This window comes from Magnolia sinica, chromosome 18, assembly GCF_029962835.1.
Source record: "Magnolia sinica isolate HGM2019 chromosome 18, MsV1, whole genome shotgun sequence".
NCBI lineage: Eukaryota > Viridiplantae > Streptophyta > Magnoliopsida > Magnoliales > Magnoliaceae > Magnolia > Magnolia sinica.
The window spans coordinates 8,345,323-8,398,648 of record NC_080590.1 but is presented as its reverse complement, the minus strand read 5'-3'; the positions used below and the strand labels follow the sequence as shown (position 1 = coordinate 8,398,648).

General features: G+C 42.1%; 2 protein-coding genes across 2 annotated transcripts; one reads left to right on the top strand and one right to left on the bottom strand.

Moving 5' to 3' along the window:
* Positions 1–18,874: 18,874 nt before the first annotated feature.
* Positions 18,875–21,313, top strand: LOC131233208 (glycine cleavage system H protein, mitochondrial). Its single transcript, XM_058229847.1, has 4 exons — positions 18,875–19,071; positions 19,573–19,661; positions 20,303–20,473; positions 21,029–21,313. The coding sequence occupies exons 1-4, from the start codon at positions 18,963–18,965 to the stop codon at positions 21,155–21,157; spliced, it is 498 nt and encodes a 165-aa protein (XP_058085830.1). The 5' UTR covers positions 18,875–18,962; the 3' UTR covers positions 21,158–21,313.
* Positions 21,314–21,635: 322 nt separating this feature from the next.
* LOC131233207 (ent-kaurenoic acid oxidase 2-like) lies at positions 21,636–29,521 on the bottom strand. The gene is made up of 8 exons (XM_058229845.1): positions 29,251–29,521; positions 25,132–25,609; positions 23,581–23,844; positions 23,421–23,510; positions 23,223–23,301; positions 23,025–23,131; positions 22,789–22,910; positions 21,636–21,946 (listed from the first exon to the last, which is right to left on the bottom strand). Exons 1-8 carry the CDS (start codon positions 29,481–29,483, stop codon positions 21,832–21,834), a joined length of 1,488 nt encoding a protein of 495 aa, XP_058085828.1. The 5' UTR covers positions 29,484–29,521; the 3' UTR covers positions 21,636–21,831.
* Positions 29,522–53,326: the final 23,805 nt, after the last annotated feature.

Here is a 53,326-nt window from a genome sequence, read left to right as displayed (position 1 = left end):
CGAGGCAGGTGATCTGTCCGTCTCCCCGTCTCCTCACATGGGGCACGCACGAATGTTGATAATAATATTTGATAATTTAAGAGTACGTTTGGTTGCACCAAATTCTATGAAATTTCCTTTTCATGGAATTTGGTGCAACCAAACACGCCTAGCTCACTGATATCACCGGATGATCATTTCTTAATTTAGAAAGATGATGAAGTGAGTCGAGGGCAGAAACACTGAAGATGGGAGAAATGCGGTCGCATGGCACACGTGCGGGAACTACAATCTGATAATCCAGACTATTGGTCTGTCGCGTCTCAGCATGGATGGAGTATATTATAATTATTTTTTTAATCATGGCCTATAAATAAAAGCTAAAAAGGAGAAATACAACAAAGGTCTACATTCAACATGCGGATGAAAATGATACTAGTATTGGTTGGTCGGAGCTTCTAGCGCGGCAATTTTAGGTCACACTCCAAGCACGATGGATCTCAACATACCAATGGTCTGGATTACTAATTTCAAAAACGGAAAAGCGTGATGGCCACGTATCATATGGACACTCGCCAGGTTTTCCCAGTATGGAATGATGCAGACAATGCTCGGCCGAGCAATTGTAATCTACCGTTCAGTCTTTCAGTTTGTACAAGCAGGGCAATGTTTGGTGGGAAACGGATTGGCTACGTCCTCCCCCTGCCACCAGCCCGGTGGCTGGTGGTCGGTGCTCTGTGGGCCCCACCATGATGTATGTGTTTCATCCATTTTTACAGATAATTTTAAGCTTGATCCCAAAAATGAGAGGGATATAAATCTCGGGTGGACCACACCACAGGAAAACAAAAGTGATTGGATATCCACCATTAAAATTCTCCTAAGGCCAACTGTACTGTTTATTTGACATCCAATCTATTGATTATGTCATATAAACCCACATGAAGGGAGAAAAAAAAAAAACGAAGATCAGCTTGATCCAAAATTTTTATGGCCCCCAAAAAGTTTTTAACGATTGACGCTCATTCAACACTGTTTCCTGTATTGTGGCCCGCTTGAGATTGGGATATACCTAATTTTTGGTCTCGTATCATAAAACAATATGGAAAAATATATGGACGGCATGGATGAAACACATACATCATGGTGGGGCTCACAGAGTACCGACCATCAGCCATTGGCCGTGGCAGGGGAGTAGCCAATCCGTTTCCTGTTTGGTGACCCAAACCGTCGACATTATGGATCCCACGATAACTGGTCGAAATAAAAAAAAACCTTCAAGTAGGTGGCCAACCCAAAAAATAAAAAAGCAACGGTTCCTGTTCAACCAGCAAGTGGCCAAATATTCTACAGAAATATAGACCGTACACAGATACTTTGAAAATGGCGGTGTCTCCTCACATGTGGCACTTACGTGTAGCTATCCAAATCATCTAAATTGTGAATGGATTACAAGTAAAATATCTCACTGATCAAAAGATTCTATCCAACTGATGATTAGAAGTATTACAGTGATCAGTGGTCCAATTATGTAGGAAAAAGCAAACATTATATGGGTATTTTCATTTTCTCCATTTTAAAACATTATATGGGTATTTTCATTAGAAATTTTGGTGCTGTGGCGTCCATGAAGACACATCATCTCAAGGTTTAATTTATAACACTAGCTAGAGGCACCCATTTCCTGACAAAAGCTTTCAGTAAAGTCCTGCACTGGGATGTTAGGTGGAGCTCCCCTTAATGTTTGTTAGAAATCAACCCCATCCATTCATTTTTTTTTAGGTAGATTTATAACTCAAGTGACCCACACTTAGGGCTTGTTTGATTTTCGTGTGCTTGTTTGATTTTCTGCGGGTAAATAATGTGTAAGAAAATAATAATTATTTTCTCATACATTTACAACACACTTGATTTGGCTGCTTACTTTTTGACACAAAAACCAAGAATATTACAAAATATATTTGGGCCGTACTGTGATGCATTTCGTTTATCCACACCGTTTATCCATTATTCCAATTGAATTTATAGTATGAGTAAAAAATTGAGGCATATCCAATACTCAATTGACCACATCATACGAAAAAGGGAATCGAATACTTATTGTTAAAAACTTTGTGGGGCCACTATTTCTTTTGGCGTGGGCCACGTGAATGTTGAATTTGCTTCATTTTTTGTCTCATACTTCAAAATATTGTAGTAAAATAGATGGATGAAATGGATATATCATATGCATTACCTTGCAGTTCAAAAATTAAAATTATTTCTTTTGAACTAATTTCAAAGGCACAAATTCCTATTAATTTTCAAATACGGTGAAATCATAATAATTACTATTTACCGCATATTTCCCATTGCTTTGTAAAAACAAATAGGCACTTAGAGGAAATAGTGGGGATTAAATTACTACCATTGAACCATTCATATGACCACAGAAGTTTTATATTTTTTGTGTTTTTAATTGAGCCTATTGAGCATGATCTTATAAATAGTTTGGATTGCATATAATAGACATTTGTTTCCCCATTTTCTCTTTTTTGAGTTTTGGATTGCCCTCATTTCTTGCCTCTCATCCTAAAATGAGTTGAAAAAGTGGATTTATCTAAAAATCTAAATAAACCTTAGCTTTCCACCACATAACTATTTTCGAAAGAAGTTTACAAGAAATCCGCATCCATTCTTTATCCATGATATAAAAAAGAACCGTGAGGAATGACTTGGTTTGTATGTGTAGCTTTTAAGGGCTTTGATAGATGGTTTATATTTCAAAAGTCAATTAATTGCACAATTTTGTCCATCAGATTCGTCCAAGTTCCCTTAATGAATGCTTGGACATTGACTATTTTCTTCTTACAAAGTTCCTTTAAAAACCACCTTTTCAAATGAATAGAATAATTAGATATTTGTATATTTGGAAACACTATCCATCCAAAGTAGAGTCAACTAGGTGGACGGACCCGATTGATTCAATACCTTGAATTGGCTCTACCATATTCGGGTTCTACTCCCTGCTACATCTTTTCTTTTTTAGAATATCTTTTCTAAGATAGGGAAAAAGAAAACTTATCAGCCAAGCAAAAGTGCAATTTTTTTCTTGCGTTGATAAAAGCAAGAGAATATTTTCTTGAAAAAAGAGAAAAGAGAAAAAAAGAATAAAAAGAATAAAAAGCGGTTGGTTGTATCTCCCTATCACAAAACAAATAAACAAACAAACAAAAAATCAATGTCTTAAAGATATTTTGGATCAAATACTTGATTATTAATATTTGATTTTGTCCCAAGACCACACGCAAGCAATACGTGCAGAAGCAGTTGTGCCTCCGGTGCCTTATATCCACTCCATATATATCTTTTGAAAACTTATTTTATAACATGATCTAAAAAATTAATTAGATCCAAATCTCAGGTGGACCCTAATACAGGAAACAATGGTAACTGACCATTGAAAACTTCTCACCGGCCACAAAAGTTATGGAATATGCTTATATTTGTGTGGTCACTTTATCCAGGTCTTTGTAACCTTATCAGCAGGTTGGATAACAACTAAACATTCCAGTGGCTCCATGAAGTTTTCATTTTGGGGATTCATATGGTCCACCTAAGATTTAAATCTGCTTCAATTTATTTATTATTATTATTTTGAATCATATTCTAAAATGAGTAGTCAAAATGTATGGACGGTTTGGATGTAAGGCAAAAGCATCAAAGTGGGGCCCACAGTCAGGGATCCACCCAAACCGCGCTCCACACCAGCATAACTGCATAAGCACTACTGTGGCATGGGCAAGTGAGGTCCATGATTCCCGCCTGGTGGCTCATAGGTAGGCTATTATATTCAATGTGGGCCACACTGCATGGAACAAACGGACGGTCATCAGTCTACCAAATCAAAATATCATAGAGCTTTTCATAAATTTGAAAAAGAAGAAGAAGAAAAAAAATACTAGATACTTTTGCACACTGCACTCATGAATTGAATAGCAATGATTAGTACATTGGAGAGAAAATGATTAGAACATGATAACCTTCATTAGCATTCATGATGTGGAAGTGGCACTCAAATTACAAGTATAACATTTCAAGTCCCAACTTTGGAAGTGATTCAGTCCACGCTACATTCACTTCCATCATCCTGGTTATCATCATTTCCGTCAGTCCAAATGCAAATCCTAATGACAGGCTGTAAATCTTGATAACTAAACTGCAATTGATATTCATGACCTATTACAATTCAGTTCAAAAATGCATCCAAACATAGCTTCTGGTAAAATGGAAGAACGTTATTAATACTATGATTTTCTGTATGTTTTACAAAAAAATATATAATTTTTATGACTTGGCCAAACACCAAAACAGTTATGATGTGTGTGTGGAGAATGATCACATGATGTCAATTACACAATAGAGTTAATTGTGTGGGGCCTATTGTGATGTTTGTGTGGTAAGGAAGCCATGCATCAGACGCGCACATGGTACGGAACCGTTCCAAATCATACATAAAACTTGCAAAATTCAGAGTGTGGCCTGCATGAGTTATGGAATTGCCTGATTTTTTGATTTGCCCATAAATCTATTGGGACACAAATGATGAATGGGTTGGTTGGCATATACATAACATCATAGGCCTCACAAACTAACCTACGTACATGGGCAACCCTGCTCCATTGTTTATCATGGTGTGCCCCACTCAAGTCATGAATCAATGTGATTTTTTTTAAAAAAATTTGTGGACCCCACAAAACTCAGCTTTACCATAACTTATGGTAGACTGGACAACATGGATCAGGTTTGGGTGAGATGCTGGTGTACATTTAAATTCAAGTACTGTCAGGTCCAAATATATGCACTGTATAAAGCGCATTAATCCATCAAAATTTAATAGAAATTGGTTGTCTTGTTGTGCCTAGCTTTGATCGTAAGTTAGAAATATTAGCATGCGATGGGTCTGGAACTGGGTCGTGTTCAAGTATGAACATGCATATATACTCGCCTAGAAAGCACGCTTTTTAATGGTTTTTAAATAACCAATGCTATTAAATAATAGATAACCCACCTCTATTTCCAATAGGATATGAGTCCATGAACCCAAATCCAATTAGGTTGTTAGGCATGTTAGAATCTTGATCCATGTCAAGTAAATAAGGTAGCTAACTGAAATACGTCTCTAGTATATTATATGTAATGTGAGTAGTGTGGGAGCATGAAAGGCATTTAAACGCAAGGGTGTTTTGAAAATAAGAACGTACAGACATGGTTGATCCATAAATTTTGTGGCTTCGAAGAATTTTCCACAAGAAATGTTCAATTCGCATTGTTTCTTGTCATGTGGTCCACCTATGCTTTGAATATTCTTTATTAATTTTTAGACTCAAACCTTAAAAGTATCTAATAAAATGGATGAGTAGAAGTGGATAAAATAAATAAATCATAGTTGCTCACACATAATTTACTCAGTACACAATCCACTTCCTAGTAGGGAATTGATTATGTGAGATCTGGACTCACCCACGATGGTGCTAGCTTTACTGTGGGGCCCACCTTAATGTATGTATTATGCATAGATGCCTACGGTCCATCTGTATTTTAAATCATTTTTGGGCATTATTCCAAAAATGAAGCAATCCAATTATTAGGTGGACCAGTCCATAGGAAATAGTGGTGATTGAACACCCTATCATTAAAAACTTCTTAGGGCGGAAAAACAAATATTAACTTGGTCCAAAACTTTTGTGCTCATTAATGATAAATCAGCACTCTTTCACATGGTATGGTCACATAGCCTAAAATGATCTGAAAAAGATTGATGAATGGCGTGGTTGATGAATACATATATCAAGATGGGCCCCACGGTAAGGGCCGCATGTCGGGGGTGAGTCCGGGGTCTCACCTAATCCGATCCCCTCCCTTGTATCTCTCTGCCTCTTGTCTCCACGTGCGCGCTAGCTGCACTTGCCACACACGCAATATAGTATTTCAATCACTAGTTACCATCTCACCGAAGACTTCTGTGAGATTGAGGGAGACGAAGCACTTATCAAAAATCGTCTAAAATAATACAAATCTAGTTTGTTTGCATACGTCTCCGGTTATGATCCCCATATGCTCGGTGATCTCATGATCAAAGCCATCCATTTTATGAAAGTGAACTATACATACCATGCCGAACGTGGATGATTCCACCCATCGCGGTGTATAGATGAATATCCGTAACAAAGGAAACTAAAAGGCTAGGATAATCTTTTAAACATGATACTGGGATAATAGCTTATTTATGATAGTAAAGATAATCTAGACCGTTCAAATCACAGGACCACCTCAGCATGTGGGCCCCAGTAGGTGTTCACGTACGGTAGATCCTCAGCCTAGACAAAGGCGAAACGAACCCATGAAAACAGGCTCTCAAACGACAAAAGGCCATGCGCGTGCCCTTTCAAGCTGTCGCAGCTGTAACACCTTATGTCGCGCTCGTGACATCTGACGAGGTCAACTTTGCACTGTCAGCAACCACATGAGAAATTCAAACTATACTCGCACGAGTTCACTTCCTCGCACGTGGAAACGAGGAACAACGGTTCGGATCGGATCCCCCTGCAGGCGATCTCCACTAGGCAGATTCAATGTTTCAAAAATTATGATGATTGGGTAATCAGGTGGGCCATGCGAATATGCACCGTTGATAAATTTCTTTAACCGTTGATTTAGTTTGTGAATTTATGGCCCATCTAATGATCCATTGGTCCTGATTTTTAAGATGGGGTATCTACCATTTGGGGATCATCTGATGGGCGGTCCTGATGTTGCAACATGTTAGTCCTGTCAGTCAGAGCTGGTACACTCTGGCATTGCTCTTTATACATGCATGCATAGGTTGTACATTAGATACAGGGATACAAGATAGAGAAGTCAATGGACAGTGATGGGGATGGCCCCTCGGATGCGTATTACACGTGAAGTTTCCTTGCATAGGACATCGCATTAAAATGCTCCATTCTAACGTGCGCCCTGGGTTTGATTGGCCTCTCGAAGGGGACCGCAAAAAATTTAAAAAAATAAAATAAAATGGTGGGACGCACCACATCAGCCGTTGCTCGCGGGAATCACATCTCGAGCAGGACGCCACCCTTCTGTTTTTTTATATATATTTTTTTATCTGATGTGGGGATGATATTGTGTGGGACGGGAAGAACCCGAGCACGGTAGAACCATCTCTCTACAGTACACGTGACAGGATTATGCTTCTGTGGACCGTCCATCAAGTTACCTGCTCCGGATCGAAATTGGTTTAAAATCATTAACAATCCTATCCATCCAATCAGTGGCCCCCAAGTCAATGTTAAAAATCAAATTATTAAAAGGTTGAAATTTTAAAAAAAGAAAAAAAGAAAAAAATGAGTGATGGATGCCATTGTCTAATAGGTGTGAATTTTGATAAACGGACCCAATTAACCCACCCTACCAAATCTACACCACCGAGCATGGTTTCCTCAAACGGTTAAGAGACGTCCATCTTGGCCATATCATTTTCATATTGGCCACTCTGTCACGCTTTACAGGGACGCGGACTGGGCGGTGAGGAGCTCACCACCCACCTCCGTAGTGAGATGATGTAGCAAGATTCTTTTGGTGAGGGTACGTTGCTAGAGATGAGCTGAACAAAGCTGAAAAACCGTAAAATGCCAAGGACCATCTCTGGTGGCGTATGACCCCATCAAATCTCAATCACTGAGGTGAGTGATGAGCTCCTCTCACCCAATCCACATCAGCTTTACTGGGTGACCAATTCGTTTAACAGAATTGCTATAAAATCTTGATTTTTTTTTTCCCCTTCTAATTTCACCAATTAATTCTACATATCAACCATAGAGTAACTTTAAAAAATACCAAAGCTAATCTTATTTTAAATACAGTTTTATCTATTGAACCATGCTTAACAGGTGCTTGATTGGGACCTATTTTGATTGACTCAAGTTATAAGCCGCTCATTCCAAGTGTTTCCCCCGCATCCCACGGGCTACCTTACTCAAACCCGATGTGAAATGTGCCTGCATTAAATATGCCCTGGACACACCTGATGTGCCTCCTCTTGGGAATACTTAAAAACTTGTTGTGGAGAGAGAGCTCTACCTCATTTCAGTTCTCGGGTTCCATTAATTCATCTCCCTTTCCTCCATTTTGTTAGATCTTTTTTAATGGTGATCTAAGCTACCATGATTAGGCTTCTCCATACTACTTTGACAAATAAGTTCTAATGGCTCTCTAGTCTCAAAATACTATTCTGGATACGACATTAAAGGGACTTTTATTTCCCTCAAAATTCGTGCATTCCATACGAGAGTTCAAAGAGGTTTTGCTCAAATGCATCACACCTAATCATAATAAGAAACATTAGGAAATAGCTATTGGATTTGGGCTTTTTCAAAGACGATTGTTTATTCAAGAGGCCCTCCTGGGATATTGGATGTCCTAGAAAAATCTCTATTAGAAAATTTCAATGCACTTATCGTACCTAGTATGGTGACTATTCACTTTCAAAGCACAAGAGCCAACTTGTGTCGGCTAGGTGCCACCTTGCCCTCACCCAACACAGTGCGGTCCTGACAATGGAGCCCACCTTAGTGTATGTGTAGCATATCTATGCCATCCATCCATTTTTGCATATCATTTCAGGGCATGAGACCAAAAATGAAACAGATTCAAGTCTCAAGTAGACCACACTATAGAAAATAGTGGTAGCCTGACCACTAAAAAGATTCTTTTGAGCCACAAAATGTTTGGGATCAAACTACTGATATTTGTTTTTTTTTTTTTTTCCTTCATCCAGATTGGTGTGGTCTTATCAACAGGTTGGATGAAAAATGAACAGTACAATGGACCTTAGGAAGTTTTTAATAGTGGGTGGTTAATGACCATTGTTTTCTGTAGTGTGGTCCCCTTGAGATTTGGATTTGCTTCATTTTTTGTCTCATACCCTAAAATGATATAGAAAACCAGATGGATGGGGTGGATATTCTACACATGCATCAGGGTGAGTCCTACAGTTAGGGCCACACCAAGTTGGGTTAGGTTCGGCCGCACCTAATCCGCTCTCATTTATCAAAGGGTTAAAATAATCCAGCCTTGATATTTCCTTTTTTCCACCTACAAAATGAGGCTTGTCATATAAACAGTTCAAATGATCTAAAGTTGACATAAATGATTTTATAATTACATAAAAATTAATAGGTCATGAATTTCATAACAATGCCCATATCAAAAATTACAATTGTTCACAGTTAACACTTTAAATAGCAAATTGAAACTCTTCAACTAAACATGTCTAGAACCAAGTTACGTTATACCTTATGTAAGACTACATCCGATTCCAATGGACTACTTCCTTTTTAGTTTAGGCTTCTTTTGGTCCAACCATGCTAAAAATGTACATGTGACACCTTCTCCATCAAAAAGCCAAAGATTAAAGTCTTGATTATATCATATTACAATACATTGGGATGTATTTGAGCAAACCTAGAAGTGCAAATGGGCTAGGTCAAAAGAGTCCCTCACAACATGACTCATCTAAAGACCAGTTCTTTATTTTGGACCAGACCCAACGTGTTAAAATTCTACGTCAGATCTTGATATAGTGCCGGTCAAAATGAGCTGGTTCATTCATTAAGTAGGTAAGCTCGAGGGATAGGAAGCTCTAGACCAGCCTATTTATTTATGACTTATGAGTAGGACTTTCGGTTGGGCTGGCATTCTCACAATGATTCGTACGTGATGGATGGCCCAGATCTCATTGAAATTTGCTTTGGTGTCTTGCATGCTGTAAAATTCTCATCCAGTTGAGCAAGCAGCCTAGCAAAAGCATTCTTTGGGAATTTCTTTTTCTTTTACCTTTTTGCCAATTCAGTAAATAGATGAGAATACACGGTTGCATATGAACTATCACATCCATCCATTATTTCTTTCCTGCTACGTGTCACATGTGAGAATACCCAACCCCACAAACGTTCATATCCATCTAAGTAGTTAATTACAATTTCGTAACCTCCACTGCCTAAGTAATTGCAGAAAATTTCCCTATTCTCACACAGTACTTGAGTGCTTTCTTTAGTCTGGTTTGGGTCTATTTTCGTAATGGTCCCCACTCCCTGTTGGAAACTAATGGTCATAGAAAACAGGCCCATTGGTGTTGACTTAAGAGAGGCGGTGCGGTAAAGTAGGGCCCACTGCTAATAACAACATATGTTTGATGTGATGCTGATAAGAAAAAAGGTCCACTTGGCCTGAGTTTGGTGATCATTCAAACTACATTGTAATGGTGGAGCCTAGTTAAAGAGGAAAAGGAAGGTTTTACAAGAAAAAATCTTATAAATCCAAATTTACTAAAGAATTCCCCCACTAATCAAAATACCATAGTTGGAATTTTTTATGAGGAAAGTTAGGAAAATACCCTCATATGTTGTTCTTTAAAAAATGAATAAAGTCAAATAATTTTATGACCCGTACAAAATATGCTTGTGACATCCAATCTATCAAACAAATTCACCCAACCCATGATAATCACATCAACCAAAATCTTCTTTTGATCGAATTACATGAGGGTTGCACGTACATTTTAATATTTTAAAGTGGTGTATATTATCTTTTATAGTGTAGTTTACCTTACGTTCGAATTGACCACCATGGATTTGGTTTACATCTATTGAATGGGTTAGACATCATACATATATAATATGATCCTACAATTCTCCACTCTAGCACTTTCTTAAAAATAATAAAATATATAATAGGTATTATGGTAATTTCACTGTTTAAAAAGCACTTTCCTGTTTGATTATGTATCAGGTAATATTAGTCTTCTTAAAGAAATTTCTTATTTTTTTTTTGCCTTTTCTAACCGTCCATTTTTTCTTATACACATTTAGCTCACCTAACAAGTAGACTAGCCTTTTTTCTTTTCTTGCTACTGCATGTTTAGAAGTGGACCTCATGAATTTCCACATACGCCACGTCAGCATGTATGTGGCAAATCCCTTCTTCAATCTCTCTTCGTATCAATTGCCTAAGGACTTCTTTGGGAAAGCGTCAATGAGTAAAACGGGGTTAGCCACACCAATTATGATAATAGAGGAGGAGCTCTAAATCGTAATTCTTATCATTTCAACTTGACTTGACCTGTAATAGGCTCCAATTGGGAGTGGAAGGGAGAAGGGATCTGGGGAAGAATGTTATGTTAGCAAATCACTCCCTAATCTATTTTGTTAAAAGAGGACATATACAAAAGAGTATGGTATCATGAGGGAGCACTAAAATTAACATAGCTACCACACATATACATATAGGGTTTTGCTAACATGCCCCAATATTTATATCTTTATGGGACATCAGCAACGTTCCCAAACCTTTTGAATGATATGTGGGACACCCAATCATAAGTTTGAACTGTCCACTCTTTCATATAAATATAGACCAGCTGTAGTGCAAAAATTATGCCAATTGGATGATCTTAAGCATCGAATCAGCAGCCAGGTAAATGGATTATCAAGATTGAGCAAATAAGTGAAGTAGATCCAATCATCATCTTGAACCATCTATGGAATAGATGCTACTTTATATTGTTTATGATTTTAAAGTGGTTCTGGGGTATGAAAATTCTACCCATGTGATCTATGACCTGTAAAAAACAAATCATGGTAACAAGTTGGCCTTGTTCATAGGGTTAGGATTATCTTATCAGCATAATTCTTGGACCATGGCTTCCTCTCAATGGTGCTAATTGAATGAGCTCTCATTGATGATTGGGCATTGCAAATGTCATTTAAAAGCTTTGCGCGCTATGTGCATGCGCGAAGGACTTAATTTCATCTCATTGGACCATATATAGTTTATAGTTCCTAATAGGTTGGCCCCACCATGAGGATCACACAGTGCAAAATTCAGCCTTATCCACTCATCAAGCCATGCTATATGATCAACACATAGTCATTGATAAATAACAAACTATAAGTGTGGTACATTTGATCAATGGAAAGGGCTGATTTTTGCATAAAGTGTTCCTTATGGTGGGACCAATATATTGTATAGGTTAGATGACCCATGCACCTAATAAGTTAGAAGTTTTCTGCTATGTAGATCATAACCTATGGTCCAATTATTGGATTTGAGACCTCTCACACACACACACACACACACACACACACACACACACACAACACACACACACACACACACACACACACACACACACATATATATATATATATATATATTTCAGGCACTTACACACCTCACATACGTCCGTGCACTCACACTATAATGGGTGCTCAAACCCATGACCTCATGTTGAAACCCTTGTTAGTCTAACAATGAGCCATAGGGTTGCAGGTGTCCATACACATCGTTGCGTGGAAGCTTCGGCATAAGTGTCCATATGCTAAAAAGTGGGTTCTGCCGCCTTTGACCTTTTAGGAGGCAGTGGGTCAGGTGGGACACCTTTCCACACACACACATGCATGCATGCATATGTAATGTCTCGTTTTAAGTCTTAGTGTTTAGGTTTGAGTCTTGTATTAATGGGACCCACCATGTAGATAATTTGGCCACTGGTTGACAATTAGAGGTAGGCAAAGTCTAAAAATGGCGACTCACCCACTTCGGTCATTTCCTCGTGAAAAACCAAATGAATTGCATCGTTGCGTGGAAACTTCGGCATGAGTGTCCGGATGTTAAAAAGGATCCTGCCGCCTTTGACCTTTTTAGGAGGCAGTGGGTTAAGTGGGATGCATTTCTTATCAATATCCGATCATGATCTGACGGTTACCAAAGGTTCACTAAGATTCTCTCTCTCCACACACACATGCGTATGTACGTATGTATGCATTAATTCAATGAAGCTATGAAGAGTTCGTGACATGTCTCCAAATTGCAATTGATATCATTTCAGGTCCAAGTCCAAGTGGACATTTGCCCACCCAGAACACGTTTCTAAGGTCCAGCTATCCCATTCGGTGAGCACCATCAACATTCCCTAACCAAAAATCTGGATGGTTCACTCATCAGGTGGGCCACACACAAACGTACACTTAATTTAGATGGTTGGTCATCTTTTTTCAACCATCTAATTTTCTCATTCACAATGGCCCACCTATTAACTGGACCCGACTATTTTTTAGGTAGGGAATGTTCACTTTGCACCACCTGAATGACCCCAATCCTTCTTCAATCACTGTGCCCCACTTGATCAATCGCTCTGCCCTTTATATATATATATATATATATATATATATATATATATATATATATATATATATATATATATATATATATATATATATATATATATAAATCTGTGTTGGATCTGGAGTGGATTGGACATGGGCTCGCCTTTATGTAAGCCCCAAATGGTAGGCCCATGTCTACTCAACTTATTGACCACTGGTGGGCCATCTAATCCAGAGCCAGAGCCCAAATGCCTCAGCTTCACCAAATGTCCTGGGCTTGGATTCAAGTATTTATCTCATGGGCTGACTTGGATCCATTGATAATCCACCAGTGTTTGGTCCAAAAAGGTCATCATCATATGGACTGGCTTTGGACCTTCGGTCCAACTACGGACCGTCTATTTTTTGGGCTAGAAATTCAGGCCCAAGCTGTGTTTTGTAGGTTACGCTCAGTCAATGCCCTCTCGATAGGCCGGCAAGTCAGTCCTACAGGCCATTGCCTCCATTAGCTGGGCTCAGATACAACTATGCACCCTTGGATATTAACTAGGCCTAAATTCCGAGCCCATTGAATGGCCAGTGGCCCACTTTTGATGGAAGCCCGATGCTTTCTGAGTAAACTCTGTGGGGCCCACCGAAGATGTATGTGTCTTATCCAATCTGTCCATCTGTTTTTACAGAGCATTTGAGTGCATGAGCCCAAAATTGAAGCATATCCAAATCTTTAGTGGACCACACCACAGGAAACAGAGGGGATGATGCCATCTACTATTGAAACCTTCCCAGGGCCCACAGCTATTTTTATTTGTCATCCAACCTGTTCATAAGGTCACACAGGCATGGATGAACGGAAAAAAGAAATATCAGCGTGATCTAAAACATTGGTGACCCAGAAAAAGTTTTCAACGGTAGGAGTTCAATTCCCACTGTTTCCTGTGGTGTAGTCCAATTAAGCTTTGAATATTTTCAATTCTGGGCTCATCCACTAAAGTGAGCTGGTAAAACAGATAGACGGCGTAGATAAGACACATACATCAAGGTAGGCCCCACAGAGTTTACTCAGTACACAACCGGCTTCCACTTTTGACAAACAGTCTCCTCTTTGACAGGGCTTGCAACCGCCCAGTCGGCCTATGGTCCAACAGGATCTTAGTCAGGCCGTAGGTTTGGTAGGCCTCAAAACGTTGCCTAAACGGGTTGGACTTGAGCTGATACATATATGATCCACTGGACCCACAGTCCGGATGGTCTTGATAGCTTTACATCAGTAACACATGTGAGGAAGCCAGGTCACCACCATCTTCTAAATTGTGCAGAACCAACACAGGGATCCAACCGCAACCATTTAGCCAGCAGGAATTGTAGTGTCCTGCTGATGAGTAAACGTATAGTCTGCTGACGATTGCGATTCCTTGTTTGTAGCCCTTCTTTTGACGATCCAAACCGTTGATATGATGGGCCTAATCTTCGATGGGGAATATCCTACAAACATCGTAGATTTGACGGGTACCACCCTTTAATGTCTGATTTTTGTCTACTGAATTTCGACCGTTGCTGTGTGCTTGCCGGCCTATATTTCAGGCGGCAAAATGGATCTGGTCGGCCAATCAGTCAACTGGGCAACTCGCGTGGAGGTGGCTCAGGTCAAGCTAAATGAGAAGCGGGCCCAGGCTAGCATACATGCCATAAAACTGGCAAAGTAATACAAGATGAGTGTTAGGGCTGATTTGGCATCACAATGATAGTTTTTTTCAGTAAGAACTATTTTAATAAACTTTAAAAAATAATAATAATAATAATTTATTCTACTCTTGTGTTAAATAAGTTTGTTAAGTAAAATGACTTTTTTAAAACTAAAAAAGATATTATTTAAATAACTAGGCCTAGCAAAACATTTATAGTTATGTCATTTTTTAAATATGATGAAAGTTTTATTATAAGAGGTTGTTTTGATGGATCTCACCAATGATGGACCATAGCTATGTACAATTTTCATGTTTCAAGGCATTTGTGCCATCCAATTTTCATGTTTTAAGACATTTGTGCCATCCATTATATCAGATAATATTAGATGTGGATCATATTGTATAGAGTCCATCTTGTATACGTACCATCCATTGTGTGAGCCAAACCTTCAAAGTGGGTCATCCATCATGCAAGGCCCGTCTAGGATGTGGATCATTCATCATTAAGGGCCCACCTTGATGTAGGCCATCCATCAAGTGGGGCCCACCATCAATGCTAACTGTCTTTATGTGAGCCCCTCGATGTCCACTACCTGTCACCCATCACTTGGAGTCCATATTTGATGTGTCCATAGTGTAGGCCCTAAATTTGAAATGAATTTTCCATTGTTTATGGTCCACTTTTGATATCCACCATTTATTTTGTGGGGTGCTTGTGCTGTGTGGATCATCCATTATGTGGCCCACGGTGGATATGGGTCATCCATCATGCGAGACCTTAAATGTGGACTGCCCATTAGGTGGGGCGCACTTGATGCGGATCGTCCATTACGAGGGGCCATACTTTGATGTAGGCCATCCATCATGTAAAGCCCACTCTGTCCATTACGTGGGCTCACCTTGATGTGGACCATTCATTGTGTAGGGCTCAACCTTTAATATGGGCCATTCATCAAGTGGGCCCACCTTTGATGTCAACTGATCATCATGTGAGTCCACCTTCAATGACTATCATCCATGTAGGACCCACCTTTGATGCAGACTGCCCATCAAATGGGGCGGCCTACTATAATACGGTAGGAGTAGGATAAATATCCATAACTTTTTGTTGTTAGATCTCAATCAACTAAGTTTTTACTTGGAAGATCAAATATCTTGGTCACGTCCTACTAATCATTTGCTTAAATCATCTTCTCATACAAATGTTTTAAACATATTTATCTCTTTATTTTATTTTCTAGTTATTTGTTACTCTATTAGTTATAATGAGCATTATTTACAAATTAATAAAAGAGGATTGACATTATTTTAAACCACTTTTCTCTCGATAAAGAACAACTTCTTAAAGCATACGGTATAAAGATTTCATTGAGGACTAGCCCCATTCATATGAAAATTGGCTGATCGTTGTTACAATTGGTGGCTGATGACCAGTGGCTGATGACTAGAACTGCATACGAGTTGAGTTAGCTTGGTCAACTCGCTCAATTTGACTCGAAATTAGATTTAGATTGAGTTGAGTTGGTTTTTGGAGCTTGAAAAAGCCAAGTTTGAGCTTGCCTAAGCTTGACTCGACTCGGATCGAACCTCAACTCGAATCGGCTCGGATCGAATGACTTGATTATTTTGATACAAATATTGTTCGCCGAGTATTTGATGAAATGACTCAACGGAGTGTTGGCGAGGAAGGAAAGGATACGTCAAGTGTTTGATTTTGATGTTGCTCATTCGGGTGTTTGATTTTGATGCTGCTCTATAAGTGTTTGATGAAATACTTGTGAAATATTGTTACTGTTTTACATTTTGTAAGAAATTGGAGATGCATTTTACGTGTTTAAGAAAATACCGAACAGGCTCGAACTCTACTTGAATTGGCCAAAGCTGCTAACTCGAATAGAACTAAGCTAGTAAGATAGGCTTGAGGACTGAGCCGAGCTAGTAAGATAGGCTTGAGGACCGAGCCTAGCTGAGTTTGAGATGGGGATAGCTACCAGCGGAGCTGAGCCGAGCTGTGCCAAGCTCAATTCAACTGTTGTACTACTGATGAGGGTACTTGGGTCCTAAAACTTGTATTAATCGATCAATCTTAGTCCAATTAAACATTGAGTCCATATGACTTTGACATCTCTGTACTTTCTAGTGGTACACATAAACTAAATACAAGCTCTCATTAACACATCTAACCTCGTGTTTGATTGAATTGCACAAACACTGGCTGCCACCGAGGAAGGAGCATTACCCATAAACAAATTAAATGGGTAATGTTAACCATCTGATTCACCCATTGAATCAGGACCACTGTCCATTTTCAATCTAATCATCCATGTTTAGCAATTGGACGGTTACGATAGTGAACATAATTGGTTTTCAGGCGATGTTCCTCCATGGCCGCCACCGTATAACAGATAAGACCACCGGCTGTCAATTAATTTCAACGGTTTAGCCCTTCTGATGAGTGAACCATCTTGTTGGGCTCACCTTTTTCACGGCTTGGATACTCCACACAAGCGGCGCGTGTGAGAAAAAGAGAGCACCGTTGAATGTGCATATGGACCATCAATTGGCAGGCTCCACTCTGGATGAACCATTCTCTGTTGAATCAAACTAGCATCTTATAGTTAGCTTTTTCTCATTTGAATGCCTACCAATATGAAGGCTGTGTTAGTAGATCGGATCCGACGGCATGTCCAGTGTGATTTTTCTTCGGGGATCATCCACAACCACTGGTTCATTGGAAACATATATGTAGATCAATTCTCACCGTCCAATCGTGGTAAACACTTTAGATGGGACATATCACTCGGATGAGATTACTTTCATTTAAAAATTATTTTTTGGAATTACTCAAATATTAGAACTAACTTATTCGTTGTAACTTGATTTATGACCATACACAATTATGCTAGAATTTCGACGGTTTCGATTGAGATAAAAATTCCCCAATTAGTTGGTAGCGGTGTGCATGAGTATGGATCTTCGTGTTCTCCTATTATATCCGATGAGGACGCGCATTCCGTCCTAACCCCGCCGTCTCCAGCTGGGAACGGGCAGGGGCTTTGAGTGTGCACCGTGATGTATGGGTCTTATCCACACTGTCCATACATTTATTCGTATCATTTTAGGGAATAACATTAAAAAATGAGGTAGATCCAAGCTCAGTGGACCACGCCACGTGAAGCTGCGGTGATAATGATTCTCACCGTTGAAACTTTTTCAGTGCCTACCTTGATGTTTATTTTCCATCCAACCTATTCATAAATTTACATAGATCTGGATGAAGAGAAAACACAAATATCAGCTCCATCCAAAACTTGTGTGGCCCGCAAGAAGTTTTCAACGGTAAGAGTTTAATCCCCATTGTGCAGTCTACTTGAGACTTGGATCTACCTCGTTTTTGGGATTATACCATAAAATGATACAAAAAGATGGATGGACGGTGTGGATAAAGTCCATCACGGTGGCCACTCAAAGCTCCTGCCCGTTCCCAGCTGGAGACGGGCGAGGTAGGACGCAATCCACGTCCATCCGATGGCGCTGCTTGATCCAAGGATCTTTTATCTTTAGGATGTGGGAGTTATTTGATACTCTGACAGACTACGCTTCTTGATACTCATGCACTCAGAAATCGTACACGTGGCTTATAGTACCAAGAATTAAACCGACTAAGTTGTGGAAACACTATCACTAAGGCAGAAAAACAGATTAGTTAAACAATCCTAACCTCTGATTTTCGGATATTTGTTTGTTGAAATAAGACTGTTGGATATCTTTCATTTTAATCGCCCAATAAATGTCCATCAATCCGATGGTCAGATGATCAAATAAGCTGATTTTGGTTCATGATACATCTAAACTCGTACCTATACTTTCAACAGTTTAATTTGAATTACTGCCGCATCTGCAATTTCTAAGTGGCTGCGTATCAATTATCACACTGTTTCAGAGCATTGGAGTTTTTATTATCCAGGATGAGGCTATCTCAATATCAACCAGTCATACAAACCCCATGAATCCATCCACCAGAATCAGCAACTAATAACGGCTCATTTCTTTCTTTAGCTCTCTGGTTCAAGGGAGGGAAAGAGAGAGGAGAATGTCACTGAGAATGTGGGCATCTTCAACGGCCAATGCACTTAGAATCGCTTCTGGTGCTAGAACCAGTCTCTCTCCAACATTCTCTCTCTCGAGGTGCTTCTCTACAGGTATTCTCTCTCTGGCATCTAGGTGTCTTTTCTTCTTCGAGCAATATATGAACTTGTATCCAGATTCATCACTATCTTTGCTGATTTCCATTGCACTGGCTTTTCTTCAGTTTTCTGCTATGTGGGTCTCTTTCATTTAACTACCATAGTTGAAATTCCCATTGAATTTCTCTGTAGATTTCATTATTTCAATGTCTTTGCAAGTGGGTTTTGTTTACTCTCTCTCTCTCTCTCTCTCTCTCTCTCTCTCTCTCTCTCCCCACTACAAGTTACAGTGCATTGAGCTGCTTTTGGACACATGGAATAGGGTTTTGCTAATGAACACCACATCGGTAAATGTGGGTAGCTTTTCACAAGGATTTTTGGAATTGGGTCTTTCCAGATTCTGTTTTATTTGGAGTTCTTGAGGTCTTTTCTTGTTGATATTCAATGTCAGTTAGAGAAGGCAGGAATAAGATGCAGTTATCTATCGATGTATTTACACAGTTTTTCTTTTTTCAGTTTTAGATGGACTAAAATATGCGTCTTCCCATGAGTGGGTGAAGCATGATGGCTCAGTGGCTACAATCGGCATCACTGATCATGCCCAGGTTAGCATTCCCGTGTCCCCCATAAAGGAACTCAATCTTTTTAAATCATTAGAATAATTTCTGAATGTGTGTGTTTATTTATTTATTTATTTTTAACTTCCACTTTTGTGTTCTTGAATCATTTCAATGACAAAGGTTATCTTGAAAAGTAGAAATTTCCACTCTTCAAGTTTGCGGATGTAATTATCTATGGTGTTTATAAGTTTGTTCTGCTTTCATTAGCATAGAGCAAAAAGCCACCAGTTTCTAGCATCTAGTCTCATTTGATTCCTCATCGTTAGAGTTCTTTCGCAGTTTCAGATGTGTCCATCAGTGGTGCCCAAAAAAATGTGTTTGGTCCCCTTACCCATCTTGGAATATCTATTGTCCACACATTTCTATGTATGGTATAAGCTATACTAAAATAAGTAGTATGTGAATATGCAATTTATACATCCAAGTGGACTTTATATGGGATTGAAGGCACAGGTATGTGATTTCGAACTACAATTTATTTGATTGTATGACAAAGGGTAATTTTTATGGCATGTGTTAAGGCTACGCATGATTTATAACTGTAAATATTACCAGAAAGCTCTTAATGTTTTCTGTTGTTTATAACTGCGATTTGGAGCCATATACTCATGCTGGTTCGGAGACAGGACCATCTCGGAGAGGTAGTTTTTGTAGAGCTGCCGGAATTGGGTGTATCTGTTTCAAAAGGTGGCAGCTTTGGAGCTGTGGAGAGTGTGAAAGCAACCAGTGATGTTAATTCCCCTGTTTCTGGTGAGGTTGTTGAGGTCAATACCAAGCTGAGCGATTCACCTGGTTTGGTATTTCCACTGCCTATACCCAAATTAAACTCTTTTTTCTTCCATTACTGAACATTGTGGTGTGTTTTGAATTTATTAGAGGCTGTGTTTGGATACACTAGTGGATTGAATTGCAATTATCAGTTCAATACAGAGGAAATGACCAACTTGTAATTACCTTAGATAAAGGTAGGCCTCAAGTTGCAGCTGTGTCCTTTCAAGTCCAACTTGAAAGTATGTGTATCCAAACACATGTTTAGTTGTTGGAGTTTTTGCAGCTAATTGGTCCATTGAAATTAAACATGGACACTTGAACCGATTGAATTAGCCTTTTAAAGAGAAGTTGGTAAGAGGCTGACAGAAGGTTACAATACGACTGAGCTCGAATAACTGATTTTGCCTCTATAATCATCAGTAAGAATGGGCAGATTTCAATCGATATTTTTGGAGAATCACAGGGGGAAAGCACTCAATTTTCTCTTGATTTAGATTTATACTTTACATCTTTCTTACACTATAAACAGGTTGGAAATTTTTTCAGCTGTGGTAATTTGTCCCACTTATACTTTTGTTCAGATCAACTCAAGCCCATACGAAGAGGGATGGATGATCAAGGTGCGACCCAGTAGCCCATCAGAACTGGAATCCTTGCTGGGTTCAAAGGAGTATACGAAATTTTGTGAGGAAGAAGACGCTGCGCATTAGATAGAAGTATGTTATTGGGTTCTGGTCACACTAACTAGTTTTCAGCCTCTCTTGATGTTAACATATGAATCAGACAGTTGAGGCTATCATGGATTACTGTGCAATTTCTTCTTAGTTATTAAGAAATCAAAGGCTAGTCCCTCTTCCTTTCTGTTATCTTCCTCCACTGTTCTCTCCCTTTTATTTGGATAAAAACAAGTTTCAAAGGTGATTAAGCCCATATACTGCAAATTCCAAGGAAATGAATTTCTTCCCAACGGTCACCTTCTTGATTCTTTTATAAATAGCATATGTGCAAAAGAAATTCCTGTCAGTTCTTTACCAATACCCAAAAACAGTTTTTGGATTCAATAGAATCACATTCCCAAATCCCAAGCATGACAAATTGTTGTTTATTTCTCCGTGATTTTGTTTCTTGGAAACAAATTCTTTTGGCCCTTTTAAATGCTAGAAAGGCAAATGATTCTAGGAGCAGAAATCCCAAAAAATGGTGAAATGTTTTTCTCACAACCCAAGCAAACACAGCCTTAAACAGTTCACAGAGCATCAAAATGAATTGATAATCAGCCCATTGTAGCTCTTATTGAGAAGCACTGAAATGGGTAAGTCTAGATTCACTTAAAAAGCACTTTTATTGTAAGCAAATTGAAACATGTATAAATAATTCTTAGGTTTTATTCTTCTATGAAGATGGTTTTGGGGAGCTTTGTGATTGTTGCAAGGCAATTGTCGATGGGCCGCGGATGGGGTAAGCATCTCGATGGGCATTTGGGGTTCAACCGCTTGAGCCTGCACATAGACGTTGTGTAAACAGGAAAACAACATTAGAAATGGAGTTGCATTGGTGAAAAGGACATTGACATTACAAACATAACTTCAAGATCCGTTTGACATTTTGAAAAATGACCAGATATGCTGACATTTCTCCAGTGCAGTTAAAGAAGCTACATGCACCTGACCCTAGAGAGCCCGTGCCTAGGTGCTCCTAGAGATCCCAAGCATGATTTTTAAATTTTCTTATATTATAAATAGTGTTTTATTTTATTTTATTTTATTTTTTTATTTTTTTATTTTTTACAGTAAGTATGGGCTTGAACCCAAGACCTACATGGGTGTTAGCAACATTCCCGAATCTTTTAAATGGCAGATGAGTTAACCCATCATTGATCTAAACTGTTCATTCATTCATATGACTATGAGCAAGCCATGGTGTATGTTGATGGCTCATATCGATTACATGTGTGATCCAGTGGGCCAGCTTGGGTTCCTATGTGATTGCTTTGTTTTCTGTACATAAACATGCATTATGTGTTGGGTTAAGATTTAGGCTCGGCTGATATAATACAATAACTTGAGGATGAAGGGTGTACTTATAATTTCACATTAATTAGTGAAGCCTTGATATAGTTAAGAAAGAGTCATGCATCTTTTCTACACTAGAGCCAGAGTGCCATTGTGCCAAAGGGCTGGGTCTACAGGACAACTCGGCTCAAAACCCAGCTGCATTGAGCTAACTCGTCCAGGCTTCAACTCAACTCACCGAGTTTTAGAACTACGAGTGCCCATCCACAAACTTCATTTTTCTTAGACTAATAGAGGTAAAAGAAGATAATGGCAGCAATAGAACTTACTGATAACCAAGGAGAAAATAATGGAGGAAAATAGAGATCTCCATCTTGGCAAGATCATTTCCAGGGCATAACCTGCTTCCTGCTCCAAAGGGAATGAAAGCTCCTGCCTTGGGTGTATATACCTGTACATATGTATTTATGCATTCAGCGTATAAGATCTCCCAGGGCGTATGTATTAAACATTCAAAGTATACATATGTACACCCATACATGTAGGAATTTTAGTATATACTTACATCCCATCTATCTGGATTGAATTCCTTTGGGTCAGGATACACTTCTGGGTCCATGTGAACATTCCTAAACCAGACCTGAACTTTCCAGCCCTTGGGTATTGTATAACCTGAGAATGAAAAATAAAAACATAATTTTGTATTATACATCCAAACATGGCTCAAATGAAACAGTTGTTACACAGCTAAGGAGAAACTGACCACTGATATTGACATCGGAGGTCGCCTCTCGGAATACCATCGTTGAGAAATTAACCAAACGTAAAGTCTCATCAATCACCTGTGGAATTGACAAAAAACCATCAACACAATCGTTCCAAATATGAGACCAAGATGGTCCATTTAAAACTGGATTAAAAAATAAAGACAAAAACTGGATTATGATGCTTAGAAACAAACCTTGGAAAGATAGTCCATTCGTCTAACTTCCTTAAGTGATAATCCTTTCTGTGTAGGTGGTCTGTTCCTTATTATCTCCTCTTGCTCTGCCTATAATCATGTGTCCATATTTAGTTAGAAAAGTCACAAAAATTCAAAATCAACGGCATCATAGTATCACCTTGGCTTTTTCGAGAAATTCTGGGTGTTCTTGAAGGAGGACTGTGGCCCACGTTGCGATATGGCCGGACGATTCATGGCCAGCATTCAAGTACATGATGAGAACATCGATGATCCCTTCGTCGTCCAATCCCTGACCGTTCTCGTCTTTGACCTCTATCAGGGCATCCATCATGTCCTTCTTTGCTTGATGTACATTTCTTGCCTTCTTTTCTCTTCTCTCATTGAGAACGGATTGAAGGATTGCAACCAATTTCTTTCGTGCCTATAAATCATGAAATTCCAAGGAGAAATTACTAAGGTCTTGAATAATGGCTCGATGCGCCAGTTTGTACAAATGGAGTACATGGTTCGGTGAATCAGACCGTTGATCTGATGGACCACATACCAAAAATCTCCTGTGTTGCAAGATCCTAACCCTTTGATGATGTGAGGCTAATGAATGAACGGGTAGGAGAAAAATACAACAATGGCCCATGAGAAAGATTTAGATGGCTAGAATTCTTCTACTTTGGAAGAGTTTTAGGTCATTCCCCATCCATCTATAATGGAGCCCATTTGATAAACGGTCAGGATCAATGAAACGTGGAGAAAGTGCCATATAATCGATGGTTACAAATATTTCAATCTAGAAGGTTTCAAGGGCATATTCCATCCACGGCAAGCTACACCATTTCAACGGTCTGGATTGTTGAGCTATGCATCTCACGTACACTAAATCCAACTCATCAGCAAACTCAACATTTGGTGACGATTAGTAATTAGTTGTGCTGGACTTGGGCTTGTATTTCTATAAAGGCCTAGTCTGGCCTGATGTAACATTTATGGCCCCATCAGAGGTCGGGTTCAGGTCTGGTACTAGTTTTTTACAGGACCCATATCTGATTGGGCTCCGGTATCCGTTGGGTCTTTGGACCTTAGTTTCAAGTAGGGGTGGGGTCAAATAAGGGAATTTACATGATTTGTCCTGCGAGAATGGATGGATTAGATTATCCTGCCAGAATGGATGGATTAGATTACACGTATGTGCAACTTTGACACACGTGCCATGTAACACGGGCTCACTTAAAGCTCGTGGTTCAGCAAATATCATAACATTGGTAAAATAATTAATGTACATTTAATACACGTAATATAACTATTAAAATTAATTGGACGCCACCTAGACCTGACAGGATTTTAATGGTAGGCATTCAATCACCACTGTTTCCTGTGGTGTGGTCCACTTGAGATTAGGATATGTTGCATTTTTGGGCTCATACCCTAAAATAATCGAGAAAAACGGATAGGCGGCATGGATATAATACACATATATCACAGTGGGCTCCACGGTCAGGGATCCACCGAAGCCGGGTTTTAACAGGTCCATCCAAGATTGCAATCTGACCTGAAGCTGACTAGACCTGTTCTTTTAACTGGGTCTAAGCTTACAGGCCCAAAACCGACCTAATTTCTAGATGGGTCTGAGACCAGACCCGTTAAAATCAGGTTGGATCCAGCGGGTATAGAGAGAGAGAGAGAGAGAGAGAGAGAGAGAGGGTCCAGTACTGACCTTGAGTGCTCTATAGTAAGCAAAACCAGGAAGGTTGATGGCCATAGCTCTTACACCAAAGTTGAGATCTGTGTATTCTCTTTCTAGATCCTCCATCACTGGATCTCCCTCCGAACTTAGAAATATATACGTGATTATTCTGAAAGTAAGCCTTCGAAGCTCCGTCAAGAACTCGATCTGGCCCATCCCAGCCCATTTCTCCAATGCCGATACCACCGCAATTTCGATGTACCCTAGATAGACAGACAATGCTTCGTGGCCGTTGACGGGTGCAGCCGTTAGCTTGCGAATCCAATGGTGTTCTTCATGGGAGAGGCCCACAAATGATTTCCTTCCAATGAGCTTGTGCGTCGATTCCGGCCAACCAGGCACGAAATGGTCGTCGTCCATTAAGACTTGCTTGCAGGTTTCTGGGATTGTGACCAGAACCGTCGGGCTTCCGAACATGAACGCCTTGTAAATGCCTGTGCGGCTGAATCTGAAATCATCTATATATCAATTCATATCCTCTTTTTTTTTTTTTTTTTTTCCTTTTTCCTTTTAAATAGCTGAATTTCATGTCATTTTGAGGCCGCTAGATAATCTAATTACTAGAAAGTTTTGTACCATGGTCCACCCACCGTGGGTCCAACTGAATGGCAGTTTTCTATGGCGGGAGGGAGTGGGTCCCAACAACTACAATTGATGCTTCTTACTTAAATCTTGTTTGTAGGTCGTGTGGTCCATACCTGGGGTTTCAGTTTGGGCGTGGCTTCGGTGGATCTCTGGTTGTGGGGCCACCTTGATTTATGTGTCATATATCCATGTCGTCCATCCTTTTCAACATATCATTTTAGGTTATGAGACAAAAATTCAGCAGATCCAAATCTCAAGTGGACCACACCACAGGAAACAGTTTTGATTGAATGGCACCATTAAAAACTTATTAAGGGCTACCGGAATGTTCATTTTCCATCCAACCTGTTGATAAGGTGACAAAGACCTGGATGAAAGGACACAAAAAATTCAGCTTGATCCAATACTTCTGTGGCCCTCGGGAAGGTTTTAATGGTCAATCACGAATGTTTCCAGTGGTGTGGTCCACATGAGATTTGGATCCGCTGCATTTTTTGAATTATGACCTAAAATGATCTGGCAAAACGGATGGACAGCATGGATATAAGATACATACGTCACGGTGGGCTCCACAGTCAGGGATCCACCGAATCCACGCCCTTTAGTTTGTAGACAGCTATTCTGTTGGGTCCCACCGGGTATGATCCCTGTGTCCCAAAACCTCCCAAATCAGGATATCCTGCCATGCAATATTGGAGCCTTTTTCACTTCAATGTGGACGGTTGCTCCATGTCTCTTCTTAGCTGTGTATATTGAGTCCACAAATTAAACGGTTAGGATTTTACTACGGAGGACGTTCTCAAGTATGGTCCATGTTGTGTATTTTTTTAAGAATAAAAATAAATTTCAAAAATAAAAGTTATTTTTATAAAGTAAATAAATATATTAATTATTTAAACTTTTCATAAATAGTGTATATAGTTAGTAAGAGAAGGAGTTTTTGCTTATGCAACCAGGGTTTAAATCTCCTCGAGGACGGTGCGAAGCATCGTCCGTGCACGCGCGCGCGGCGTGGGCTGTAGGGCTGCTTGGGCGCTTTATTAGGCGCACTTAGCACTTCGCACGTTCGTGAGGAGCTAAGAGAGCCTTAGTCTTTTTGGCACTCGGTTCATATTTTTTAGGTCATGGTACCCTGATGTTTTATTATCTTTTTTGTTGATTGAGAGTAATTGTGACATAATTGTACATGTGTCACCTATGCCATGTGTCGCTTATGTGGATATAGTTTTTTCTATTGGATAACTGCTCCTGTCTGAATGGGTAAAGAAATAATTGCCATAGGACAAAAAGTCATGTCCTTTCATGAAAAGGCAATTATTTGCTGTGAATAGGTATGGATTTCATGAAGAGGCACTTTAGCACCTCTTCAGGAAGAAATCCATAACCTTTCAATTGATATAAATCCTAGATACTATAAAAAAAAAAAAAAAAAAAACTCTTAATCCTTAATATTATATTCTTCTGTGCAATTATTCTCGATCTAATCTCTAGCTAAATATTTTCTGAACGTCTTAAGACATATCAGTGTCAAAACTAGATATCTGTTCAACACTTAAATGTGCAAATTTTTGTGTTGAAAATCGGATTGAGAGTTCATTGTATCCTGAAGATAATTTGCAGATTTCCTTCATTTGCACTTGCTGGAATTTCCAGAAAAAGGGCAGCAAATCTGTCTTGAGAAATTGACTGTTTGAGTCGAGCCTTGAACCCGATAGATCTGATCGTTTCGTTATCGTTTTCTTCTATCCTCTGTTGTGTACAAGAAACACTTACTTTTCTAACAGTCCATCCATGGTGGGGCCTAATAGACAATGGTCTGGATCACTTAACCACAGTCCGCGTTTGTAAACTTAGAAATAGCTTACATATTGTTAGAAACACATCAGTACTTTGTTAGTGTATAGTGCTCCATACGCTCGCAAGGAGCCCCTGTACCAATTCAAACCATTCAATACCAATTCAAACCATTCAAACCGTGCATATCTAAAGGTCTCCTTGACTTTGACGGTTCGGATCAAGGTGCACTGCTGCTGCATCTAGGATGACAGTATACATTCGCATGGATGGTTATACTCTTGCCTTATATCAGATAATTTCTTGTGGAAAATAAATGCTAAAAATTCAAATAACAAAACCAACAAAAAAAATGCAGGTTGCTAATTCCACACGTGGGAACATGTGTCATAATGTTAAGCTTGTGTGAGATCTGAGCTGTCCATCAGGTTAGCTAACCTGTTTAGATCTTATATCATAAGAATCAGGCCAGTGACACCTTAGGTGGGTTATAGCATATCAAAACAAGTAAATGGCTAGGAACAAATTCTGTTAATTTATTTTGTCAGCTGTACTGGCCCAGCTGAAGAGTGAACTAGGCAGAAGATCTAAGCATTAGTCCAAAGTTATGTAAAGCTCAGATCTTATGCACGTGTTTCATACTTAAGTGTGTATTGCATCATCTCATCCATCGAAGAACAGTCTTTGTTCTTCTCGAAATGGCAGTGATGCCTCCGAAATACTATGAACATGTCAAGAGCCATCCATAAGGTGGGTCCCACTTGAACATGCCTTGGACCAAAGATTCGGACCATCCACTCATCCGGTGGGCCACACGCATAGAAGAGATAGATGGTTAGAAGAAAAAAGACTAACGAGCTCAGATGATGAAATGACTTGCTTCATCGTTCAATGACATGTCCATGGTAGACCTCACCCGGTCATATAAAACAACTAAGCAGTACTTATTTTATGGAGCTTGATTAAAGAAAAATCAAAGGGTAATGTTAACAAATTTTCACCTGTTGGGTTTTTTCAAAATAAGAAGAAAAGAAAATTGGAAGAGAAGGGTTGTGGCTTAAATATAGAGCTTTGGTGATTGTTGGTGTGAATGGTGATGCCTCTTGATAAAGGGGGCATCTTTTGAATTTGAAATGGAAGGATGTCATTGTTGGAAAGACACCACCATTGATGAAAAGACACCGTGAAAATGGCCTTAAATATCTCTTATGATTTTATATAAACCCATCTATAGGTTAATCCGAATTCACAATTTCAAACAATCTCTTCTCCATCTTCTTCTTCTCCAATTTTGTTTTTGGATGTTCTTTGAAAAAATACAGTTTTCAGGCGCTAAACTGCAAATAGTTTTTCAGGCGATAAATTGCAAACAGTTTTTTTAGGGTAAATTATAATAACACAGAAGTTAGGATTGTACGTTGTAAAAGTGTGTTTGGGACGTGGTTTTTCAATTTTGCAGGATGAAACCTATATTTCTCCGATCTTGGAGAAGGGGCTTATTGTATTATAGAGGTGGATTTACTGTAATCCTCTTACAAATTGATTTAATTACCAGTAGGGTGTGAATATCGCCTTAGAGATAACGACATCGTAAGGCACCTTAAGCCTATCTTTAAGTAATTCATTTTTTATTTTCCGCCTCACAATAACACTACCTACTTGCAACGCTACGAGAGAGAGAGAGAGAGAGAGAGAGAGAGAGAGGCCCACCTCTTAACAAAGCTGGAAATGAAGGCATCTGGGTAACCTGTTTTGAAAGCCCTGAGAAAAGCCCACATGTTCCCAATCAAAGGCCAGCCCAGATCACCTGGTGGGAGAGAATACCGCTTCTCTCCCAAACCGGTTTCATAAAACCACACGTTCATCCTCTTCAGCAAACCTACCAGAGCAGCAAAACCGCCTACAATGGCTATGGAAACCGCCCTAATCCCCCCAAAATCCATCTGGGTGGTTTCGGCCTAGCTATTACAAGGTTCTCTTAGATGGGATCTGCTACTGCCCACGACAGGAGACACTTTTTTATATCTTCGTCCGTGAAAACCGGGGTTCGCTTCTTTTTCTACCGTTTACTTCGTTTTACGTCTTCCGGAAGAGAAGCCATTAAATACTCTGAAAATGTTTGCAAGTTCATACGCGAAAACAATGTTATTATATATTCCATATATAAACTAATATCTAAATCGTCCAGGCATCTGGACCTACTTCAGTTAGGTCACTATTATAACATTAGAGCTGGTCATATGCTCGTTGATTATGGACTATTTATTATTATTTTTAATTCTGACAGTTCCTGTAAGGAATGGTAGGAATTACAATTTTTGTTTTCTTATGTAATCTATGAAGTGAGGACAACGATTTAGACGGTTCAGATAGAAAAAGTTTGTGCCACGTGTAAAGTTTTTTGTTTGCATGTGTATAAACATTCGTAGTCTGCCACGTATAAAATAACTCCTTTTTTAGGAAAGGGGCGATCCTCTCCGTGCAAAAGATCCTGGCATTGATGAAATTCGCAGGCGGTGTTAGGTGCATGGGATTACACGAGTTTAAGTGGGATGAACTAGGAAAATGCAATAATTACTTAGTGCCAGGGATTCTTGCTTAATCACGTGGCTTAGCGTCAGGGATGAAAATGGATTGGTAAATCACCCTACCACTACCGGTTAGTGCTCCATGCGCCCCACCAAGATGTATGTGTATTATCCACTCCGTCCACCCATTCTTTCAGATCATTTTATGGTAAGAGCCCAAAAATGAATTTGATCCAAATTTCAAGTGGACCACACAGTGTTGATTGAATGGCCACCATTAAAAACTTTTTTGGGCCTACAAAAGTTTTCGATCAAGCTGATATATATTTTTTCTCTTCATTTAAGCCTTTATAACCTAATCAACCGGTTAGATGTCAAATAACCATTACAGTTGGCCAGGAGGTTTTTAATGGTGGAATTCAATCACTAAAGTTTTCTCATTTTTCTCATTGTGTGGTCTACCTGAGAATGTCTACCTCATTTTTGAGATGAAGCCCTAAAGTTATATTTCAAAATAAATGATCAGCAGGGATAAAACAGATATATCATGGTGGGGTTCACATGACACCAACCAAGGTAGAAATGCGGAGATCCCTGCCCAGGCGTGGATTTCAAGAAGAGGCATCACAACCCCGTTCTAAACACGACGTTTGAATGATGAATGGGATATTAAAACCCACTCCCACCTAACCCCTTTGAACTCATGCCCCAGACATCCCTCAGGAAGTTTCTATGGTAGGAGGCTATGTGAGGCCTACAGATATGATATTGACAAATCCATTCGGTCCATCAGTTTCTAATCAGCACAATTGGATAGGAATTAAAAACTCAGGCTATAAAATAACCACAGGTAGCCCACACCACACGAAATTTCTGGAATTGAATGCCTACCATTGGAAACTTTGTGGGGGCAGCATAAGTTTTAAATCAGGATGATATTTGTTCGTACATTTCATGGTCGGCTCAAAGGTTTCAACCGAGGACATTTTTGTTGCCACTATTTCGTGTGGTGTGGCACACATGAGATTTTTATATACTTTACTTTTAGTAACATATCGTATTGTGATGTTTAGAAACCGATTGACGGATTGGATTTATCACGAGAATCTCTGTGAGCCCCACACAGCTTCTTACCAAAGGAACTTCACGTGGCAGGCGGTACAGGCAATTCGCGTCCCATACTCCCTCGGCTAGGAGACGTGTCGTACATCCACCGCATAAACGGTGGGCGTGAATTAAGTAAAGAACGGGTAAGAGCTTCGTAGTTAAGTGAGGCCCTGCCCATGGGGCCCACTTCGATGCACGTGACATATGTATGGTATATCTACGCTGTCCATCCGTTTTTCCAGCTCATTTTTGGGCGTCGTCCTAAAAGATGAGGCAGATTCAAAACTTAGGCAGACCACACGGTAGTGATTGAATTCCCACCGTTAAAACCTTCTTGGGGCCCAAAAGTTTGGGATGCTATTTATATTTCCTCTTCATCGGATCTGCATGTCCTTATCAACAGGTTGGACGGGTCCTACAAAATTTTTAACGGTCGGTGTTCGATCACCACTGTTCCTGCGGTGTGGATCACCTTAATCTACCTTGTTTTTTTAACCATTACCTAAAATGAGCTGACAAACCGGATGGATAACGCTTACCCCTGTCTCACCTAATCCGCGCCCACAGACGGTATGCAAGGATAGCTGGTATTTATGTTTTCCCTTCATCAGTGCGACCTTATCAATAGATTGGATGGCAAATCAACATTACAGTGTGCCCTAGGACGTTTTTAACGGTGGACGTTCAATAACCACCATTTCCTATTGTGGTTAAAACCTTCCTAAGAGTGGAACCCTCTGCAATAGCTTCTTCCAGCAGCTGTATATGTGAAATCGACTCCCTCCATCAGAATCCATCTTGGATTCTGGGACTGTGATTAAAAATTATTAAGATGCATAACTCAGGTGGGGTACACTGTAGGGAACAATAGTGATGGAATGCTAACCATAGGCTTATGCATGGGACCGCCATAGTGTATATCTTTCACCAAACCTGTTAATCAGGTGTATCTCACCAGGATGTAGTCAGGGTGAAAATGAGCCTGATTCAAAACTCATCAAACAGACCATACCACATGAGCTTAGAGGTTTTAGTAGCAACTTTACATTGTTCCTGTTGGGAAAAAATATGACAAGTCCGGAGACCCGGTTATGGAATGGACCAACTCTACTGACACGGCTCAAGAGCCCGATGCAACAGGTCGGACCGAGACAAGACGAAGCCTAAAGGAGAGACTTAGCTCAAATTTGTAGGAAATGAAATCTGACCGAGACTTAAATAGTCAAGAGCTATAGGCAAAATATATAAGACGCATAAAGTTGACTTGGTTAACGAGGCAGCAACGTTAAAAAGGGCCGATTAAGACCCGAATGTTAGAAGTCACTTGACCGACCATAAAACTGAGTCATATTAGTCCGGTTATAGTGTCGACTATCGGATTGAGGAAGGACATCGGCTATAAGTCGACTCTATTTCCTCCGATAGAAGGCAAAAAACTCCATCCTTGTAGCCAGCCGAGACTCGTTTGCTATCAGAGTCGGTTAAGATAGAGCCGAACAAGGAAGAGACGGTGTAATCCTAAATACCGTCTCGAAAATCTAGCATACGGATCTCCGATCCCGAGAATCTCAGGATCGGACAAAATCCGTAGCCAAATCAAATCTCCTAAGAATTAGGAAGAGAATCCTTGCACGTTGGAACCTCCTACTTCTATAAAATATGTGAGGCTATGTGAGGCCTACAGATATGATATTGACAAATCCATTCCGTCCATCAGTTTCTAATCAGCACAATTGGATAGGAAATAAAAACTCAGGCTATAAAAAAACCATAGGTGGCCCACACCACACGAAATTTCTGGGATTGAATGCCTACCATTGGAAACTTTGTGGGGGCAGCATAAGTTTTAAATCAGGATGATATTTGTTCGTACATTTCATGGTCGGCTCAAAGGTTCAACCGAGGACATTTTTGTTGCCACTGTTTCGTGTGGTGTGGCACACATGAGATTTTTATATACTTTACTTTTAGTAACATATCGTATTGTGATGTTTAGAAACCGATTGACGGATTGGATTTATCACGAGAATCTCTGTGAGCCCCACACAGCTTCTTACCAGAGGAACTTCACGTGGCAGGCGGTACAGGCAATTCTCGTCCCATACTCCCTCGGCTAGGAGACGTGTCGTACATCCACCGCATAAACGGTGGGCGTGAATTAAGTAAAGAACGGGTAAGAGCTTCGTAGTTAAGTGAGGCCCTGCCCGTGGGGCCCACTTCGATGCACGTGACATATGTATGGTATATCTACGCTGTCCATCCGTTTTTCCAGCTCATTTTTGGGCGTCGTCCTAAAAGCTGAGGCAGATTCAAAACTTAGGCAGACCACACGGTAGTGATTGAATTCCCACCGTTAAAACGTTCTTGGGGCCCAAAAGTTTGGGATGCTATTTATATTTCCTCTTCATCGGATCTGCATGTCCTTATCAACAGGTTGGACGGGTCCTACAAAATTTTTAACGGTCGGTGTTCGATCACCACTGTTCCTGCGGTGTGGATCACCTTAATCTATCTTGTTTTTTTAACCATTACCTAAAATGAGCTGACAAACCGGATGGATAACGCTTACCCCTGTCTCACCTAATCCGCGCCCACAGACGGTATGCAAGGATAGCTGGTATTTATGTTTTCCCTTCATCAGTGCGACCTTATCAATAGATTGGATGGCAAATCAACATTACAGTGTGCCCTAGGACGTTTTTAACGGTGGACGTTCAATAACCACCATTTCCTATTGTGGTTAAAACCTTCCTAAGAGTGGAACCCTCTGCAATAGCTTCTTCCAGCAGCTGTATATGTGAAATCGACTCCCTCCATCAGAATCCATCCTGGATTCTGGGACTGTGATTAAAAATTATTAAGATGCATAACTCAAGTGGGGTGCACTGTAGGGAACAATAGTGATGGAATGCTAACCATAGGCTTATGCATGGGACTGCCATAGTGTATATCTTTCACCAAACCTATTAATCAGGTGTATCTCACCAGGATGTAGTCAGGGTGAAAATCAGCCTGATTCAAAACTCATCAAACAGGCCATACCACATAAGCTTAGAGGTGTTACTAGCAACTTTACATTGTTCCTGTTGGGAAAAAATATGACAAGTCCGGAGACCCGGTTATGGAATGGACCAACTCTACTGACACGGCTCAAGAGCCCGATGCAACAGGTCGGACCGAGACAAGACGAAGCCTAAAGGAGAGACTTAGCTCAAATTTGTAGGAAATGAAATCTGACCGAGACTTAAATAGTCAAGAGCTATAGGCAAAATATATAAGACGCATAAAGTTGACTTGGTTAACGAGGCAGCAACGTTAAAAAGGGCCGATTAAGACCCGAATGTTAGAAGTCACTTGACCGACCATAAAACTGAGTCATATTAGTCCGGTTATAGTGTCGACTATCGGATTGAGGAAGGACATCGGCTATAAGTCGACTCTATTTCCTCCGATAGAAGGCAAAAAACTCCATCCTTGTAGCCAGCCGAGACTCGTTTGCTACCAGAGTCGGTTAAGGCAGAGCCAAACAAGGAAGAGACGGTGTAATCCTAAATACCGTCTCGAAAATCCAGCATACGGATCTCCGATCCCGAGAATCTCAGGATCGGACAAAATCCGTAGCCAAATCAAATCTCCTAAGAATTAGGAAGAGAATCCTTGCACGTTGGAACCTCCTACTTCTATAAAATATGTGAGGCTATGTGAGGCCTACAGATATGATATTGACAAATCCATTCCGTCCATCAGTTTCTAATCAGCACAATTGGATATGAATTAAAAACTCGGGCTATAAAAAAACCACAGGTGGCCCACACCACACGAAATTTCTGGGATTGAATGCCTACCATTGGAAACTTTGTGGGGGCAGCATAAGTTTTAAATCAGGATGATATTTGTTCGTACATTTCATGGTCGGCTCAAAGGTTTCAACCGAGGACATTTTTGTTGCCACTGTTTCGTGTGGTGTGGCACACATGAGATTTTTATATACTTTACTTTTAGTAACATATCGTATTGTGATGTTTAGAAACCGATTGACGGATTGGATTTATCACGAGAATCTCTGTGAGCCCCACACAGCTTCTTACCAGAGGAACTTCACGTGGCAAGCGGTACAGGCAATTCGCGTCCCATACTCCCTCGGCTAGGAGACGTGTCGTACATCCACCGCATAAACGGTGGGCGTGAATTAAGTAAAGAACGGGAAAGAGCTTCGTAGTTAAGTGAGGCCCTGCCCGTGGGGCCCACTTCGATGCACGTGACATATGTATGGTATATCTACGCTGTCCATCCGTTTTTCCAGCTCATTTTTGGGCGTCGTCCTAAAAGCTGAGGCAGATTCAAAACTTAGGCAGACCACACGGTAGTGGTTGAATTCCCACCGTTAAAACCTTCTTGGGGCCCAAAAGTTTGGGATGCTATTTATATTTCCTCTTCATCGGATCTGCATGTCCTTATCAACAGGTTGGACGGGTCCTACAAAATTTTTAACGGTCGGTGTTCGATCACCACTGTTCCTGCGGTGTGGATCACCTTAATCTACCTTGTTTTTTTAACCATTACCTAAAATGAGCTGACAAACCGGATGGATAACGCTTACCCCTGTCTCACCTAATCCGCGCCCACAGACGGTATGCAAGGATAGCTGGTATTTATGTTTTCCCTTCATCAGTGCGACCTTATCAGTAGATTGGATGGCAAATCAACATTACAGTGTTCCCTAGGACGTTTTTAACGGTGGACGTTCAATAACCACCATTTCCTATTGTGGTTAAAACCTTCCTAAGAGTGGAACCCTCTGCAATAGCTTCTTCCAGCAGCTGTATATGTGAAATCGACTCCCTTCATCAGAATCCATCCTGGATTCTGGGACTGTGATTAAAAATTATTAAGATGCATAACTCAGGTGGGGTACACTGTAGGGAACAATAGTGATGGAATGCTAACCATAGGCTTATGCATGGGACCGCCATAGTGTATATCTTTCACCAAACCTGTTAATCAGGTGTATCTCACCAGGATGTAGTCAGGGTGAAAATCAGCCTGATTCAAAACTCATCAGACAGGCCATACCACATGAGCTTAGAGGTTTTAGTAGCAACTTTACATTGTTCCTGTTGGAAAAAAATATGACAAGTCCGGAGACCCAGTTATGGAATGGACCAACTCTACTGACACGGCTCGAGAGCCCGATGCAACAGGTCGGACCGAGACATGACGAAGCCTAAAGGAGAGACTTAGCTCAAATTTGTAGGAAATGAAATCTGACCGAGACTTAAATAGTCAAGAGCTATAGGCAAAATATATAAGACGCATAAAGTTGACTTGGTTAACGAGGCAGCAACGTTAAAAAGGGCCGATTAAGACCCGAATGTTAGAAGTCACTTGACCGACCATAAAACTGAGTCATATTAGTCCGGTTATAGTGTCGACTATCGGATTGAGGAAGGACATCGGCTATAAGTCGACTCTATTTCCTCCGATAGAAGGCAAAAAACTCCATCCTTGTAGCCAGCCGAGACTCGTTTGCTACCAGAGTCGGTTAAGGCAGAGCCGAACAAGGAAGAGACGGTGTAATCCTAAATACCGTCTCGAAAATCCAGCATACGGATCTTCGATCCCGAGAATCTCAGGATTGGACAAAATCCGTAGCCAAATCAAATCTCCTAAGAATTAGGAAGAGAATCCTTGCACGTTGGAACCTCCTACTTCTATAAAATATATGAGGCTTTGTGAGGCCTACAGATATGATATTGACAAATCCATTCCGTCCATCAGTTTCTAATCAGCACAATTGGATAGGAATTAAAAACTCAGGCTATAAAAAAACCACAGGTGGCCCACACCACACGAAATTTCTAGGATTGAATGCCTACCATTGGAAACTTTGTGGGGGCAACATAAGTTTTAAATCAGGATGATATTTGTTCGTACATTTCATGGTTGGCTCAAAGGTTCAACCGAGGACATTTTTGTTGCCACTGTTTCGTGTGGTGTGGCACACATGAGATTTTTATATACTTTACTTTTAGTAACATATCGTATTGTGATGTTTAGAAACCGATTGACGGATTGGATTTATCACGAGAATCTCTGTGAGCCCCACACAGCTTCTTACCAGAGGAACTTCACGTGGCAGGCGGTACAGGCAATTCGCGTCCCATACTCCCTCGGCTAGGAGACGTGTCGTGCATCCACCGCATAAACGGTGGGCATGAATTAAGTAAAGAATGGGTAAGAGCTTCGTAGTTAAGTGAGGCCCTGCCCGTGGGGCCCACTTCAATGCACGTGACATATGTATGGTATATCTACGCTGTCCATCCGTTTTTCTAACTCATTTTTGGGCGTCGTCCTAAAAGCTGAGGCAGATTCAAAACTTAGGCAGACCACACGGTAGTGATTGAATTCCCACCGTTAAAACCTTCTTAGGGCCCAAAAGTTTGGGATGCTATTTATATTTCCTCTTCATCGGATCTGCATGTCCTTATCAACAGGTTGGACGGGTCATACAAAATTTTTAACGGTCGGTGTTCGATCACCACTGTTCCTGCGGTGTGGATCACCTTAATCTACCTTGTTTTTTTAACCATTACCTAAAATGAGCTGACAAACCGGATGGATAACGCTTACCCCTGTCTCACCTAATCCGCGCCCACAGACGGTATGCAAGGATAGCTGGTATTTATGTTTTCCCTTTATCAGTGCGACCTTATCAATAGATTGGATGGCAAATCAACATTACAGTGTGCCCTAGGACGTTTTTAACGGTGGACGTTCAATAACCACCATTTCCTATTGTGGTTAAAACCTTCTTAAGAGTGGAACCCTCTGCAATAGCTTCTTCCAGCAGCTGTATATGTGAAATCGACTCCCTCCATCAGAATCCATCCTGGATTCTGGGACTGTGATTAAAAATTATTAAGATGCATAATTCAGGTGGGGTACACTGTAGGGAACAATAGTGATGGAATGCTAACCATAGGCTTATGCATGGGACCGCCATAGTGTATATCTTTCATCAAACTTGTTAATCAGGTATATCTCACCAGGATGTAGTCAGGGTGAAAATCAGCCTGATTCAAAACTCATCAGACAGGCCATACCACATGAGCTTAGAGGTTTTAGTAGCAACTTTACATTGTTCCTGTTGGGAAAAAATATGACAAGTCCGGAGACCTGGTTATGGAATGGACCAACTCTACTGACACGGCTCGAGAGCCCGATGCAACAGGTCGGACCGAGACAAGACGAAGCCTAAAGGAGAGACTTAGCTCGAATTTGTAGGAAATGAAATCTGACCGAGACTTAAATAGTCAAGAGCTATAGGCAAAATATATAAGACGCATAAAGTTGACTTGGTTAACGAGGCAGCAACGTTAAAAAGGGCCGATTAAGACCCGAATGTTAGAAGTCACTTGACCGACCATAAAACTGAGTCATATTAGTCCGGTTATAGTGTCGACTATCGGATTGAGGAAGGACATCGGCTATAAGTCGACTCTATTTCTGTTCACACCCCAAGTGCAGGGTTGTGATGTAGTAATAAACTCGGTAAGACCGAGGTCGAATCCACAGGGACTGATACCTGTACGTTATCTAAAATCAAGTAGAAATAGAACTAGACTAAGATTTGATCTAGACCAAATAGAAATTTAAGGAATAATGGTGGAATAATTATCTAAATCTTTAAGAAATTCAGAGGAAGGAAACTAGGGATTCAGAGGATCCACTTGTAGAGATTAGGGAGATCTTATGCCTGCGGCAATGATTATAGAATTCAAACTGAACTTACTTGATCTGATTTTCAAGAAATGAGAGGTATATGAATTAGAATGGATTCCATCATCTAACCATGCCCAGGGGACAAAGTAAACAACAGGATTAAACTAATTACCAACCAATCAACAATGTATGAAGATCAGGAAGGGTACTGTCATCCTACCATGCCCAGGAGACGATGGTGGACAACAGGGCCTCCTGACGTCATAAACATCAAAAAGGAAAAGAAATATTAAAAGCCATTGCAAACCCATTGTAATCTCAGTCACAACAGACCATTAAAGACTGAAATGAATATTCTTTTAATAATCAACTTACAATCAAGTTCAGTTCAGAAATTATAACTTATACGCATGAAACAGTATCTCCCATCTCGCTACAGGCTTCACCTCTTAGCCCTAGCTAAGAGGTTTAGCCACACATGATAGGGGCTAAATTCCAAAGAAAGAAAAAGAAGAAGAAAAGGGCGAAGGAGAATAGCACAGAAGATTCAAAAAAAAAAACGAACCCAGCTTTCCCTTGCCTTACTTGTTCCAGCACCAAAAGCTTCCCACGTGTAGCAGCAACTAACTTTTTCACTCTCAGCCGTGCCTAGCAGAAAACCACAAAAAGAACTCCGTTTTTCTTCCTTCCTTCCTGCTCCACGTTCAGCAGCAACCTCTCTTCCAACCCAAGATCCTCTCTTTTTCTCTCCCTGCCGTTCACAGCAGCCGTAGCTCGCCAGCGTTTTCCTCGGCCTAGCTCTCTCCCCGTCTCCAAAAGCTTCCCCTTTTTCCCTTTTCTTCTCTCCTCTTATACACAACCGAAGACGGTGGCTGGCTGATTTACGCAGAGAGCTTTTTCCGCAGCTTCTTTCGTTGCCGTGCGCATGAACAAGAACAGACACTTCTTGGCGCCATTATATCTCAGCAAAACAGAACCTGCTACCTGATCTGATCCGTTCAGTCAGCTTGGCATCAATCGGTTGCACCTTGAGAGGTGTTTGGACCGTCCAGGTGAAGGGACCGATCATGCCCATGATCGTTGAACGGACGCAAAGCACGTGCGTGCGTAAACAGGGCCTGCGTTGCCTGAGCTGCGATGTTGGTGGGGTCCACTTCTTGGTGTTTCCTGCAAGATCCAGTCCGTTCATTGGATTGTATACGGAAAATCGGTCGGACATGAGCGTTTTTCGTCCGTTTTTATGTGGCCCATTCAATTTCTGCTTACACCGTTAATCCTCCGTTTGAACGGCTAGAGTTCTCTCCTCGTAGTCTTTTGCAATTCTGCCACCTAGGCAGTAACAAAAGGTGTCATGGGGATCTGCTGGACCGTCCGGATTGGACCGTTGAGACACGGTGGTGGCCCACAAACGCCAGCCGCGAGCTCTGTTTACGCACGCTGGATAGAATTTGAATCGGAGAGGGACTGTGTTGCCGTGCACAGCTAGTGCACATGTACACCATGCACATTCGTCTCATATGAGGTCCACGTATGAAGTTTGCGAGAAATCTGCACCGTCCATCTGGTTCTTCACATGATTTAAGGCGTTGAGACCGAAGATGAGGTGTATCCAGAGATCAGGTGGGCCCCAGATCAGTAAATTGTGGACTGACTGTCCGTTGGGCCACTTCCACAGCGATCCAATGGATGAAATTTTACGTGTACGGTTTATTTATGGTCCTCAAGTCACGTGTGAAGTTTCGAACTGATCAGATGGTGGGAACCCTATGATCTTGCATTTTGGACACTTTTCAGGCCACTTGAGCTTCGATTCCTCGATTTCCGCGGACCCCTGGTGTATAATTTCATCGCTCTTGGTCTTCTGGAGTCTGTCCCCTGCTTTAGTGTCATCAGATCGGTAAATCCATGCTTTTTAGTGTCCTTTCCCAGTCCAAGCTCATGAAGGCGCCCTGCATCACAAATTCAATTAAATTAGGCTATTAAACGGTGTCATGCTTGTAAATCCATGCAATAAATGGGTCTGATATGCAATATTTGACCCTCAACAATTTCCTCCGATAGAAGGCAAAAAACTCCATCCTTGTAGCCAGCCGAGACTCGTTTACTACCAGAGTTGGTTAAGGCAGAGCCGAACAAGGAAGAGACGGTGTAATCCTAAATACCGTCTCGAAAATCCAGCATACAGATCTCCGATCCCGAGAATCTCAGGATCGGACAAAATCCGTAGCCAAATCAAATCTCCTAAGAATTAGGAAGAGAATCCTTGCACGTTGGAACCTCCTACTTCTATAAAATATGGACGTCTCCAAGATCAAAGGTACGCAGAAAATACTTCAAAAAAGACCTTCTTCCTTGTTCATCAACTGACTTAAGCATTGGAGGTTCCCCGACTCTAGCCAGGGTCCCCTTTACATCTTCCTAGTGCAGGTGGTGACGAAGAAGGACGTGTGTCAGGTTTTTTACATCAACAGATTGGTGCCATCTATGGAAAATGGTACAAAAGTCATTTTCCATGCTCTACCCAGAAATTGTGAACGCGTTCTAATGGCGATAACTAGAAAAACGGTCCAAAAGGAGCCAAATGAGGCCGCTGTTACTGGATCGCCGAGTGCGAGCGTAGCCCAAGAAACTCAGAGTCAACCCGACAACCGCCGAGGTTCCGCTGCTCGTCCAACGGCCTCTGCTGCGACAAGAAATACCTAGCGGAACCGAGGCAATGGGCGATTAGATAAAGAGATTTAGGAACTCAGATCTGACATAAACGTCATGAAACAAATGTTAGAGCAGATGCATCGCCAACAAGTTCAAAAGTTCAGCAGCCTCAACTCGGTCAGATAACGAACGTCCCACAACAAGTAGCCGACCCTGAGCTTATCGCTCTGCGATCTGTCCCTTACCGAAGTCAGCCCCACGGTCCGTCCGAGCCAGTGCCCGCTCATTCCACGACTACCGTGTTGGCCCCCACTGATCTCCGACACGAGATAGATCGGAGGATGCGCAGCCAACCTCCGGTTGAAGGGATGACAGAAAGCGACGAGCCCTGGAAAGCCGACCTCCAGGACTTCAGGAAAGAAGTACGGGAAGAGATTGCGGACATGAAGTAGAGTCGGAATGCACATCAAAACAAGCCCGAAATAAAGGCATCCCCGTTCGTGGAGGAAGTAATGCAGGCTCGGCTACCGGAAAGGTTTCATCTTTAATTACGTCTTTCACCGATAAAACTGACCCAACTGAACACATAAAATGCTTCCGAACATACATGGAATTACACGATGCCTCGGATGCCGTTATGTGCCGAGCTTTCTCCCTTACCTTAGCCGACGTAACTCGACTTTGGTTCAAACAGTTAAAACCAAAGTCCATTAGCTCGTTCGTGGAGCTCAGTGATGCATTTCTCACCAACTTCATTGGTGGGAAGAAGAAATTGAAGTCGCGTGCGCATCTGAACAACATAGTCCAGAATGAGGGAGAGTTACTGAAAGACTACATCAAGCGTTTCAATTTTAAGTCGCTCCAAGCTCGAAAACATTCAGAGGAGACAACACTCAATTCAATCATGCAAGGTGTTAGGGATAAACTGTTTCTGGCATCCTTGGATAAGAATTCACTTATGACTCTGGTTGAGTTTATGATTCGATCGGATATGTACGCGGATGCTGAGGAAACGCGAATTATATGCGAGGCCACCCAAATGCAAAAGCCTCAACCAAAGAATCAGTTAAAAAAGAAGTTGACTCAGCTGGAGAGAAGAAGAGCAAGGACGACTGAACGCGCGAAGAGTGCAAGTCAGGTAAGCGACCCGATTGAAAGTTTTCTATATACACCCCGCTTAATAAACCCCAATTGCAGGTGTTGATTGAGATTAGGTTGAAGGATTCGTGAACTGACCAGACAAACTTTGAAGTAATCCCAACCGACGAAGCAAGAACAAGTATTGCCACTATCATCGCGATCATGTGCATAATACGAGTGATTGTTTTCATCTGAAAGAAGAGATCGAAGGGCTCATCCGAGATGGCCAACTCAGAGAACACGTCGAAAGAACAGGGACGGCGGAAGAATGCCCGGGTGACAACCGACCCATGGAAGAAATCCGAACTATCGTCAGTGGTCCCCGAGGTGGAGGCGACTCAAACAATGCTTGAAAAAATCACGCTAGGAGCATCAGTCGACCCGAATCTGAGATCCTAATCATAGCTCGACCTTCTAAAAAAAAGTAGGAAAAATACTGCATCTCATTCACTGATAAAGATGCTCGGGGTATTCATCACCCTCACGACTGTCACGCCCCAAACTCAGAAATCGGGCTCACAAAATTTCGGATCGCCGAATCTGGCGCCGACAGCCTCCGTAGAACCCCATTCTCGGCTCCCAGCGCCCATTCGCCAGGTTCCGATCCTGGGATGCTACAAGGAGGATTTTCAACATCAGTTTGATTCGTAATAAGCATAACCAAAGGCATAACCCACAAACAACAACCAAAAACTCCATCACATTTCCACTATAATCAAAACTTTATAAGTATAATGAGCATAAGGAAGATACAATGATGATAGACCAAAAGCTCTAAAAAGATCAGCTACGCGCCCAAGCCTCAGCGCTGCTGCGATCCAACGTCACCTGCACGCAACGGTCGTGCATAAGCTTATAGAAAGCTTAGAGGGTGGTGAAAGTGTATGCTCAAGGTGATAATACAGTTATGCAGTATCAGAGTAATGCGGAACATGCTGATGAATGCCAAGAATACCATTAGCCGTACCAAGGCCATGCAGTGCAAAGAATGATGTCGGCCATACCAAGGCCATGCAATGCGAAATGCAACTCAAGCATGCAAATCCTCATCTAAGTCCATATATCAATACAGCTCAAAAATTTGGAATATCACCGGGGTCTAGTACACTCCAAGCCAGATTGCCGCCCCATTGCGCGCAATAAGGTGAGTGGAAAAGACCTCACTATCCGCCTGCCAATATCGGGCTCGGCTCGTCAATAGCGGACCCATTCCTCGAGCTGGTCAGACTCAGCCTAGCATTGCCCCCTACTCTCATGCGGGTAAGACCGCACCCCCTTCCAACAGACCACGACACAGTGGAAAGTGCAACCGTCTGGTAATCGGCACTCAGCACTCATGCATCCACTCGGTCTAGACGTTGGAGCAACCTCCTGGTACCATAAGGGTTTAGGGACTTTCACCCAGGGATATCTATCGCACCCCATGTAGAACAGTATTTCCGGTATCCAATCCTGCCAACCACGATACGTCTGTGGAGGCTACGGCCCTGATGTCGCTGGGGCGTATAGTAACCATATCACACAATGCGAATGCATGAATCACACTATCCAGTCATACAGCAATCCTGCGCGTATCATGCGCTCATGTAAGGCAACACCCCCTGTACGGGAGCCCCTAAACAATCTGCTATGATCAGTCATTTCTCATATCAAGCATACGTATGATGCATATGATTATGAATCATGGAATTAAACATGCTATATAGGATGGATGACGTGCATAACGAAGGTGGGCCTAAATGACCTACACATAACACGCATGGGCCTAACAATGGGCCCTAGGGAAAGGCATAATGCGGACATTTAACCAACATTATACTTGCAATGTGGACGTCAAACCAACATTGCTCCCAAGGCACGACTGTCATAAATCATGTTGGGATTGCACATTGCAATGGACCTTTGGTATATCCCATTGGGCCTTCAATGCATCAAATGGGCCGTATCATATGGGCCTATATTCATTAAGTGAGCCACATCAATGGGCCGCACCAACGGGCGGGGCCCACCACGACGATGCATTGGTCATCGCTCTCACCATCGTGAACCTTAGGGTGTTTCGCATACTTATCGACATAGGATCATCTGTTGATGTGTTGTTCACTCAAACGTTCGATTAAATGGGTGTTGAACGATCAGCATTACGGCCGGTTCGTACCTCATTGATCGGATTCTCAGGAGGACAGACATTCCCAGAAGGAATCATTTCACTGCCACTAACAGCTGGAAACCCTCCACATCAGGTGATAGTAATGGTCGACTTTCTGATAGTTGATCAGTCGTCCATTTACAATGCTATACTCGGCCAACCTTCTCTGAGTCTCCTCTAAGCAGAGGTATCAACATACCACCTCTCCATGAAATTTTTGACTGAGTCGGGAGTAGGAGTCGTCAAAGGAGATCAGCAAGACGTAAGACGTTGTTACGCGACAGCCGTAAAAGCTCCAGCCGAGATATCCATGATCGAGTCACTAGATCCTCGAGTCGAAATCCACGAACGTGGACAACCGGTGGAAGACCTTATCTCGGTACCTTTAGTCGAGACAGATGACTCCAAAACAGTGCAAGTTGGCACATCTTTGCGATCTCCCCTGAAAGACAATTTGATAGCCCTGCTTCGACGATACGCTGATGTATTCGCATGGAGCCATGAAGACATGCCAGGAATCAACCCATTAGTAATGACTCACCGACTCAACATTGATTTGACCTATCGGTCGATCCGACAGAAGCGACGCCCACTCGGCCCTGAAAGGTACACTATCATTGAAGAAGAGGTCAGCAAGCTCCTCAAGGCCAAATTCATAGAAGAGATATACTACCCAAACTGGGTAGCTAATGCCGTACTTGTGAAGAAATTCAATGAGAAATGACGAGTCTGTATTGACTATACCGACCTAAACAAAACCTGTCCAAAGGATAGTTTTCCTCTTCCGAGGATCGATCAGTTGGTAGATAGCATTGCGGGGCACGAACTTCTTAGTTTTATGGATGCTTATTCAGGATACAATTAAATTGTAATGCATCAATCTGATAAATCTAAGACCACCTTTGTCACTGACAAAGGTCTTTATTGTTACCAAGTGATGCTGTTTGGTTTAAAAAACGCTAGGGCAACTTATCAAAGACTAGTGAACAAAATATTTGCTCGGCAAATTCGCCAAACCATGAAAGCATATATTGACGACATGCTCGTCAAAAGTATACACGTGACCGACCATATAGCAGACCTAGAAGAAACGTTCATGATCTTACGTAAATTCAAAATGAAGTTGAATCTGAGCAAGTGTGTCTTTGGCGTGAGCTCGAGAAAGTTCCTCGGATTCCTAGTTAGCCAACGAGGGTCGAGACAAATCTAGAGAAGATTAAGGCATTGCTCGACATGGAGTCTCCGAAAATAATCAAAAATATACAAAGGTTGACCGGATGAGTAGTCGCACTCAATCGCTTCCTCTCCTAAGCTACTAACAAATGTCTCCCATTCTTCAAACAACTGAAGGGACGACAAACGGTGGATTAGACGGAAGAGTGCGAGACTGCGTTCCAGCAACTGAAATCTTATCTTGGATCTCCACATCTCTTATCGAAACCTGAGCCAGGGAAAACTTGGCTGTTGTATCTCGTTGTGTCCGAGGCAGCAGTTAGCTCGGCTCTGATACGGGAACACGAAGGAAAGCAACTGCTGGTCTATTACGTCAGCAAAGTACTATTACTGGTAGAGACAAGGTATCCGCTCCTGGAAAAAGTGGCCTTAGTCCTAGTAGTCTCGTCGCGATGACTTCGGCCATACTTCCAAGCTCATACCATTGTCGTTATCACCGACCTACCACTGCGTTAGATTTTACAGAAACTGGAAGCATCCGGCCGACTTACGATGGCGATTGAACTCAGCGAATTAGAAATTCAGTACAAACCGAGAGTAGCAATCAAAGGGCAAGCCATGGCCGACTTTATTGCTGAAGTGATACCACAAGTCGATCCAATGACTAAGCATGCTACCGAGCCTACTGATAAATCGACGACCGCTTCTCCCGAGTCAGAACTCGTCCCAATCCCCTGGAAGCTGTATGTCGATGGCTCCTCCAACTCTAAGGCAAGCGGGGCAGGAGTGGTCCTAGAAACTCCCAATCAGACCTACATGCAGTATGCCTTAAGACTTGAATTTCAAGCCTCGAACAATACAACAGAATATGAAACTTTATTGCTCGGCCTCCGACTCGCGGCCAGTTTGAGCGTTACGTATCTCAACGTCTTCAGCGATTCACAGCTAGTTGTTAATCAAGTTACCAGCGTGTATCAAACACAAAAAGAACAACTAAAAGCATACATGGAGAAAGTCAAAGAATTGATTGACGGCTTTTAGCTTTGTGTCGTCACTCGGATCCCTCGGACAGAAAATGCCAAAGTCGATCTACTAGAAAAGCTTGCCTCTTCCGACGAAGACGACATACCTAGGTCCATTCCAATTGAATACATTGCTAAGCCGAGTATCACTGACCCGGTTAGCCCAACCGTACACACAATTGGTTCGGAACCGACTTGGCTCGACCCGATCGTCTGATATCTCGACAATGGAGAGTTGCCCGAAGATCGTGCCGAGGCTCAACGATTGAAGATTTGAGCTTCCCGCTATACCATACTTAACAGGACGTTATATAAAAAGGGTTATTATGCTCCATTGTTACGATACTTAAATCCCAACGAAGCTGACTCGTATTACGAGAGATCCACGAAGGTATTTGTGGAAATCGCTCAGGGGGACGATCACTCGCGTACAAAGTTTTACGTCAAGGATACTATTGGCCGACCATCCAGCACGACGCTCATAAGCTCGTCCAACGATGTGACAAATGCCAACAGTTCGCAGCCATTTCGAGGCAACCCCCGGAGGAGCTGATTTCTATGACCGGTCCTTGGCCCTTTGCTTAATGGGGAATTTACATCATTGGACCACTCCCTATGGGGAAGGGCCAGACCAAGTTTGCTGTCATAGTAGTGGACTATTTCAAAAAGTGGGCCGAGGCCGAGCCATTAGCGAAGATAACCGAACGGAAGATCACGGACTTTATATGGAAAAACATTGTCTGTCGGTTCGGGATACCCCTAACCATTATTTGTGACAATGGGAAGTAGTTCGACAATAAGAGCTATCGAGAGATGCGTGATAATCTCGGGATCAGAAATGTGTATTCATCGCCCCATCATCCTCAAATGAATGGACAGGTTGAGGCGATCAATAAAATCATCTAACAACATCTCCGAACCAAGCCCGACCGAGCTAAAGGAGCATGGGATGAAGAACTCCGGAAGATATTGTGGGCATACCGAACCACAGCTTGAACCGTTACGAGCGAAACTCCCTTCTCCCTTTCTTATAGCTCGGAAGCTGTCACTCCAGTCAAGATCGGGTTGCCTTTAGCCCGAGTTAGTTCGTTTAATGAAGAAGATAATGAAGAACTTTAGCCCTCGGACTCGATCTCGTGGACGAACAAAGGGAAAGAGCTCGGCTACGAATGGTAATTCGACAGCAACAAGTAGCTCGGTTCTACAATGCCCTAGTTAAGGTCAGACATTTTCGAGTAGGGGATATGGTCCTTCGAAAAACGTTCCTCAATACCAAGAAAGTTGGCGCGGGCACACTGTGACCCAATTGGGAAGGACCCTATGTTTTCTCAAGCACCATCCGACCAGGAACCTACCGGTTGGAAGACCTAACCAGGCGATTGCTGCCTCATCCGTGGAATGTCGAGCATTTAAAAATCTACCACACTTAGCTCGGATTAGTTAAACGCTGGAGAAGACTCAAAGATGACAAGCATGTAAACTGAATCAAAATGAATAAAAGAAAACCAAGTATATTCATTCATTAATATGTTTGTTACATCGAGTTACATCTTGCTTTGGCATTACATTGATAGATTAAAAGGTTTAAAGGCAAAAGAAAAGGTTGGCCATGACATGCGAGCTTCCTCGGTCATAGATACTCTCGAGCCTGCCCTGAAACTTAATTTGCTTAAAGAGCTGGTGTGAGTGCCAAAAATGGGATGCTGGTGTGAGTGCCAAAAATCTAGCTCCAAGGTTCATCAGGAGGTGGCTCGGACTTAGCTACTACCACCACTCGGAGCAACCCCTGGGGTTGCCTCAGACTCGACCTTGATACCAGTTGCGACGTCAGCAGATCTAACGACCTCAGCCTCCGGACCCTCAGATCCGTAGGCACCTTCATCAAATCCCGAAAGATTAAGATTGGGAAAAGATTCTCACATCAGTCGGATATATTCAGTGTACCCTGCCTGATACAAGGTATCCCTCTCTTCCGAAAACTCTCGGGACTTGAGAAAAGCCTTTACGGCTTGGTCTTTGGCCTGCTTGGCTTGATCTTTGGCTGCCTCGGCCCTAGCCTTGACCCGATTTAGCCTATCTTCGCAAGGAGCATGAGCCATACAAAGTCGCCGACTCTCCTCGTGAGCCTCTTTCAGCAGCAAGGTTACGTGGGTACACTTGGCCTTGGCATCCTTGGTAGCTTTTTTGGCAAGACCCAAGTCGCCCGACAGTATATCGGCCCGAGTCAGAGCGCCTTCAAGTTACGACTCCAACTCCGCAACTCGTTTCTCAGTATTAGCAAGATCCGAGCTTTCCTTAAGTACGTAAGGGGCAAACTGCAAAAAGAAAACTTGAGGTCAGAATTAAGTTACCAATACTTAAGACGACAAAGATCAAATACCTTACTTCAAGTAGCACTTTCGCCGCGTGAGCATGAACTCGCCTCAAGGTGGAGCTGCAGAGGCATACATAATCCTTCTCCCCCATGAGAGATGGCCCATGGGACCATGGCCGATACATCTTGCAGAAGGGGAGAAGGCTCCTGTTGAGTCATCTCCCCCCCTAAGGTCTCCCCTCTCAGTTTTGAGACCCGCTCTGCAACGGGTCTTGGCTCAAGAGCCACCTGAGACTCGGCAGGAACCGCATCTAGCTCTTCCGCCCTCTCCTCTGGGTCAGAGAGTACGACAACAGTCAGGGCAGAGGCGATCGGGGCAGATGGCTCCCTAGCCTTTGGAGCTGTCTTCGGCTTCTTTGAAGGCCGAGTCTCTAACAGAAGTGTCGACCTCAGAGGAGCCTTCACCTTAGAAGCTGGTTTCAGAAGGGGCCAAGCTTCAGCCATCTCTGTATCAGATAAGGTACAAAGTTAGATGAAATCCAGGATAAATGTATTAGAGCAACCAGAGGATACCTGTCATGGTCGAGTCTAGGCGCGAGAGAAGAGGATGCTCTGGTTGAAGAAGATTCTTCCAAGACCGATCCTCCGGACTTAGCGCCCTTAAATCCTTGATCCGAGCTAGAGCGTTGGCTTCTAGCTTCGACCTTTTCTTGGGAGTCTTTGCAGAATACATTCAGTCAGATTCAGAAATATCATAGCAAGAAAGGACAAAGAAAGGACATGCCAAATCACCTGCTTCAGAGAACGCTTGAGGAACGCGAGGTTCGAAGAGCCTAGGCTCGGCAGTCTCCCAACGACCGCACACCCAGAACCACCTCTCTCTCCAGTGCTTGTTGAAGGTAGAAGGGTCGGTTATCAAAGAGCCGCCCTTATTCCACCAAGCGTTCAAAAAGTACCAGCCGGGCTGTTGAGGGTTTGGCCGTACTTGGTACAGATAGAGGAACTCATCAATAGTTAGTGGGGGCTGCTCTACCCCAGCCCACAACACTAAACATCCGAACAAGTTTCTTTACCCATTCAGAACTATCTGCCTGGGAGCAATTTGGAGTCAGGAAAGAAAATCCCGAGCAACGGGTTGAAGGGGCAGACGCAAGCCACATTGCATAGCGAATTGAAAAATTACGACCATCCCAGGAGGAGGATGGTCTAGTAATTCACTCGGGATGGGAAGATAAAGAATAACTGAGTCGGGGATATGGTACCCGACTCAAATTCGGTCTAAGTCTGCCTCAGTTAAAACCGAGGGGACCGGACCCTTCTGCTCATCTCTCGCTTCCCCTCCCTCGGCAGCCTCCCCTTCTTCGTCTGCCAATTCAACGACCCATGCCGATCTCTTAAGAGGAACCGACTTAGTGGTTTCCTCAAACTCATCATCCTCTTCTTCCAGTTCATCCCCAGGAAAATAAGGGTTAGGCCTGCCTGGGGCAGTCACCAGAGATGCTCCTTCGCCAGAAGGACCTGCCGAAGCAGGACGTTCCGCTGAAATCCCAGACACTCTTTCAGAGAACTGGAAAGCTTTATTGGCACCAATCGCCATCTTCGTTAGCAATGAGGGCGATTCCGAGACATTCCAGAGATGTCTTGTTTCATCCTCATCACCAGAAATCCCCTCCCGAGGACTTAAAGAATGCATTGCCATTAAGATTAAAAAGGAAAGGGAGGGAGAGAAAAATCACCAGAGATGCGAAAAGTACACAGATGGGAAGCAAAAGGAAAAAGGAAGATGGAGATAGTGGAGAAAATGGTGAAACGCAAGGACAATGAAGATAGGCAAGGGAGAAAGGGAGAGAGGAGGAGAAAAAGGAAAAAGGAAGGAGGCGCGAAAATGGGAAAATGAATCCCGCTCCTCCTTTTATAGCCCTACCACGTGGCAGAGGTATTTAAGGAAGAGTCGAATTGACGCCTGTTTCGACTCTCTCGCCTGACACGTGGAGCACGCTGACTGACGCGAGTAACGCCTTTGCCACGCGTCTAACGCTTATAAGAGGAGAAAATGCTCTAACGACTGTCCGCTCGTGTGACCTCGAGCAACGAATTGACGTACATTGAAGACGACATAAGAAGCATTAAATGCTCCATCATAACCTCGGTCTCCAGTGCACACCGATTTAAAAACTCATTATTCCTTAGTGTAGACATAGCTAACACAAGGAGTAAGGGGGCTTACTGTTGGGGAAAATATGACAAGTCCGGAGACCCGGTTATGGAATGGACCAACTCTACTGACACGACCCGAGAGCCCGAGGCAACGGGTCGGATCGAGACAAGACGAAGCCTAAAGGAGAGACTCAGCTCGGATTTGTAGGAAATGAAATCTGACCGAGACTTAAATAGTCAAGAGTTATAGGCAAAATATATAAGACGCATAAAGTTGACTCGGTTAACGAGGTAGCAACATCAAAAAGGGCCGATTAAGACCCGAATGCTAGAAGTCACTTGACCGACCATAAAACCGAGTCATATTAGTTCGGTTATAGTGTCGGCTATCGGATTGAGGAAAGACATCTGTAAGACCCGTATCCTAGTCCGTTCTGTTTCATCGAGTCCCGTGATCCTTCCTGTCGAATTTCGGCAACCTGTGACGTATAATTGACGTTGCGATCGACCCTAAGTCGTATGTTGTAGATTTGAGTCGGCTTAAATCAAGACTTGTACCATTGCGACCGCACCGTCGTCGCGGTTCCGACGCCGCGTCTCTCGCACCGATCCGATACCCTGGCAGGAAGATGTGAGCCGGCATTTATTTCGAAGAAAACGCCGCGCGTTTGTAATCCCAAGAGAATCTCTACAATGTGTCAAATCAATCCCATCAATCAATCCCATCCATCACCTCATGTCAAGTACAAGCAACCCATGCTTTCTCTCTCCAAAGTCAACCTTTTCTCACCCTCTCTCTTACACACCCATGCTAGTCAAGTACACATCACCTCACCCATCACTCACATCCATCACTCTCTCTCTTTACATCCCATCTCTCCCTCTCTCTTTCTCATTTCTCAACTCAATTCCAAGCAACCTAAGAGAGCTCTCACGTCCAAGCTTCTCCATGTGAGAGAGTGCTTGTGTGTGGCCCACTTTCCCATCCCAAATCTTCCATCCTAGCCTTTCATTTTCCATCTTCCACCGTTGAAGTGAAGCCCAAGGAGGTCGGCTTTCCATCGGACCAAGAAGATCGGACGGTGGGTGCTTATTAGACTAGATTTTTCATGTTTTATGATGGGCCAAGTGAGGCCTACCGATCAATGGTATGGATCTCACTTTGGACCCTAAGATGTGGCCGATGGCCCATCTTGATCTTCATGATCATTCCATGATGGGGCCATTCTCCATGGACCCCATCATGATGTTTATTTTCTAACTTGAAAAGAGGTCATCTGGACCGTCCATTTGAGTGGAGAAGGGATCTCCACCGTTGATCCTTGATTTGGTAGGCCCACATGCAATGGGACCCACTCGATGTATGATTGCTTGTAAGGGAGGGCTCATAGTGGCGGAGCCCTCCATCATGCGTGTCCCATTCCTCTCTCTATCTCTCTCTCCTTCTCTTTTATTTATTTCTTTATCTTTGTGTGTGATGGGGTGGCCATGTGACCCACTTGAATGGGCCCCACCTTAAGGTATGTTTTATCCTTACCGTTCATCCATTTGGTGGCCCACAGGAGCAAGGCCCACCTTGTGCATGCAACATGCATAGGCCGTCCGTGTCCAGGGACGTCCCTGGACTGAAATGAAAACACAAATATCAGCTTGGTTCACACCCCATTGAGGTGGTCCACTTGTGTGGACCCCACATTGATGTATGTGGCTAATCCACACCGTCCATTCCATTTTCCAAACCATTTTAAGCGTTGAGCCAGAAGATGAAGCTGATCCAAGCATCTGGTGGGCCATACCTTTCAAAACAGTGGTTTTCACCGTC

What these genes read in the sequence shown, in the direction of transcription:
- LOC131233208 (XM_058229847.1), top strand. Translation starts at nt 18,963, where the DNA reads ATGTCACTGAGAATGTGGGCATCTTCAACGGCCAATGCACTTAGAATC. An exon ending in GCATCACTGATCATGCCCAG is followed by an intron (nt 19,662 to 20,302) that starts GTTAGCATTCCC and finishes GTTCGGAGACAG; the next exon opens with GACCATCTCGGAGAGGTAGT. An exon ending in TGAGCGATTCACCTGGTTTG is followed by an intron (nt 20,474 to 21,028) that starts GTATTTCCACTG and finishes ACTTTTGTTCAG; the next exon opens with ATCAACTCAAGCCCATACGA.
- LOC131233207 (XM_058229845.1), bottom strand. Translation starts at nt 29,483, where the DNA reads ATGGATTTTGGGGGGATTAGGGCGGTTTCCATAGCCATTGTAGGCGGT. An exon ending in TCAATCCAGATAGATGGGAT is followed by an intron (nt 22,911 to 23,024) that starts GTAAGTATATAC and finishes ACATATGTACAG; the next exon opens with GTATATACACCCAAGGCAGG. An exon ending in TATTTTCTCCTTGGTTATCA is followed by an intron (nt 21,947 to 22,788) that starts GTAAGTTCTATT and finishes GTCTATGTGCAG; the next exon opens with GCTCAAGCGGTTGAACCCCA.